The following is a 72,089-nucleotide window of genomic DNA, read 5'->3' on the forward strand; positions in this document are numbered from 1 at the left end:
CAAATTACCAGTTGACAATGTCTGTGCTTTGTTCTAAAATTTGAAAACCCTTTTTCCCAATAAAATGTCTTTTGTGATAAATTTGAATAACACACCTAATTAGTATGCTGTTTTAGTCAAATATTTTGGTTGCCAGTAGTAACCGTTCTCTGTAATATGCTTTTTGATCCAGACAAGGGGAAAAAATGTCATGAATCTGTGTTCCATTTATTTAAGTAACCAGTTTTAGATTTATCTTTAATAGCACTTAAACGTATGACATTTAACTCCTTTATAGCTTTCACTATTTACGAAGTACAGCAGAGCAGAGGTGGAATTGTATAATTTGTATGTATCTCTGTATATTTTTTTATTTAATAAGCGTTAACTGATTTACTTTACGGTTTACTGTATAAGAAAAGGAGACGTAAAATAAGTGCAGGTATATAATAAGTACATTACGACATGAAGCTTTGTAATTTATAAAAGGCACGGATACCGGATTAACATTTAATCGTGTGCAATTCCTAGAAACAAATTGCACAGTAATCTTACGTGTATATAGAGTAAATGTCATCTCTTAATAACTACTTAAATACCATTTGCTAACAAATACTTAAATACCCCAGTAATTGAAGTCATTATTTTTTCCAGGCACTGACTAGTGTTCATAGCCGAGCTCTAGCAGACATGCCATTTGTATATTACACAGCTCAGTTAAGTGCTGCCGGAGTTTCAGTCCACACAGCATGTCATAAGCTTACTGGCTTCTAGCACTGGTGCCTGTTTGTTCTATTAGTATATACAGAGAATTCTCTTCCCTTACCTCCCCCACTCAAGCTTAAAGAAACATCCAGCCAATCACATCCCCCAGTTCCAGAAATGCTAGCCTGTGATTGGTTGCCTACAAAAAGGACATTGGGAACAAAGAGAAGTCCTTTCAGCAGAAAAAAAGGTGCAGTGCTCAATGCTCTTCTCTCATTTCAGTTTCTCACCATTACACTAAGTGTTCAGTGAACTTCTATATATTATTAGGAAGCAGGTAATGGTTTTGAATTACTTGTTCCTAACCCAATGCATAGGCAAGAAGACAAATGAAAAAAAATAGGTATGTATATGAATGTATATTTTTATTTATTCAGCGCTAATAGATTTACTTAGCGCTTTATGGATTACAGTTTAATAAAGGGGTGGTGCAGTAAGTGCTGTCATATAATAAGTAATGTAACCTATAGACATTTTGATTGGGGTACAATAGGTATGAATACATCAGGAAAGGAGGTCTCTGCCCTCGACTCAAGCATAAACACTCAATGCAATTAAAAAGCAAAAGTCAGTCTGATCCTATTCAGATTCTGAGTACAGTTTGTGCAATGCTGCGGAAAGTCATTTATTAGAAGCTGTAACTCAGGAAAAAAAAAGACAAGTGGTTTGATACGGGTTCACATGAAAGGGTGATTTGTACATTTCTCACATATTCAGCACCCTGCGTATTTAACACTGTGATTGCTGGTGTTGGAGAGGTTCGCACACCCTCTCCCTCCTACCAGGATGAATGCAGATTACCATGATGGGGGGGGGGGGGGCTGGGAAAACACCAACTCAACACCTTAACATGGTTAAATGCAATACACTAATTAGCATTCACTGTTTGCTTCCTATTCAATTGGGATCCTTAGCCATGCAGATTTATTATGCCACAAGAATTAGCCTTCTTCCCTTCTATCACATCTGATACTGGAACCCTTTTTTTATAAATGTACTTTGTTGCTGGAAACCCACATTTGTTTATTTGTTTTTTTTTTTATTATTTTCAAAAGGTTGATGGCCAGAATTTTTGGCTTCGAGCCATAATGCACACAGACTGCACACTCATCCATACACACACGCCTAGCCTTCTCTATATGCACAGCACGTTTCTTCTTCTTTTTTTTTCCCCTTCTTCCTTAGACACAGATGTACAGCTGCAGAGAAAAAAATGTTTCGCATTCAGGAGTAATAGTTATGGCAGCAAAGGATGGAGGAATAAAAAAAAGAAAGAAAAGGTGTGCGTCTTAAAGGCGAGAAGAGAATTTCCTTGATTTGCTTGTCACCTATTTTGCTTGCACGTCACGACAAGCAATTTAGCTCTTGATTTTCACGTGATGTAACAGCCAAAGCAGCAACAAAATAGCTGCTGTTATAAGGCTGGCTTGTTGCTAACTCTCCCATCCCCCACCACCACCTCCTCCTCTTCTATTTCTTCCTTTCCTAACAAACCACATTCCGCACTTCCAAATAATCCATCAACAATTCATTATAGTTTTTGGGGTTTTTCTAAGCTGGAATTGCCAGCTAATTGGAAATACTTCTAAACATGCACAGATCATTTGCCTGGCAGAAAAGAAATAATAAAAAGAGAAGTGACATGTTGATGACTATGAGTCTTCTTTGTATTTTCTATTCCTTGTGATGAGTTAATATTCCTTAATGTGATCACTGCATTTTCTTACATGGTGCACAGACTTGCTGAAGCAGCACTATCAGATGTCCCCCCCCCCCGTACATTGAGTATCACACTTAAAAATGTTTTGATAATAGGTTTATCAGATCATAGATACATCACTGTCCCAGCCCCACTCCCCTCCCTCCTTCCTCTCATGTCTTCAAGTGTTATTCAAGAAACAGATTTGTCAGGAAAACTGGTGGATGGGGGGGAGGGTGTGGGAAATGCCACTTCCTGGATAAGCTGAAAGCTGAATCCAGACCAGAGTTTCAGTCCCTCTCTCTTCTTCTCTCTCTCTCCCTCTCCCCCCTCTCCCTTTCACTAATTTATCCCTATGTTAGCACATTCTGTCTTGTTACAACTGGACGCCTGTAGGTTTGTTCATTGGGATCATCACTTAACTGATCAGGATGGCTCTGAAATCTCTTTTTAAAGGAGAGACGTGATTGAAGTGGTGTCAAGACAAAAAAATATATATACACAACTTTTTTTTCTCCAATGTTTTTTTTGGGGGGTGGCATTATATTTTTGGGGAGGGGGCTGTTTTTATTTTAATTTTATTTTTTTTACATTGTGAAACCATTTCTCCATAAGAAACTATCTGAAGCTGTAAATCTGAAAGAAGTACGAACAGGAAGGAGACAGACAGTTCTCATATATTTGTTTTAATGTTGCTAACAGAATATTGTGGATTACATGACTACCCTCTGGCTGAGGTACAGTACATTGCTTGTTTTATCCTTGATCATGTGTGGGGTATAAGTAAAGAATGAGACAAGGAGTTTGTACTTAACCTTTGGGTTTCTGGATTTTTTTTATTTTTTTTTCATGACAATATTAATTATTATGACAAGCTGGGATGAAAAAAATAAAATTAAAAAAAGGTAAGAAGTATGTCTATATCTGATACTCATACTTTATGTAGGCATTATGTTTTATGCTTTGATAAACCTTTTAACTCATCTTTGTTAGGCACAAGATCATTTGTGGTCGCTAAAGCCACCTTGGCGCAGAAGTGTATGTCTTAATCAGTTTCCTGTGTAGTCAGTACTGCTGTCATTAACATAGTTAACAATTCTCTCTCTGCTGCTTGATCACTGAGCAGCTTTTATTTTTACGAAGTGGATACTTGTAAAACAACTGTATTTTTTTTAATAACATTGGGGTGATTTATGGCTTAATTTGTATTATTTTCTGCTGATTGGTTTAGTGATGTTAGCATGCTCATCACAATAAACATTAGGGAATATAATTTTATTTTTTAAATGTATTATTTTATTTTACTTTATTTTTTTTTAAGTAGCAAATTATTACCACTTCCTGTATCATATACAAATAAATATTTTTTTCTCCCTCCCCCCACCACAGGAGATGTAATTGCACATCATAAAAGAAAAAGAGAACATATTTTATTGGGATTTTTTTTTTACTATTAAAAAGCAACCCATCTGAAATTAAACGAATGTCACCTTTTCTTCAACAAGAAGTTCATGGAAATTTAATACTACAAATCTCCTGTTCAGGATGTCATTAAGCACTACTTCTATAGGGAAAGGTGTGGATGCTAATGCAGTTGATGTGTACGACAGTGGGGATGACTGGGAAATTGGTGTGGGGAATTTAATTATTGATTTGGATGCTGATCTGGAGAAAGACAGACAGAAATTTGAAATGAGCAACTCTACCAACAGTGGTTGTGTTTCCAAGGAAGGTGGACATGGCTTGGCAGCTGGTGGGACTCTTAACTCTACCTCCTCTCCATTATCTGAGAGCTTGAAATTTGCCTCAGTGCAGCAGCAGTCGTCAGCTCCCCAAGAGAACAACCACAAAGAGACTAGCAAATCAAAAGTAAAAAGGAGTAAAACTTCGAAGGATTCCAACAAGATTCTGTCTTCTGCTGCTTTGTATGGGATTCCAGAGATCAGTAGTGGTGCCTGCAAGAGGCAACAGGAGGCAGGACGGCTTGGAGAGGTGACATCTACAGTTGGCATGAGTGCAGCACTGGGTCATGGCACCAATGGAGTTGGTCTTACTGGTAACCCTTCTTGTGGAAAAAATGGCAAAGAGGAGAAAACAGGAGGCAAAAGTCAGAGCACAAGGGGCTCAAAAAGGGATAAAGATTCTGGAAAGTCCAGAAAGGACAATAGCAAATTGTATGACCTTGGACATCCAAACACTGGAATAAACAGCCAAGCGGTTGTACATTTGTATGGATTTGGAAGTGGCAAAGTCTCTGGGAATAGTAGCCCGTATCACTGTGGCAATAGCCTGGCTGGAGAGTTGGCAAAGAATACTGTTGATTCAGGGATTATGAATAACTCTGTGCACGTTAAAAAAGAAGAGGAAGACGAAGACAGCCACAGGCGAAATAAGAAACTAAAAACAGAAAAGGTAAGTGGAGGCACTTGTTAGCCTTTTGAGTGTGGGTGAAGGGCAGTATGTTTCATAAATCTGTTTTTATGTGTTTCATTGTTTTTCTCTTATATTGCATTCCATGTTTTCTACACTGATCACTGATCAGTTTTTTTTTTTTGCTTAGGGGAGTAGAAGTATGTTAAACTTTATCCTTCTCAACCTCCCACATCTTCCTGCAGGGTGAAGCTCAGTATAGTGACTAGACACGTGTTTGTAAATGTTCTAGGAGAGAGAGAGCTGTTGGCCCATGTCCCAAATTCTTATTAGTTACACTGTATTTTACAGTTTCCATTATGCAACATTTCCTTCCATAAACAAGAATTGTGTGTGTTTCTAAACTGACCAAGAACATTTCTTGAGCACCAAGTACTGTTTTTTTTGTTTTGTTATATGTATTTATAAACTGTTTTTTTTTTTTTTTGCATAGTCTAGGTAGTGTTTAGCTATCAAGATAATTAGGGTTTTTGGTTCCTGTGTGTATCTGTTCTGTAGCTACTGTACTACCATCCCCCACACTACATAGCATGTAGCAGCCAGCTCTATTTGCACAACAGGCAAGAGTTTAAACTATCCAGTGAGGAATGACATGGTTACAATAATCTGCTCTGTTTGCCCACTGGTGGGGGGAGGTGTTTTGTGTATTCTCATCCATTGGCAGCACTGTACAACACAGTGGTGCAAAAGTGGAGGTGGGGGGGTTTGTGTGTATGTACGTGTGTATATGTGTATTTCAGGATGTAGCCAGAGAGCTATTTGGAGAAAGGCAAGACATCACTGTTTCAGAGTCTCTTTTGATTTGAACCGGTCTGTCTTGATCTGTGTGAATGCTAAGTAGCTTGAAAGCACATGAGCAGATCAAATGTTAGAGCTGGTTATAGAGCATGGCTATTCTTGCTGCTCACTGAAGCACATTATTTACTAGCAGTTATCCAGAGGGCGTAGGGTTTCTCAGGGGAACTAGTGCTTTTGTTGATTGATAATTAAGGGTCAAATGCATTCTACAGGCTGTGAACCCTTGTGTGTGTGTTTTTTTTTTTTTCTTTTACTGGAAAATGCTGCTGCTTATGATGTATAATTGTGACTTTTTAAGAATTAGTGTACACCCACCAAAACAGATTTTTCTTTGGCAGCCATTTGTTTTTAATATAAATATACATTTATTCTAAAATGATCTGTAGTAAGTGTGAATAATTATTTATGTAACCGTTCTAGAATTGACACTATGAGGGATTCCGACGACGTCTCAATTTTTGTATATTATTTAGGGTGGTTTTTATGCGTCTGTCTATGTTTACTTCACCATACCGTCTACAGACTCGATATACAAATAAATAAAATTGGTACTCTGCGGAAGATTCATCTAGGGCAGAAAAGCTAATATTCATATTTTTTATTCTGTTACACTGGGCGTTCAGTTGTCAGTGATCTTGAAGCGCAGTTTCTTAATCAACCTTAACTGTCCCAAAAAATTGCTCTAATCCAGTGATTTTAATAGCTCTGGTTAAGGAGTCAGATTCAGTGGCTTCCTGGAATGTGGGAGGTACTGCCCTTTTGTGTCTCCTTTTAGCCTTTTAATCTTTCAGCCAAATGTTCGTATTCAACAATTTTGTTTAGGAGGCAGTCTGTACATTTCAGTATCTCAAAGCCTGTTGTCATGGCAACCAAGATCAGCAAGCTATGGATTATGTGCGATTAATGTGTCTTACTCTGCTGTGGAAACAAAATACTACATTATGATTTTATTATGTGTTTTTCATTAAATCAATGTCTCTGCTATGACCAGGCAATTTAATAAAGTGCTACGTTGGTGGTGAAACGGTGCAGCCTAATACTGGTTAATCAAACATTGTATATTAAGTTAATCAATTTATTATATTATATCTTGCCGTGGCGGCTTTACTCACAACCATAACCATGGAACTATCAAGAACAAATTTGGTATTAAAATTGGCAAGAATTGTAATCATACTTCCAGAAGATTAAGATTTTGTTTTCCTGCAGTATAACAAGATGTTTGGTAAATTTACTTAAATCTATATTGGGGATATTAACATTTTAAAACTATAAGATGTAGTGATTAGCGATCTATTTAGCATGTGTAGCTACTTGTCTTTCACAGTGTTGGTAGTAGTGTTTTTCAATAAAGCAGACAGTAATTCCATTAATAATCCATTCCCCAGTTTGGCAAGCTCCAGGTCCAAAGGAGAAGTGGCATCCTGTTTCAAACACTGTGCTGGTTATATATTAAGACAAAATATGCCTTGTGTGTATAACTAGACTTGTCATATATGTTCTTTTCCACAATACTCTCAAATGCTTGTTTTTTAAGTCTCAGAAATTCTCATAAACATAAGGCGAAGAAAAACCCCTACACTGTTAAATACAGTTAGTAGATGCTGGCAGAAAGCTCAGTTGTCCCTATATAAATAGGCTTCTTCTTATAAACAACATGACAAAGATTGAGATTAAAATTAGTCAGTTTACTATGCATAATATATTTATATTGTGTGTGTCTATATAGAATGATTTATTTTTTGGGGGCTAGAACAGTAAATATAGCCTCATGTTTTGTAGTTTAAGCTTGAGATCAATTTTCTGTCATTAAGAGTGGGTTTAATCTTAAGTGGATTCCATGAAAGTGCACTCTTGATAACCTACAATTGAGCAGTGTTTACATGATCTAAACGGAGGAAGGAAAGCTGATTCAGCCTCTGCCATCTTTGGCTAGATTAATACTAGAAATGGATTCCTTGACATGCTGAGCTAAGGTTCCTGTGCAAAAGGCTCTTGACTTACTTTTCTAAGCAAATACAGCGATCAGTCAGCGTAGAGGCACATAGGCCAACTTTTTTATTAATAAGAGAGATGTAATTGTATTTTAAAATTAACTTAAAAGAAACCGCAAACAATTCTCTTGATTAAATGTGATCTATTACTTACCCTCTTGTTCTGTTGGTGTCTTAAGATACTCTCCAGATATAATTTTTTAAGGTTTAATTATATAAATACACATTTGGTGCACACTGCCAGAATGATCCCTTTGTTTTACATGACAATGTCAACTGGGAGTCCACTAATCTTGTTTCCATTCAGAGATCTTGTAGCTCACACTAGACACTTTGACTAATGAATCAATGCTTTTGATTATTGAGTGTGTCTTTAAAATGTTTGCACATAAGGTATACTTTTATACGGCGTAAAGCACAGGGCCATAAAGGTCATTTTGCTCTAATTGAAGGGCAAAGTCTATTGAGGCTTGACAGCAGCCAGTTCTTAAATTTACATAAGCGATTAAGCTGGTAGGTGCACAGCTGAATATGGGTGCCCAAAGGTTCTTAGTGTATTTTAATTGTCTGTGATTGTGTAGACATATCTGTCTGAAACTATACAGTTTATCTCAAAAAAATTCATGCTGTTTGTATGATTATATTGCTGGCTTGTAAAGATTAAAAAATGGAGAGTATGCCTGAAATAGTAAAGTATACCATAAATATTAAAAGGCAGACCTAAAATAAAAAAAAGACAACACATCATTATGTGTAAATAACTAAATACATGCATACAGTTAAGTGTATATAGTGTGGGAAATACCGTAAACATGTTTAATATACCATTGTCTTTTATCCATGTACACACGCAATTTAATATATGATGTAATTGTTTTATATTGCTCTTTCAGATCTAGAGGGTTAACATTATTCCCATACAAAATAACCATCTGCTCCCAATTTTCACCATCCCCAAAACACTTCCATCCTTATTCCCTGTTTAACCTCATTCACAAATTCCACTTAAAATACTCCCCACCACCCAGCTGAACGATGACCTTTTCTGAGTATCTTTTTTTCTAAAGCCAGATAACAGTTTTTTTGAAAATAGATTTTTGAAAATAATTGATGAGTACTTTTTTAACTGGAGATAAAAAAAAAAGCTTAATGACAGCTGAATTATGTGTGTATGGATTTATGTGTATATATATATATATATATATATATATATATATATATATATATATATATATATATATATATATATATATATTCACCCGTCAACCCCTTAATTGAATAAGAAAATGAATGTTTTGACTTGGTGGTCTGGTAAGTGGCAGAGCATCCAATAAAAGCAGAATGTTTTTCCACAGACTTAAATTTTAGTCATTCATCCATTACAACTGTGACCTGCCAGCTTACAAGCCTTGAAAGGGAAAACAGCATCTGGCCTTTGTTTTGAGGTCTTTTATTGAGGCTAATGACTGGTCTTGTGCCACCCTGAGATAAATGACATTATCTCTGAGTGGTCTGACAGGCAACAGACAAGTTAATAGTGAACCAGGAAGGGTTTGTCATAAGTCTAACTACAGGAGGAAACAATGGATTCTTTTATTTGATTACAGCCCAGTATATATATATAGTTTGTGTGTCATTATCTTCAGTTCATTTTGTTGCGCTTAACAATTAATGTCAAGCTGGTGCCATTTACCAAAAAGCAAAATGTGCTGGTACCACTTCTTGGACCTTATAAGGTATGAAGTTATGGAAATGATCACCACTGTTCTCAGAAGTAAATCTGTCTGATATCTCAATATCAATACAGTTTTGAGACATGTTAGATTTATTTCTACAAATAAATGCATTTTATAAAATTCTGTTTGCCCGATTTTAAAATGTTAGATCTATCTTCTGTAACGAGGCATCCTATAATTCTAGGCTGGAACGTGTCTTCTGTATTACATATCCTACACGTTTTTATTTAAAATGTAGGTTGACTCTTCACAATAAAACCTTTTTTTTATTCAATTTACAGCTAAATAAGTGTACATTAAATGCTACGCTTTTTTTTAAGCATTTTTATTTTTTCTATCCACTCTTTTCTGTGTTTTGTTCTTTTAGACGTCTAAGAGACCATGAATTATAGGTTACAAGGACCCATCCCCCATTGTGGGAATCTGCTCAGTATGTTGTAAGGTGGCTGTTATATCTTGTTCCTCCTATTCTACCACCAGCATTGTTATGTACTTTACTCTATTGTGAACGATTTAGGGGCTGCTACAAAAGTCTGACTGCATCTCAGTTCACACTTAGCAGGCCTGGTAATTGGAACAGTATGCTTTGCATTTCAATGCAGGACTGTAACTCTATTCAGGTCTAAACACACCATGACAGTATGAACCGAATAAGATTGCCAAGGATAGGTTGTTTTTTTTATTATAAAACGTTGTTTCCAGGACATCTCAAGTTTTATTTGCACCATCCTCTTTATTCTACTTGAAAGATATATATTTAAAAAATAAAAGAATATTAAAATACACTATCTCATTGGAAATATTATTTTTTTTATTTATTATACAGAATTTTCATATGGTAAAAGGCTACCTGACACATCTTGCTGATATAATACAAAAGGGTATGTGTTAAGGTTGAGTGCGAGAAAAGCTGCAGTAAGTAAAAATGGGACATGTGCAGGAACAAAGGACATTCTTAAATGTTCTCAGGTTCCTGATTTCTGTAGTAATTCAGTGCAGACCTTGAATATAGATTGCATCTGTTGTGTGTTGTTCAGCTTGTCTGAAAAAGGATTATAATTACACTTTTTTTGGTAGGAAATCCAATGCAAGATCAGTGGACCTAACCATATTTTTTTCAGTGGTATGTTTTTGTTATTTACTGTCCACTTTTTTGTTGTTGGAGGTTTCCAGAACCTGTTATCTATATTGGTGTATCTATATTTTAATACTTTTTCATACTGCGTTAGTAAGACAAAGTCCACTTGGATTGTCATACATAATTATCCTTTTATACATCACCAACAAATTTTGCAACGCTTTACAATGTGATTATATACAGTAGTGTTATGTTTAAATAGAGACATTGTGGAGTGTCTGTTATCTACAACCAATGCTCTAAAGGCTGTAATTTGTTTTGTATGTACATTTTCCATTCTTTACGTTTATTTTCCATTTGATAGGATAGGGAGTTGCCATGCCTGGCAGACAATACATTTGAATGAAGCCAAAGCTATTTTCAGGTACTTGAATATTGCTCTAAGCATATAATGCTTGCTACATAATACATTAATCTCTTTAACCTTTCCAGTTGTGTACAATTGGCTTTCTGAAAATACACTTCCAGATATCAATAGCTTTCCATCAAATAAGTATTCTAAAGACTTCTAAATAAATGCCTACTAAAACCTGTATTTAGAAGATTAGATATGTTTTTATTGATAAATATTTGACGTAAACATTCTTTTTCTAACTTCAGATCACAGGTCATTATTTTTCTTTTGGATATTTGCCGATTAGCCATTCAAAGCAGTTAACGTAAGTGATTAGAAATCCTGAACTCCTGCCCTTTTCAGTGACCTTTGGAGAGAAAAAAAACAAATAGTGAACATGCATAAGAGTTAACCAAATAATGCTCCAGTTCGCAACCTGCAGGCTCATTTTACAAAGTATACAACCATACCAAATTATTTTTGGATTTCCTTTTACCTCCTTGGCTGGATATTTCTGGACGGCTCACGTTAAAAAGCAATAATGATGTTTGAATTGGAGGGGTTTGGTTTTCGGGCCCTCATTCGTCATACTGTTCGAATTCGTTGAACTGTTTGTTTGTGTGTGGTTCACCGCACTACATGGATAATGCTATCAAATCTGGGCTTTATTATAGGCTTATAACTGCAAAGCAGCAGCACTTTTCTTGTTGTGCGTTCTGCCTGGGATTTATTTTCCTGCCAGCCGTATCTCTGATGCAAATAAGCGTTTTTGTTGGTTTTTTTTGTAAAGGAGAAAACAAGAAGTCATGAGTGTTTTTATAAGTATTATTCAGTATGGCAAAGAAAGGTTATATAAAAGAGAACCATCAATTATCTATGAAACACGGGTGACCGACAAAACATATACAAATGGCCTTAAAACCACGGCTCAACAAATTTGTAGAACGTGCAGGAGCCCGACTACTACTGTGAGGTCATGTGACTGTTGAGCCCCTTCCTCCAGGCAGCGCTTGGGGGAACAAAAGTGGGCACTGTATAGAGCCAGCTGGTGGGCATATGAATCTGCTCTATAAAGCCAGTTTCTGTATCCAGAAGGTGAAACTCTAGGGTCTAGGAGTCAATTCCTAGTGACCAAAGCAATCTGGGGCCTAGATTTTGACAAGCCCTAACTTACCATTGGTTGGTTATATGAAATAGTAAAGAGAAAACGTGTAAGGGAACTTTACTAGAAATTGTAACATTACTTTGATATGATTTAAATGTTCTCGGGAAAATAGATAGAAGTTTCTGGGCCATCCAGGTCTTTTTTTTTTTTTTATTTAAAAAAAAAGTTCATGAGGTGGTATGACCATATTTCAGATATTGCAGCAGAATCACTTTTTGTACACAATCTCATGGTTGAGCTGGTCTTGTTTTGTGGATTACTACCAGACACCCAAGTATATTAACATCATGCTGTGTAGTTAGCAATGCGTGTGATGTCTCTTTGCTTGCATGGGGGGATGGTACTCTAAACACACAAGATTAACTGTACTTTACTGTGCTAATCTCTGCTGACTACTGTGGTGGCCATTGAACATAATGGCCCAAGAGATGCAAACAGCAAAGCATTTGATTAAAAAGCTGTTTTGGTCATCTTAATACAGATAATTGGAACTGCATTAAAATGTATTCTAAACACACAGACATTTTTTATAACCTGCGTTTTGATCCTTGTGCTTCTTTGTTACCAATATGTGATGTGGAATGTATTCCAAAGGGCATCTTTCTTACCTCTGCTTTTTTTTATGTATTATTATAAGTATAAGTAATAATGTTGTTGGTTTGATTAACATGACTTTTACAGTATAGGATTGTTTTTCTTTTAGCTTAAAATGCAGGACAAGTCCTCATCACTCCTTTCCTTCCATCAGTTAAAAGTCATTGTTTCCTAGCTGTATGATGTTATTACTCAGATGTGACTGACAGACCTGAATGCACTACAGTGAAGCATATTCATTTTCATCTAGTACCCGTTTATTGCCTTGAGCACAGTAAATCTGTCAGCTCTTCTCCATACTTTCACCTCTTTCTTCATTTACTCAAGCTTCTAGTTTGACAACATTCCCCGGAGGCAGAATCCTAATCTGCTTCCAATTAGTTGCAAAATGTGAATGAAATTTCCACATTATAACTGCTGTTTTACTCTCACGCTCACATCTAGAAACAAATTAATACATTGGAATATTTCTTTTTTGGAGCTTGAGGATTAATTTTCCATAAAAATCCCCAGCTGCTTTCAAGAGATTTCCCTAGTTCCATTTTTGACTCTTAGATGTTGACAAGATTTGGAATGCTTTTGTACCGACAAAGCCTTCCGCTCAGTAACTTGATTAAACTGTATCATCCATGCATAATGCAAGAACAAATCATTGTGCAATGCGTCCTGATCAAAGGGATTTTCACCTTTGTAGGAACATGAATTATTTTGATTTATTATTCACATATAATGCCAGTGTAGAATTAGAAGGGCGAATACACCAAGGGAACATAATTCAGCAAGTAAGTACTATCTCACATCTTGGACTGTTGAGGGATTGATCTGATTTCAAGGTGTTGGAATGATTGGCTTTGTTGTTCTTTGCATAAAATAGAGTAGCATAGGGAATATTGTAGTCTTCGATGTTGTCCTCTTTTCCTAATGGATGCGCAACTGTTGCAGATTCTGCTGTGCAACTGGCACCCGTCACATGTCTTGACAATTAAGACAAAGGCAAAAGTCTGGTATTGTAGATAATGTACGTAGTACTGATAGCAATGGAGTTATTCATAGAAACATGAATGAATGGATTGTAGAAAAGAATGACTACTTTACTAACTTATAAAAAAGAATTAATCGAAGCAAAACCTTATATACAGAGGCTGGTGATTAAAATAGTTTAGTTGAATGAGGATTTGAGATACAAGGTAAGTCCTTTTTTTATATAAGATTTTATATAAGAAGGTTCTTTTGAGCGCCGTATATAGGACCTTGTATGAAGTCATGGTTAACCAGAACATCCCATTAGTACTCTGGCAGATAAGTCATATGACCAAGTCTGGTTATCTCTTGGATGGTAATTTTTGAGTTTTCATCTGCATTGGCAGTAACTTGTGTGAAGTAAATAACGTTTACACCAGGGAGGATTACTCTAAAACAATAGTATCAGTGGCCACGAAAAAACAAATAAAAAGCATTTTGATTGTTTCTGAATGATTACTGATATGCTAATTATCATCTTGCCAACACAGTGCAGACTAGCTGGCCACTCATTAATGGACAATGATTTAAGGCCTTTTCAACTCTTTAATATCTCTAGCGGTAAAGATTTCCAAATCAAGATTTCACAATGTCAGTTCTGTCCTACAAAAATTGCACCCACCACAAGCACCTTTTGTCTATTTATTTAATCATTTTAAAAATAATCTTGTTAAAGCATATACATAATGATGGGATACCACTTATTATGACCGTATGTAGCAGTAGAGTATCCAATACAGATGATGTTTGTGATGATTAATTTATTACTGGACTCAGGGGTACTATTTTTGAGTAATACTGTTTGTTTTATATGCCACTGAGATTATTTTCAGATATGGAATTTCCTCGGCCACTAAAGCGCTTAATGCATATCGCTGTTGTCTCTATAGAAATTTATGGCATGCATACCTAGAATACCTAAATCATGATTGGTGTTATAAGCTGCTGGAAAAAAACATATTCGGTGCTGTATTTTTTAACAGTGCTGTAAAGCGGTAGCTAAATTTGCAAGCGTAAATCAGCAGCAGAGCTTAGCACCCAGAAGGCTTTGCTGATTGATGTCAAAGCAATGACACTTGCACAGGACTTGCAGAACTGTACTGCTGCAAATGAATTTGAGATGGATTACAGTTTAGATCAATGAGCTATGAAAGTAAATGCACACGGTTATTTCTACCATTTGAAGCCTAATTTATTTTGTCCTCTATAAATATAGAAACACGTATTATATCCTGTTTTGTGTGAGCTAAGAGAAGACCAATATCGGGGAGATTTCTGTACCACATACTGTTCCTTTGAGAATATTAGTCAAGAACAGACTTTTGTTTGGCCTTTAGTATTTTTTGATGGTTTTTAATATTACATGTGTAAAAGTACTTGAAATTGCTATGCCTTAAGAGTATTGCTTCTATTAGAATTTTTTAAGCTTATAATCGTTCAGTTGTGAGCAAATTGCATTTGGCCACAATAATATACCATTGATTAAAGCCTGGATACCTTAAGGCCAGCAGGTGAAATGTTCCAAGTACGTAGCCACCTGCATGATACGCGAGGTCTCAAGCTACACCTGTAGATCGTAGACGGCCGCAGATTAAAGCACTGGATCATCTGTACGGGCATCGTATGTATGAAGGGCCATTGGGTCCTGGTATTTGTCTATTGTTTGGTACGAGTCTGTTTGGCCTTTACAGTTTCGCTTAAATGTGATAATAAGTCACACCGACGTGTGCTTAGCTTGCTGAATGTGAAGTGACAAGTTTGTTGTTCTGACATATGACACGCCAGCTTGGTGGGGATTTTCTGTTATACATAACTCCTTAGCCATATGTGCTAATTGTATTAGATGATTATGTTTCGTGACATTTCTCCAGACTACTCTTTAGTTTGAACACCTCAAGTAGTCTGTGTCCCCAACCTGTGCATGTTGGTTGCTTTAGATATTAGATGGTAAAATATTCTGCTGCTCTTATAAATCATTTAGTAAATCCTGTAACGGTTGCATTGTATTTCCTATTTAATCTGATCCTTTTTTATTTATTTTTTCTTGCGCTGTATGAAATAAGTATGATGAATGTGTGCATTGTATATTTTGGTGCTACGACTAAAGGAATATGAATTAAGTAAACATCCAGCAGTATTTGTATTCACAGAAAAACAGTGTTTGTCTTTCAGAATACATTTGCTTCCTATATCTGGTATCCTTACTTGGAATGTATTATTCTTTTATGGCCTTAAAGAATTACCAAGAGATTTTTACAGTTCAAGTGGAATACATCTATTTAGCAATTTGCAGTAATTGACAGAGTGACTCTGTACTCTTAACAGAGCAAGAACATTTCTTTTTCTTCTTTTTTTTCCATTATTAATTCTGTAGGCAAAAGCCAGAGTGCTTCTGAGAAACATTTAATGCTTTTGTTGACAGCTTACAGTCTTATAAACTCCAAATGAGCTTATTGCCTTTTAACCATCATGAGTGCTAAATAATAGAAAAAGCTATGAGCCTCTAGATTGGATGACCGCCAACCACCTACAAAAAGAAAAGCGTAGGAGGGGGAGGGAAAGAAATGAATAGTTTAATTGTAGAGCAAATCATTTGTTTACAGGTTAAGACCTAGTTGGTAGCCAACCTATAGGGACAAAAAAATAGAAGAATAAGGTTGGGTGGTAAAGGAAATGGATGTCTGGCTTTATAAGTTGTCCCTGTTGAGGCATCACTTAAATGTCCAAAGGAGGTTTGGTAGATGAAATGAGAAGACCATATTTCACTTGCTTCTTTCTGTTGGCTTAATTTAACAAAAACTGGTGGAGGAGGGGAGCATGTTGGTTTGTTTGTACTTTCCGACTGGGATCAGATAAACCCAGATTACTCCCAGCAATTGCACACTAGTCATTGTCAGAAGAAGAACTTTCCTGTTTTGTACAACTGTGTTAATCCAAACAAAAGGTGGGAGAGATAAATGGTTGCCAATGTGAACAAACACAATACCTTCTCTAAGTACTGCTATTCTGCCTGTTTACATAGACACATCTAAAGAGAGCTGAGTAAAGTGGTGTTACCAAGTCTTTTAAAGACTTCTGCTACATTTTACATAGCTAGTCTACCTAGTCTACTGAATATGGAACATTTAAAACTAAATTGAGCATCTTAAGGTTGACTTCTGGTATATCAAAACTCATCGAGAAATAATTATTAATTTTATGTCATTATGTGTAATTCATGTTTTATTGGTGAAGGCTTGATGATAACTTCAGAAGTCATTGAGAAGAAAGAACCCTTAACCGGAACACTGTATGTTAAGAACAACACATGTACATACACAGACATATTCTTAGTTATGGCTACATTATAAAAAATACCTTTTCGTGTTGGGAAGTGTCAACTGGTTATTAATAACTTTAAGTGAACATGGCATCAGTGGTATATACCAATATAATTCAAATGTAACCTTTTCTTTGAATTGGTAGACTGACAGCAACATGCAGATGAAATTACCCACACTAGATTTGTTTTTGAATATGTTTTTGTGTTAATTTAACCTATGTCATGTAATTTGATGGTAGTTTAAAATGTTTTATATTTTACTTTTTATAAAATTATTTATAGTTAACATTTATAACTAAATAAAATGTATAAAAAAAAATTACAAACCTCTACACAATTAAAAGTAGTATCACTATTCTAAATAAGAACATGGTGGTCTGTTTTCATTTGTTTCTTATAAGCATGAACCGTTATTAATTAATTTAATAATACTCTTTGAAATAAAAAGTAAAGCCAAAAGCCACTGGTATGATTACTCAATATTTTATTAACTTGGGTCTATTTGTGGCTAAAGATTTCTTTATTGGTTTTGTAATCCAATTTCTTCTGTCATATTAATAATGTGTGGACAGATAGGAAACAATTTCACAATATAACAGTAGATGTAGAAATATTTATTTCCAAATAACCATACTCTCAGTCATATTTTATAAACACTTTACCCAGATTAATGCTCTTACTTGTGATTTAGTTAAGTGTTGTGCTCCATATAAATAGTATATTGCATAAATCATTTGTGTGAACTAGATTCAGCATTCAAAGAAAAAGTCAAAATAAAAGCTGTATTAGTGAGCCACAGGGTGTTCGCTCTGTACCTTTTTATGATTTTTTTGTGTAGTATTGCGGAGAACAATATTAGGTCGAAAATTGAGAGCAGGATGCAGCAGCATATCATGGCCAGTACTTAAAGCTCTGTGGGGCAGATCAGCCATTGGACAGCCCAACTTCATAGTGGACCACAGTTTAAGGGGTCTCTTGGGGAGATCAAAAACATCCCCCGTGTCTGATCTATTTATTTACACTGTTGCGCTGTGCGACCTGAGGCAAAGCACTGTCATACACCAGGTCTTGGGAGCGGCACAGTATTGTTTCTGGCATGATAGACCCAGAGACCCATGTGTTAAGACAAATCTTCAGATGATATAAAGTTTCCATTGTTCTTAGTCATGCTCTTGCATACCTAGGAACTACATGGTTGGATCTGTCTTGAAGGCTTTGGGTATGAATGCTGGTTGCTGAGGTTCTGGGTAGCATATTGAGCTTCTTTTGGTGTTTATCTCCAATCAGTCCCCACTAAGGAATTACCCCATTTACAACCTTAACATTGCACACTTGTAGCAATTAGACCACATGTGATGTGAAAGGCGTTGTTGAGACCAGCATAAGTGAGAGGATCCTAGGTATGTATTTTTTGGAATGACTGAGAATCATGTTAATTGCTGTTTCACAGCAGGCAGTCTGCTTTGTGAACAGCCCTTGTATAAGGTAGTAGCTGCGTACATACTGTCCCAAATGTGTTGTCGTAATTGACTTCAACTACAATCTTCAGACATCTAAAACAAGCATTGTTTTTGTAGTGCTTTATTCTGCGTTCTTTTGATAATTGAAAACATTTAAAAAAAAATATAGTTGTCTTAAATACAGTCCCTTTTTCCAATTCTGGACATAACAGGTGTTTGATTGTTCAGACAAACTTGCAAGGAGATCTAGAAGACAAACAAGGCTATTATTTCTCATTTTCACAAACTGCTGTTAACAAGGATATCCTCTCCAGGGACAATAATCCACAGTTTGAGAAATGAAAGGACTGTGAGTGAGTGGCTTAATATGAGCTCCCAGACTAAGCATTAGTTCCCAGTGGGTACAATGGTTGTCTGCATACATTCCTGGGAATTCCATTATTTTGTTAATTAAGCTCACAACCTGTCTGCTATTTTTTACACATGCGGCTGCTTCACTACCGTTGTGAAAAAAAGCTATTGTAAATTTAAATTATTATACACAAGAGCATGACACTACATTTTGAATAAGGGTATTCAGCATATTTTTTTTTGTTTTTAGGCATTTTATGTTATTTTTTTGTAAGCGTTTTAACCTAAAGGTTATCGTTCCTTATTGAACAATGTCTCTAATAGTGAAGCTTTGTATGCTTGAGCTAAGGTAAAACTACTCTGCTTTGTGTACGCAGAAAGTTTAGCATAAAGCCATTTCCTCCTTTTCTTCTATTGCCATTATCTGTTGAAACTGCAGATAAAAGAAACCAAGAAAGAAATAAGGCCCCATGGGAAAAGTAATTCTCAAATTACAAGAAGCACAATATACGACTCTATTCGATGGTGACATTTAGATAGCAAAACCATTTTAGAAACCTGGAACATTTTTATTATTGAATCTACTGTACCAGTGTTGTCAAATTCATATTATTTTTTTGAGGGGATATTAACCTATTCTAAGCGGTTCTAGCTATTGGAAAACCATTACCATAACGAGTTTCGGTTAAAAAAAATAAATAAACGACATACAGGATGTAGTACTTTTTTTTTGTTTTGTTTTACTGCATGACTACTAATGTAGGCCCTTTAGTGCTAATTGTATTTTGCTTCATTGGTAGGATTTGAAAAGCAGCAGACTGTTTAAATGCATAGTCTGTGAGTGCTGAAACGAAATAGAAAGGCATGTAATCAGAAGAAAAAGGCTGGCTAGAGAGTGGGGGATGGTGTTAGGAAAACTAAAAGGAATCAATAGGCCCTTGTCTGTAAAAAATTTGTTTAATGCTCGGTGCACCTGCTTTGTCAAGAAAGCTTTGTTAAACCACGTATAAATCCAAATAATACGCAAAAGCAAACTACAAGCAATTAGTTAATTTTAATAGCCTTTTACCCCCCGACACACACATTTTCTGACGCAATGTTTTGTAAACGTATTTGGCTCTTGTAATTTGCACATTGGTCACAATAATCACTATAACTATATATATATATTTCAGTGATGTGATGATACTGTTTCCCCTGAACCTTCCACCCCATGCCAATCAAAAACAGGATGTAGCGATTCAGTGATAAGTTACACGGATGGTAAATTAATGATCCACGCCAAACTATGGTTTTGTGTTCCCTCGCGTGTGGTTGGAAATTCGGTTGAGTCTGCTTTTCCTGTAGATTTGTCTAGGCATCAGGAAAATGCTTTGTTAATCTGAAAATCCTCCTCTGTCACTCCTCTTGTTAATATTCGTTAAGATGCAAGCTTGTAAAAGAGAGGATTGGCTGCTAATCTTCCAGATCTAGAAGGCCTTTGGCGTTGGGCCATAATTAATGTGTTCACATAGCCTTTGTTTGCTTACAAATAATTAGACAGCAGTTCTATCCAGCAGCTGAATTAGTGATGCTTATAAATCATATTTGATAAACTGCAGTATCATGTCTTCAAAGTTTCTCTTTGCGAGTGTCTACATACTTTGATTAATAATAATAAAAACCCAGAGGCATTTCATGATTCTGTCATCTTCAATGAAGCATTTTCTCTCCTTCTGAAAAATTATGATTTCTTCGTATGACTTCTCCTTGAAGCGAATGCCGTCATACTCAAGTGATATTTTTTTTTTATTTGGAAGTGGTTGTACAAGGTCTTTGAAGATAGAAAAAACCTTGATAGTTAAAAAATGTCAGTGTTGGTGGCTAATAGTTTTTACAGAGGGATTCAATTATAAAGGTCAGAGGTATTCAGACCATACAGCAACCATGTCGCTGTGAGTCGCAGGTGGGAGGAGAAGGCTTTCTGAGCCTGAGGGAGAAGAGAGAGAGAGAATGCCCCAGCCCTGAGTAATGAAAGAGGGAGATGCTTTTTTTATCAATATTTAAAGATTTGTTTTTGTATATCCAAGTTATTTTAATTCCAGATAATTTTAAATAGACTTTCTTCCATGCTTAATGTAACATCCCCATTTAGAAAAATTGTTGTAGGAATAATAACATCGTCATAACATGATCCTTCTCATTATTATAAGGTTGCAAACATGCAATATGGGTTCACAGTAGGGCTGAAACAACTAATCGATAAAATCGATAATGAAAATCGTTGTCAACGATTTTCATTATCGATAAGTCGAATCGATTTTTATCGATTTTATCCTTATATAATCCGACCTCAAACAGAGATCGGATTATAACACTAGAATCCAGATCCCCCGCAACGCTGCAGGGGACCTGGATTCCCCTCACTGTCGGCCGGTCTCTCACTTCTGTCTCTCTCCCGACTCCCTGGTGTTTTGTGAACCTCCGTTACTCACCTTCACTTACGCTGAGGCGTCTATGAAGCTGCAGTGAAAGTGCCTGTCAGCAACAGAGGTTCACAAAATAGAGGAGTCACCCTCCCATACACCACTCTGGCTCCTCCCCCTCCCATACGCCACTCTGGCTCCTCCCCCTCCCATACGCCACTCTGCCTCTCTACCCGGCTCCCTTGTGTCTTGTGAACCTCCGTTGCTGACAGGAGGCAGAGTGGAGTATGGGAGGGGGGAGGAGGCAGAGTGGATTATGGGAGGGGGAGGAGGCAGAGTGGTGTATGGGAGGGGGGAGGAGGCAAAGTGGTGTATCTGAGGGGGAGAGAGGCAGAGTGGAGTATGGGAGGGGGTGGAGGCAGAGTGGTGTATGGGAGGGGGGAGGAGGCAGAGTGGTGTATGGGAGGGGGGAGGAGGCAGAGTGGTGTATGGGAGGGGGGAGGAGGCAGAGTGATGTATGGGAGGGGGGAGGAGGCAGAGTGGTGTATGGGTGAGTTATAGTGGTGTATGGGGGGGTATAATCAATTTCAGGGAGGCAGAATGGCATATCTGGGGGAGTTAGAGTGGTGTATAGGGGAGGTAGAGTGGTGTATGGGGGGTATAATGAATTTCAGAGTGGCATATCTGGGGGAGGCAGAGTGGTGAATCAGGGAGAATTTCAGGGTGGTGCAGGGCATTTATGGGGAGCAGAGTGGCATATCAGGGTGCACAGTGGCATATAGGGAGGTATAAGGCATAAATGGGGGCGAGTGGCATATTGGAAGTTATGAGGCATATCAGGGGGCACAGTGGCATATAGGGGGTATAAGGCATATCGATATTAGGCATATCAGGGGGCATAAGACATATCTGGGGGTAAAAGGTATATCAGGGGGCTCAGTTGGATATCACTGGCATATAAGGAGTATAAGGCATATCGGGGGCACAGTGGCATATCAGGGGCACAGTGGAATCTCTGGCATATAAGAGGTATAAGGCATATATGGGGCAGAGTGGCAAGATGGGGGTCAGATGTGCATAACTGGGGCAGTTTGGTAAATAAAAGAAAATATAAACAAGGCTTTTTTCTCATAGTTTTTATTAAATATGAAAAATAGTTAACATATGAATTAATATTTACTAATAACTTTGTATTAAAACCTAGTTTGAGAAACACTGTGTTTGGGTTCTTGTAGCTTTTATTATTATGTCAGTAAAATAAGAAGGTGAATAGAGAGAGAGAGAGAGGCCATTACAATAAAGAGATGAAAGTGTAAATTGTAAGTTTTTTATTACATTATTTTGAATAAAAAAAATTGCATTTTTTATCCGATTAATCGACAAAATAATCGGCCAACTAATCGATTATTAAAATAATCGTTAGTTGCAGCCCTAGTTCACAGTCGGCATTAGCATTTCTAATTGAATTACTCAGAAATGTAAAGCTAAAGTATTTGGAGTTAAATAACTTTCTTATTATTCCTAGGTTGATCCCCTGTTTACAGTGCCTGCACCTCCACCACCTGTTTCTACCAGTATCTCGCCTCAAATCCTGCCAACCTACTTTTCTCCATCGTCATCAACTATTGCAGCCCCTGTGGAACAACTTTTGGTACGAACTCGGTCAGTGGGTGTAAACACATGTGATGTTGGAGTGGTAACAGAACCTGATTGTCTTGGACCTTGTGAACCTGGTACCAGCGTTAACTTGGAGGGGATTGTCTGGCATGAAACCGAAGAAGGTATGGTTCCTAAATTCTCTAGTGTCATTTCTTTTCATTGAACATTTCATTTTTTGATTTATATTTGAATTGTTTGGTTATTTGTAAAGCTTCTTTAAACACAAATAACACTGCAGACATTCTCACCAATTTGATAATCCCCTTTTGTGATGTTTTCCATCTTTTTGGATTCTCTGGTTGAAATCCTCTTAAATCTTTCTATTTGATGCTGGGCGTAGGACTTAGATGTGATTGCATTTTGTGACATTATATCCACATCAGCTTTATTGATTTGTTTTCTACTATGATTTATCGTTCTGTTAATCTTTAAAGCATTAAACGATCAAGACCTATAACTGCTTGACCAGCAACCCACTGAATACATATACAATTGCTTTGGATTCCTTTAAAAAAATGAAACCTCTCCATCTTTGTGTATATTCTTTTCACTGTGTACTAAGCAAAGCACTGATCCGTTCTCAGATAAGATTTTTAAGAAAAATAGTTATACAAGGTGCCTAGTGAAGTAAGTAGGTCTAAAACCTTTCTTATCTTGAATTATGATATCAATTTACAACTATGAAAAGAACCTTTGGGTTCAGCTCTAATTTATGTTATCATAGTTTATAACGCTTGTCGTGTCTAACTTACTGATCTTGTAGAAAATCAATATAAAGCAGCAGATTTAGTGTGGTTTCATCTAAAGACTCTGAGAATACTGTTTCTATCTAAATGTGCCTTAGTATACAGAGAACAAGTTTAGTTCCTTTTTTTGCAAGAGAACGTCATGGTTTTGTATTCTCTCGTGTCAGGTGCTAACCAGTGCAGTTATTTGAAGTTGTTTAACAAGATGGTTATCTAAGTAGTCTCTCCAGTTGAATAAGCTAAACTTCTGACCTTCACAGAATTGAGTATCATGTGTTTGCATGGACATTCCTTAATACAAACAAGCAAATGTTACATTATGTTCTTGATTACCCAACTCTACCTGAAGAGTTGAGGAGGGTAAGAGCTTGATGCCTAATTTTTATGGCTTGGATCACATGTTATGTAATTTTAGGCTTGCAAAACATTGTAGGATGAGATATTATCGTCATTGTTGCCAAATGGTTTTGTTTTTAATTACATTATAATATGTATGCATATCTTAATCCCATAGAACCTGTGAGGAAAGTGTTGCTTGAGATGAGTACACATTATTTGAAATCCATAATATGTGGTTAATTAGAAGGTCCAAGGGCTGACCAACATGATTGTAGATATGGCTTTAAGGGCAGTTCAAGGTCTATTGATAAGATTAGTTCTTAGGGATTCTTGTATATGGATAATGAGTAAGGAATTTTCTTTGACGCACAATTCATGTAATTGTTTTTTATTAACGTTTTAAGCTTTTTGGCTTAAAAGGCAAGTTTTATAATTAACATGGTTTCAACATACTGACATAGATAATGACAATTCAAACAACACCCACATTTGTTTTCCTTATCTCAGCATTGTCAGTTATGTTCTACAGACCTGCCACTCCTTAGCTGACCTTTTTGTCTGAGTTATCTTAATGCACTATTAAGCAAATGTCATTGTCTATCATGTCATTTTGTTTACACAGAAATGTATTTAGGAACCTGGCTACATCTGTGGAACCTGGCTTGTAACAAGGTGTAAGAAGTGGTGCCTGTAGCCACTAATGGTGTCTTCTTTAGCTTATTCCTAAAGTAGTCACATTGAGATTATTGTTGTCATAGCATCTAAAGTGAATATTATTCCAATAAAGAGACCGATGCTGCGTAGCTTGCAGTGGAGGTAACTGACGCACAGTTGAATTGAATGTTAATTAGAATTTGGTCTTTGTGAAGACCAAATAAAACATAGACGTATAACGGATATTGTTGTTAGAAGAAGCGATTTGCCTGGTATCACCACCATGGGGACAAAGGATAACGCCAAGGTTTATTGGGAAGCTGTTATGGATGTGTGTTGGGATTTTAACGTATAAGCACATTACTGTAAAGTAAGCGATTATTTGGTTGTGTTGCAATGGCTTGAGGGATTTTCTTGTTCAGAACGGCACATAGGCTTTGTTTGGGTGATCCTATAGACTTTGGTGAAAGGGTGCATTTTCAGGGAATGTTTTTAAACTTGTTGGCTAAAAAAAAAACTTGTTTCAGCAGCTGTTTCTTGCTATCACAAAACAACTTCATTTCAAATTAAGACATTTATGTTACCCAAGAAAGCAAAGAAAAGAAACAAAATAAAAGGAACTTGGATTCTTTAGAACATATGCAGAATTGTCTGAGGTTGTTTTGGGTTTTCTTCCTTTTTGATCTATCCCATGAAAAAAAGTACATTGGCACAAGAACATGTTGCATTAAATTGTTCACAGATGCTAAAAAAAACAACTTCCATGACAATTCAGATGTAGCATTTGGGGCACACATGGCTTTCCATAAGTATGTGTGGTGAATTTCCATGGGGGGAGACATATCCCCCCTCAGCTTTCTTCTCATGCTCATTATTCTGTAAGAAGTCCGTCTTTGGTTTCTGTGGTTTGTGCTTCGATTGTGTTTGTTTTTAATGTTCACTCTGTATCTATATGCTGTAGTTCAGCAGGAAGACCTTTACTAACTAGTTCTTGTGTCCTGCCACTCATTTTGTGCACCTCTCTTCATTTAAATTGCTTGTACGAGCTCTGATCATAGTAGGTGCTAACTGCTGTGGTGTCCGTTCAGCGTCATCTGTTCAAAAGCAAACCTGCTTGAAGTTATTTAAATGACTTGTTTACTGTTAATTAAAATGGGCTGTTCTGCAAGCTTCCCTTAACTGTTCTCATGCTTGCTTTAAAGAGAAATAAGCTAAGGAATTTAATACTCCATACTGTAAAATAAAACCTGCTTCTCAACGTGACACATTCTGTTATGTTTTTTCTTTTCTCTTTTATTTTTTTATTTACCGTTTGCTCCCCCCTGCTAATGCTATTATGCATGTTTCATGTGGCTTTATTTTGTTAGACTCTTTAAACTACCCTCTTTGAATCCATGCTCTGTTATTACATTTACATTTTAATGCTTGCACAACTGCATATGTATTTTGTTAACCATTTCAGAGTTTTGGTAGAACACTAAGAACTTCAACGGTGCGCAGTGTATTTTGGGAGTGATGGAGTGCATTTATGAAGATGTTGTTTTTTAATATAAGCTGCAATATGTCAAATTGTTTCATTGAACATAATCACCCCATCACTTGGTCGTACTGTGCTATACAGTTGTCTCAATATTACCTTGCTGAGAGCGTTATTTCATTAGATTTTAGCTTTGACACCCTCTCAGAAATTGTAAAACAACGGATAATAATAATAAATAAACAATAGTCTCAATCGTAATCACCCAGAGGGACCTTCTGAACTTCTATGTATTGATAATGTCTATGTATCGAAGGACTTTATTAGCATTGCCATAAAGAGTCGGCTCAGTGTGGTGCATATAATATTAGCTCGTACAAACAACGTCTAAAAAAAAAAAGACTTTTCAAGGCATTCTCTGCTCTGACAAGTATGACAAGTTGTGCTGAATGCACAATATTTAAAATAGAAACAACAATTTCTTTGTATTACAGCCCATTGATACAAGTAACTGTGCATAACTTAATATCAGACATATTATATATGACAGTTTAAAGAATTTTGTCACCCGCATCACCTCTCACTATTGTTTGACTTCTATATCGAAAGGTTGTGTCACCCTAAAAAATGGTTGTGCGGTTCTCATGTTTGTTCTCTAGGTCTTTCTTTTTTCTATGATTGGAAATTGTGATATTTACATTAAAATGAACCAGATGTCCCTTACAGTTCCTTCATCTGTCATCTAGTTTTTGTGTTTTATCGGTCTCAACATACATGCCTGTGTTAACGCACATTCATATAATGAATCCATTTCTAATATGACTGGACTTTCGTTTTAACTCATCAGACATTTATAAGGAACACTGCACATTCACAAATAGAAGGAAACCATTGAAGCGTTCTTTAAGTGCACTGTGATCCATTCACTCACCAGTTCCCCCTGACTTGTTTTTAAACCATTAGTAAAAGGGCATTCTCTTATTTGAATTATTTCTAATTGAGCATTTTGGAATGCATTTCAAATGTCACTTTCAGGTGCTTTTTGTAAATAGAACTGTGGGTGTTAATTCTATGTAAATAGGAGCGAAAAAGTTACTAACCAGCTAAAAAACCGCAAAAGCTCCAAAAAAGAATCGCCTTCTTAGAAGACCAATCTGGTTTCTATACTAAACAAATTACATTGTGTTTTGTCAATACTAAGATGGATCTCACATATGGTAAATTTGACCTTGGGTATATCTATATCTGTTTCTGAGTCTCATTTTATATAATATATTTTTATATATAACAACTAATACAATGCCTCTTATGTATATGTAATGACAAAACTAGAATTGACAGATTCTACACATTTACGTACTGCTTTGGGGGCAGCCTTTTTTTGGTGAGTGGTGGGTGAGAAGAAGAGATTGGGGGGATGCTTTGTTGCATCTCAACTTCCATGAGGTCAGTAGTCTCATATTCCCTTTTTTCATTTATTTTTAAGGTGGTTGAAAATTAAATAATCCAGACATGACAGTCTCCATGCATATTTTGGAATATCATAGAGTATACTTTTATTAGGTGAGCGTGCTTATAAGTTGTAGTTTCCTAAGCGCAAATTCCATTGAATCAGAAACGGCCAAACATGCCTAGGCATTTATATTATAAGTGAATAGGTAAAACAAATTTTGTGTTCAGTTTCATTCTAAGAACAAGGCAATGAACCACTGGCATGAATGTGATGTTTAGTTTGCTGGCAAAATGATCGTAAAAAATGATCTCTTGAGTGTTTGTTGTCTTTGGGCAATGGGAAAGGAAAATCACCCCCCCCCCTTTTTTTCTGCTGCTCAAATGCTTTGGCTAACTTTTAACAATCCCTGCAAGTGTCTGAAGATTGTTCCTTAAGGATCACAAGCTATACAGTCATAATAAACACCACACGAAGAAAGTCTGACTTTTATGAGTCCTAGCAAGTATTTGTTTCTAGGCTTGATATTAGCTTGTATATTCCACTGGTTTACAAGAGAACCAGATGGGATAACAGATCTGAAATAGTTTTGCTGGCTGCCTGCCACAGTTCATAATGTTTTGATTTGTGCGGATAAGTAACCATTCTTCGTTTCCCTGTTTGCAAGAGCTTTCCTGTAAGGTTTGAAGAGAAGCTAATCCTTGGTTTCCTGTAAAAAATGTGTGCTTGTTAAATGGATGTTGCTATAATGCGACTCTGAATTGTGTGAGTTTATGACATCAGTTGGGATCAATGGCTTGTAAAGAACTTGAGTAGGTTTAAGTACTTCTAGCTAATGGCAGCAATAGGAAAGAAATTATACTCTAAAAAAAAATATCTTGTTTATATTTATTTCCAAACGTTCAACTAAGTCATATATTATTCATAAGCCCTGATGGCAAGCAATTTAAAGAAACATTATAAAATGCAATGATGTCATAAAAATTAAAAGTTAATGCTTATATTGATATAACACTGATGACAATGCTGTGTAGAGAGCATTGTTGGACTTTTAATGCCTTCCAGAAATCTTTAGTGACATCCCAAACCTAATCCTGTATAACCGCTGCACCCTGTGGTCTGGTCTAACGGTAGTAATGACTTACACATGTATGTTTTCCAACGATAATAGTTACAATATATTGTTTGTTTCACTTTCTACAAGGAAGATATCACGCACACTGTATTGAGAAACAACATGAGAATAAAGGCAACTTGGAAGGTCCTTATAGAACTCCTGCTTACGAGCCAGCACGTCAGTTTGCTTTAGAAAGCAAACTCTATGATTTGTAAGCTACCTGTCAGTTTTGAGCAGTCAGGAATGTTAAACATTGAATTAAACATATTTGTGGTCAGGGTGTTTACATGCATTTAAAATAATTGCAAATCCGCTTACCACTGCTATTTTTAAGGTAAGCCAATGTGACGTTTTAAGGAGCAAGGAAGAGCTGTTTGCATGGATTTTATATATATATATATTTGTAAAAAACTAGGTGCCTGTAGCATATTCAAGTTTGACGCTGAAGTTTGTTAATTCTTACTAGGGATGTAGCTTTAAATCTGGTCTGCACCAACTTAAACCCATGGGAGTAACCTTTAAAATCTGTTGATTTTGCTACACATTTCGCGTTCACGTATCACTCCAGCATTTGTTTTACAATCGAGACCACCCGACAAATGCTCGAACCTGCCTTTTCTAACCTACGGTGCATGTGCATTCATGTTTCCCTTTCCATTCACGGATATCTCCAGCTGGGAAAATACAGTGTGTACAATTTCTCTGTGCCTTCAACTGACATTTCTCATAAATTGCAACAGAAACACTGTTATCAGCAGCTTAATAGCAGCTCTACAGATCAAGTCTCAGCAGGACACAGAAACTATGGTAACCACATTTTTTTCCAGGCAGATAAAGGGGAAGGGAGGTTTAAGTAGAAAAGTAGTTGAAGCTAAATTGTAAATGGGGACCAAATTACTTAAGACTTGATAAGGGTCTGATGGGTTAATGGTATTGTCCTGCGAAACATCCACTACACAGCTGATCTGTTCCTTAAAAATGTACTTCACACTTTCATCATCTCCAGATAAGTGGGTTGTGCTTTTTTAAAACAAAATCACCAAGACGTCTGGTCTTTTCTCCTCGTTTTTTCCAGCAGTGCTCATAATGGAAGCTTCAAGGGATTTCAGACTCCACAGTCAACAGTGTGGTTTTGTTATCTGCTCTAATCCCTTTAAATTAGCAATACCGCTCTAATTGCTATCTGTTTACCCGAATAGGTGGCCAGTAGGCTTGCTAGAAATAAAAGATGGTGACCATTCACGGTGCTTCTGGTAATACAATAAAGGGTCATTTGAAGTGCCTTGTTTTTAATTAGGAATTGTTAGGGGACTGTTGGAGATCACAGCGAGAAAGAACTCATATAGTGAGCCAAATGCAATTTTAAATTGCCTGCCTTTACCGAGCTTAACAAACAAGTGTTGTATTCTCCAAAGCTGGTCACGTTTGGTGGTTAAAACTGTATATGTTATCGCATTACAGTCCAATAGATATATCTTTATGAACTGTGATTTGTTGATTACTGCAAAGATAGGTAATTAAGTATTACAAGTACAGGATTATAGAACAACTGCGTGGTTAAGTATCTCGTTGTTGTCTTCTGCTTCATAATGTATATAAATCCGTTTTGAGGAGAGTGAACATGAGGGATCTCGGATAGGGTCTTAAAAAATGCATTATGCAAATTTTCAGATATTTAAGTGTAATTGTAATCCAAAAAAGACAGTTTAACAAATAGTTCAGAGGGTGTAGAAGTGGTGGAGGTTGATACAGGAGGGAAGTTAAGGATGCATGGCAGAGGCATAAGGCTATCATGGGCATCGGACAAGATAAGGTTTGATGTTTTGCAGGCAAAAAATGAGTGGCCAAGATGGGCTAAATGGTTCTTATCTGTTGCGAGGTTGTTAGTTTCTATCTTTGTTCCTTGTTAGAAGGGAAATCGGGCCATTCAAATTGAGATGATAAAGCACAAACGTCACATGATAGCTACAACCGAAAGAAATTATATTTTCTCATGAGACTCCCCCATATCCTAAAACCAAAAAAAATACTTGGTGACGTGCTGTGTGTGAGAGAGAGCTCATAATGCTGATTAACTCAAACATGTTGTGTGACCAGACATGTTTAACAGTTCTTACTGTGCCCTTGGAACTTGACTGTACTCTGCTTTTCACTTTATGTTCATTAAAAATAAAATGTGTATTACCTGCCAAATGTGTTTTCCTGCCGACGTAGACAAATCTAAGGGTTTCACACTAATCAGGTAAAAAGGCAGCGGGAACCTTCTTTTTAATTGCTTGGGGGGAAAAATACAGAGTTTATATTTTTCTGTCCCAAGCTTGTGGTTGTAATCAGTGGCTGTCAGTCACATTGTTGCATTACACGGTGTGAACGAAGCAAACTGCCATTGCGCTTCCTTATGAGGTGTGGAAGATTAAATCAGGAAACTGACAAATAGTAATTGGTAATAAACGTTGCACATAACAATGTGAGGAAACAGAATTTTGCACGCCTACAGTGCTTACGTTGTGTACATCAGGTATATGCTGGCTTTATATTGTACATAGAGATAAGACTTGTTGTTGCTTTTTATCTTATCCCCTATTAAGTAAGAATTTTTATGGCATTTTGAAAGAGCTATATAGTATAGATAGTTATATGCCAGCTTGGTTTACTTTGGGAGTGTGCGTGGGTTGGAGATTTAGCGTTGGCGATCTATGCTTAGATATTTCTCCTTGTAAAAATACTTTATAAAGCGTAGATATTGAGCAATGTGAGGTACCTGTAATGTAAGAATAACGTGCCCTGATAAAGTATTATCATTACTTAAAGCCAACGGAGTGGATGGCCTTGCTAAAAATATTAAACAAATAATTGAAATAGGCACATCAGTAGCAGCTAATTGGAAATTGTCACTAGGCGCTCACTCTATTATGCTTTTGTGAACTACAAAAAAAAGGATTTTTTGTTCACTAGGGGTTAGTCAGTAGGAAGTAATGTACTACTAGACAATATGGAAAGGCTATATGGCACACTGCACTTGGGAGAATGCCTGTTAGACCTTCTTTCGTGAGGCTCTTTCCAGGCTTTGCCCATATGGCAAAGTAAATCGGGCAGATGAAATGTTAACCTTAACTCACAGTTTACAGAATAAGCCATATGATCTCTCATAAAAAGTCTGACTTGGCAATGGGAATAACTTATTTTATGTCATAAACACATATCTCATGTGAAGATATTTTTTTCTTTACAAGGTTATGACGAGAAGTAGCAAACTCTTTGTGATAAAGATTGGATTTCTTCGTTGGTTTTTCAGTGTTTCATGAATACACATGAAAAATACATAGATAAATCTGGGTTAATATATTTGCTGTGTTAAATCCTCTTTCGATTGGAGTCTAACAAAAGCTACACTAATATTCCTTGACCACAGAAAGCTTGTTAGAGGTCTTTAAGTTGCAAAAACCATATAATTCCATCATAAACGTAGGTTGATTCATAGTAAAGCTATTATACATACCGTATTTTTCGCTCCATAAGACGCAGTTTTTTTCCTCCCAAAGTAGGATGAAAAATCAGCCGCGTCTTATGGAGCGAAGATGCACGCACGCAGGGAGGGAGGGAGGGGGGGGGGCAACGATATACCGTATTTATCGGCGTATAACACGCACTTTTTTAACTAAAATCCGGAGCTTAAACCCTACCTGCGTGTTATACGCCGATAAATCCGGGGTCGCAACTGAGGCAGGCGGCGGCCGCCAGCAGAGGAGTCCTGGATTTCTGCCAGTCAGGGGGGCCCAAGGGGTGCCGAGCGGTTGCTGAAGACAACCGCTCGGCAACTCTCGGGCCCCCCTGCCTGACAGATATACAGGAATCCTTTGCTGGCGGCGGCCGCCACCGCCACCGCCGCCTGCCTCAGCGCTTCAACTCCTGTGTTGGAAGCGTTTGTCTCGGGTGCCGGCGCTTTACGCTGGGCGCCGGCATATGACGTCAGACGCCGGCGCTCAGCAGTGAAGCGCCGGCACCCGAGACAAACGCCTCACGCTTCCAACACAGGAGTTTAAGGTAAGTGACCGGGGCGGGGGGGGGATCCTGAGAAGGGGGGGTTAGGGAGTTAGAGGGGAGATCCTGAGAAGGGGGGGTTAGGGAGTTAGAGGGGAGATCCTGAGAAGGGGGGGTTAGGGAGGGAGGTCTTACTGTGTGTGTCTTACTGTGTGTGTGTGTGTCTCACTGTGTCTGTGTGTGTCTCACTGTGTCTGTGTGTGTCTTACTGTGTCTGTCTTACTGTGTGTGTCTTACTGTGTTCATAGCTTATTCAGTTATTGTAATAAATATTTTAGCCCATTTTTTAGCTCAAAATATTTTTTCCTTTTTTTTCTCCTCTAAAATCTAGGTGCGTCTTATCAGCAGGTGCGTCTTATAGAGCGAAAAATACGGTAATTGCAATGGTTCTCATTTCCATGTAGCTATACCAGAATCCCTTGCAATAGACGGCACAATATACTGTGGAATTCTATGAATCCATTTATAGCGTGGCGTATTCTTGTGCTTTATTGTACAATGACTGATTTCTATTGATTCAAAATCAGTGTTACTACTGTCAAGGGTTTCTAGGCGTGAGGACGCATGCAATATTCAGACATCAATTGCTAGAAACCAGCCTAGCACTGATGAGACCCAAAAGCTCCAAACAGCTGTCTGCGTGTGGGTTTTCTGGCTGTGCCCTTCTAACCCATGCTGTGTCTTAAAAGCCTTTTTGCATATGCCTTCTGTACAAAAGGGATCTATGTTTAAAGTGCATAAATGCATGAATGGATACACTGTGTGTGCTTCCCATTTGCATGTAACGACCCAGAATCCCAGCATGAGCTATGTAAATGTGCTAGTAAATTGATGGGTTTTTTTTTAACCAAAAATAATCCATAAATGCCACTGACTCATAACTTCCCTTAATCATTTAACCACCTTCTTTATTGTGCATGTGTGTACATATATGTGTGAGTGTGTATGTAAAATGTGTGTGTATGTATGACTGTGTGTTTTTTTACTGGGCTGAAAATTATAATTTTCTGTATTTTTATATAATCCTGCACGTTACTACAAATGTCCTTTTTACAATCAACTCAACAAGGAAAAAAAATGGAAATAGAAACATAAATTTGTTAAGTTTTATTTTTATAACATCAAAATGGAGTCACACCCCACGGGTACAATAATATTTTTTATATCCCCAGAAATTGTTTAGAGAAAAAAAAACAAAATGTTTAGAATAATTTTAATGTGAAAGTAAAAAATAAACAAAATACATTGGTAAATTAGGATTAGGATTGGTAACATATCATAGAAATAATTGCAAGCATGTTGCGTTTGGACATAATGGAACCGAGTCAACCCTACTCAGGCAATATCTGGCGTCGGCAGTTAAACAAACGCGAATGCATTCGATTATTGTTTACGTTCCTTGTAAGGCGTTGATGGCTATCATTTTATCCTTTCCTACAGCCATTTGCTTTTCTTAGGCTTAGCAGAAGCTTGCACAGTACGAGAGACTATATTGTCTCGGCTCAGTAAATCTTCTTGCACATTCCTTTGTCATCTATGGTTGCACCTGTGATTTTTTTTTTCCTCCCTCTCACCATTATCTAGATGTCTTTATTGTCTTGGGTTAGTAGGGCACGGTAAAAAGGGCTTTGGTTCTCAAGGTTATTTTCATGTACAAATCTAACAGCTTGGCGAGCAGCTAGCAACCATCTAATAGCTATAAATGACTCAACCTCTAGTTAAAATGTACTCGCTTTGAATATCCATGGTCTTCGTACGCATTGGGATTCTTTTTTGCCATTTGTTTTTACAAAGAAGCTATTTAGCGAAGAGGAGCGCTGTCATGAACACAGCTGTTCTAATCCTCACTTCATTGAATGAGGAAGGATATTGTTCTTAAATCCACTTCTTGTTTTATTCTCTTAGAAATGTAAGATGACTCATAAAATAAATTGTGCTGTAGAAAAAGGATTTGGAAAAATATCTGAGTTGGAGGGAGGAATCTATGTATGTTTATAGTTAAAACATACAAAGAACTTATATGGAGAACTATTATATTTTTATTGTATTTTAAGTGGGTTTTAATATTTTTTTTTCTTCTCCATTTTGCTTTCCTATTCTGTGAATGAATTGCCCTCAATCAGTATTTTTTGTTTTCATGTGTAGAACAACATGAAATGAACGCTTTGCTGTCCAGGGACTTGGTAAAAAGAGGATTCATTGCTTTTTGCGCCTTCCAGTTTAAGATGCCTTCTGAGACGCAGCCAATTTCTGCTACAGTATGTGCCAAGTGTCTTATGCCCTGCTTTTAGCATTAATCGAAAATGTGGGGGAAGGGGTTTGGTGAGGAATTTAACGGATGAAGTAGCTCTTTCAAACAGTGTTTTATAGATCATGTTATGTTGTTAAAACATAAAGTTTCATGTTAACGAAGGTACTTAAATATCTAGAAATTGTTTTTCTTATTCAATGTAGGATCGTGTCAGTTTTTTTGTGTCTATATAAATGTAAATATAGGACTAAAGTTAGTATTGGTCTTTTGCAGCCTAATCTTTAGAAGCCTAATTCATATTTTCCCCACTTATATCTGGTAATAGAAACAAAGCTTGCAATCTGTCCTGCCTTCTTTCGGCAGGGATTTGCTTAATAATGCAGATCCTTTCGATCCCTGAGAAAATAGTAATATATAAATGGAACAAAAAACACACATCAGAAGTTGTAGAGGGAATGAAAACATTTGTGGGATAAGCACGAGACTATCTGGAATCTAAGACCAGACCAAGGACTGATTATGGGCTAAGTCTCTACATGGGGAAAATAGGCAGATTAGATAAATCAAATGGTTCTTATCTGCCATCACGTTCTAGGTAATGAGAAAGTAGCATTAAAGATAGCCCATAACGCTCTTTTTTAATGCAAATAGTAGAATATGAACATCATAATGCTATTGTATTACTAGATAATTTTATATGTGAAAAATACCCAGAAATAACAAGTTATGGGTATAATTGAAAATTACTTGTGTCAAGGGCAGGTACAAAAAGGACATATTCTACTTCCGAAAGCTAAGGTTGGATTTTATTTATTTGTGTCAAGATACGTTACCGTTAGAATTGGTACACACAGAAACTTTACATTTCACAGTGTGTTTCCGACAGCAACTTGAATGTAAAAGTAAGAAAATAATTTTAACCGTGTTCGAAAAGCTAAAGTCTTCTTGTGGAAAGAGTCAATGAAACTCCTGCTGTTTTTTTGCTTAAATTTGGCAAAGCCTTTTTGGGCAAGTGAATACAGACTAAACAGATTACAATTGCCTCTTTTTTTTTTATTGAAACTTTGGCCTTGTCTTAACTTCATCTAAGAAAGAGGAAAATGGTGTGAATAGAAACCCTGCAGTGAGAGTTAGGCCTAATGGGAAAAGGCTGGAAAAACTGTCAAAGGGTTTGATTGACCAGCGTCTACTCTGGAGTCCCTAGAGAAAAACAAAAATTCTTCTTATCCTTTCTGAGAGGATTTCATGTGCCGCTCAGGGTTACAGATTATCTGTTGAAAAAGAAGCCCATGATAGCTTGTAATTTAGGTTTAAAGAAGTGTTTGGAATATATCTGTCCGAAGCCATTGATATAAGTTGAATAGAAACCAAGAAAATAATTATGATGGTGCTTGTTGAGTGTTGTGGAAAATGTGAATGGAATAAGGCACTTATTGATGCATCTCTGTCATAAATAGAAGTGAGGAGGCCACTATTTTCATAAATCGATTAATGCATGAATGCACAGTTCGAATATAAAAACACATGTAATAAACAGCTCATGATAAATATGGTCAGTGGGTCCAAGAAGTGATGTAACCAAAATCCTGTGAAATTAGAACTGAATTGTTTGAACTTTATTATAGCTCAAATAAACACACACGATTTTGCTCAATGCGTACTCCTAGTAATAAAAATGGCTGACATTGTTAACTGTACATTAGGACCAGTTTTCAAAGCCCACATGCAGGGGTCAGCAGGTGCCTTCAGTTCTCACATTAAGTACGTATGCTTAGTAAGGTAGGAAACACTTTACTAACTAATTCCCTAGTAGAATTAGCCAAAGAAAAGAAGGCTTGAGTTATTCACACTGGCTGTGTCCACTTCTGCTCGCAGCTGGTGGGGGAGGTTGGGATGGGAGCAGGAGACCACTAGATGAAAACCACCTATGTACAGCACAACACTTATTCCTTGTACAATGTTGGCTTCCCTATTAAATGTGTCTGCTACCACACCTTCAGTTTAAGGCACTCTATAAATCCATGCAGAGGGGCTGTTCTTTGTGGCAATCCCCAGTAGGAGTATGAACAGAGCTGTGGTTAAGATCCCCTGTGGTTAAGATCCCGGGTTCCAGGTGTTGGATAGTAGTACCACTTCACAAAGACATTATTTACATACCTTTAACATTCTTCTTTGATAGTTTTGTGTAGATTCAGCCACCTTTGTTATGGTAACAAACACGAGCTGCAGTATGTGTATGGGTCCAGGATCTCAGGATTTTTTATTTGTTTTGAACATGTTAGTAGATCTATGCATTAATCTACTTTATTGTTTATACTATAAAAAAAGGAAAGCTAGAAGTCTTCAAATTTGCCAAATTGTAACTGCTTCCTGAAATGTCAATAATAATAGCAGTGTCAAGTTGGCCATTATGAATTGGGGATTCTGGACATTTCATGATTAACATTGTATCATGAATAACACAAAAAAATATATTTAACAAATTACTTGCTTTACAAATTACTTGGAAATCCAGATAATGAAAAGGGCTTCTTGTAGGTCCATACATGGCTAGTATCAGACACGCCTACACAGTATCCATTTATAAAATGTGTTATCAGTGTTTTTTCAACAGCGACATGTCTGATTAATGATCCAGAAAGAGAGGGGCAGAAACGCTTCTCTTTCTCCATGAATCTATGCTGAAAGAACATGCCTTGTCTAATTGCCTCCCCTGTCAAAGTGCCTTCTGGGTCCCATTTATCTCCCGGGACCCATCTAAAGGCCAGCTTTGGAGAACTCCTGTTGCCAGTGGGCCCTGTGCACGTGGCCCTGCAAGAATGGCTTTTATCCCAACATAACTGCATCTGCCATGTGCAAATCAGCATCAGATAATGAATAATGGGTGATCACTAAACGTATCATTTGTTTAAAACCTCATAGAATTTAAGAATGGTGTGTGTTTATATATATATATATATATGCAACTACTAAGTGTTCATTTAACATATGCAATGCCAAATAAGATTTACAAAAGAAAAAAAAAAGGAGAAAAAAATTTACATCTAAATGCCACTTTAGATGTAATCTTTATTGTCCCGTTAACAAATGTAACTTGGCTTCATTGACTACCAACGGGGCTGTTTATTTTTGCTCCAGGAGCAGACAATTAGTCACACTCCATTAGACTTGTTTACAAAAAAAGAATCTCTTTTCCAAGCCTGCTATTGAAATATTTGTTTCTTTCCCCCCTTCCTTTTCTTCTCTTTGCCCATAACCATTAAATTGCCACAGCACTCTGCTATGCATTTCAAAGAAATGCCTAGCACCCCCAACCAAGCCCTGAAATGGTTAAAAGGCAAAAGAGATTGACCTGCTGATTTGGGACTTATAGTGAGGGATGCGCCTTACAACCCCCCATTGTCAAGTGGAAAGCTGGGCTCATAATAATGACAAGCAGAGCCATTTTATTGAATTTTGCCCATAAATTGGCCATATTAGATAAACATACGCTTCTGTATGAGTATATGCGCAGGTTTGTATCAAAGGAAGGAAAAGCTGGGCTATTCCTGTAGTCATTTCATTCCTTGTCTGTATTATCTTGAATTGCTTTGTTAGCCTTAAAACCTGTCACAAATCTGTTTCTAAAGTGCAGCCCAGCTGCTTACTGTGAGGAATTAAAGTACACAAGACCATAAAGAAAATTCTCACGCAACCGATAAGGCATTTAGCATCCCTCCCTTCCCCCAGTAATCTGTTATGTACAGAATAATTGTTAACTATGGAATGCTTTATCAGCTTTTAAGTCATCGCTGGTATGAATAAACGCTAGAAACATTGGTTAATGGGTTAGCAGGCTGTAAGCAAAGAAAAGAAAAGGAATTTCTTGCTCACGGGCTTAGAATTTATAAACTGAATTTATAAAGCAATTTGTGCATTTAAATTCTGTGTACTGCCTTTAAAGACTATGGCAGCAATGAACACTTCAATGAAAGTCAAATTCTATTTTTTTTTATAAATAACGGAATAGTCTTTCTCTATTTTTGTAATTTTTCTTATTTTCTTTCAGTTTATCTATTAGTAGTTTAAATGAGGTTTATATATTTTTTTTGAGATAAAAAGCTTGCGTTTCTTGCTAATATCTCATGTTTTTGGTACTTTTTTTTTTTTTTTGAACATCCATGCACACAAAAAAAATGTCCATCTCTCATCAGGGTTATCATTGGCCGTGAGTAAATTGGCTCTCGTCCCACTTGCTGCATGGCAACCTTTTATTTTAATTGGAAAGATTAATCAAGCTCTGGTTTTTGCTTCTAGATTCAGATCTAGAAAGAATAACAATGAACCATAAATACAAAAACATTTTAGAATACATTGTACACCTGACGAGACAAAGCTTATTTATCTCCTAGCATGTTGGATAGCCAACAGATGCCATTGTGTATTCCCTAATATGATAAACCCATAACATGGCTAATTGGAGTGTTATGCACAAAAGGGAAGAACATGGTAATTACAATATAAATATGAATTTTCCCTTTTTAGTTGCTAAGTGATTTTAACTTCGCTAAGGTTAGGTTTATTCTTATAAGGTGAATTCTGTGGCATTCAAGTTCATTGGCCGAAATTTGTTCTAAAGCAGAATTCTTAGTTAATCAGTTTAATATTCATATCATAAATCTTTTGGCAAGTGAGCACACCATCTTGTTTCTGATTATACAGGAATATGCGTATTTTTTTTTTACGAGGCAGACATGCACTGCTTTTCTTGCAGTCTATTGTAGATTGTGTGAAATTCTGCCTAAAGACATAATAGGGGAAGATCATTTCTAGTAAAGGCAATAGCAGCCATTTAAGGGCTTATTAGCAGTCTGTGTGATTTACGGAGGCCTCAGCTGGCTGCCAGCAGAGGTTTAGGAATGTGTTCTCTAGGGCCTGGTAGCAAAAGATGAAAAGGACCCAGAACTGGCACAAAAGCAAATAAATACTTTGACTTGAACTAAAACATCATCATTTATGAGACTACATTCCACACTCTCCAGCACGGCACGGACAGATCACTGCTTTTACTTTAGGACGGAATATTTGCTGCTTTCTAACATCATCTTCTGAAACCTAAAAGCCTTCATTTTTTTTTATTACCGCCAGCAAATAATGATTAATATGTGCTTTATATATACAGTAAGTATTTACATTCTTGCCTTTTGCACAATGGAAACCTGGAATTTATTCCTTGAAGTATATGAAGATATTTCTTAATCTATTAAATCACAGGGGAAAAAATCAATGTCCATTTTTCCCCCCACTTTGTCTTCATAAAAAAATGCATCGCTTCACTGGCCGTTTCTGTGCATGAAATATGACTAAGTACAAATGTGAGTCTTGTACGTTGACTTGTAATGTACAGTTTGTTTCTTAAATACCTAGTATGGAAAAAGGGCAAAAGATGAACATACACATAGAAGTTTGAAAGATCATCTGTATTGTATGTTCCTAGTATTCACTCTCTTAAAGAGCTGGATCATTAATCAGACATGTCCCTGTTGAAAAAAACCCACATTTTATAAATGGATACTAACTGTGTAGACATGTCTGATACTAGCCTTGTGTGGACCTACAAGAAGCCTTTTCCATCTGCTGGATTTCCAAGTAATTTATAAAGCATTACTCAATAAACCTGTTTTTTTGGTGTTATTCATGATGCAATAGTTCTTGCCTATTCCAGACATTTACCAAACTACAATTACTAGTGTAAAAACCAATTAGCAAAAATGCGTGTATGAAATATTTCTGCTCGTCACTCCAACACCGGCATGTCGCACCAGAATGGCCCCAGTTTAGCCCAAATTTATCTACATTTTCATTACCGTCTTATCTCAGTTTTTTGTGTTATATGTCTATTGTGTGTTATATTTGCATCGTACTACTTATTGTCGTGTCAAATATGCTATGAAGTTAATTGCTACCTGAAAATTAATTTGTTTTAATAGTCAATCCTGGGCGTTCTGTTGTGCCAAACAGCCTAATAGGATTTCCTTTGCAATAAATATGCCTGCTTGTTAATAATAAGATAAATTTAGGGGACACATTAATATACGATTTTCAACACCACACTATTATCTCTCCTGCCTTAAAGTAGTCTTTTGTTCTTTAGAGTAACCGAAGATAATTTACAATGAGACTAAGGATGTTTTTCTTCTTCTGCAATCCCTGGATGGATTTTCATCCACAGGAAAAATAAATTGAATTCTGCTTCAGTTTCCTTGCATGTTCTGTGCTGGTAATAAGGTGAGCGATTCAGGATAGAGAGAGAGATATCTGGCAGTGAAGTAATTAATGCAAAGTACAGGAAGCTAGTCTGACAGATAAGCATGATAGCTTTGCTATATATATATATATATATATATATATATATATATATATATATAGCTTGTCTTAACAGGCTTGAGGGATTGGGGCTCTGGAGGAAATCGTGTTTTTTTCTTTGTAGAAGAAAAACTCAAGCATGTGTTCTAAGGCACCCTGTGGTTCTATGCTTTGCTCTGTAGAACCACCACATTATGTAATGATTTTATTGTTATGTCTTAAAAACAATAGAAATTTGTTTCATTGTATACATAAAGAATGTACTGCCTGCATTGTAGCTTGTAGTTATTGTGATTTTTGTACATACCTTTAGTGAACTGTTCACCAGTCCATACCGCACAATGACATCATGTCATGCATTACATCTGTGAAAGGTTACTGTTGCTGTAGAAACGAGGAGGAAAAAATAAAAAGAAAGAAAGTGACCGGAGAGATGCTTTTAGACGACCATTCAACTAAATATTGACCAACTGTCTTTTCACGAGAAAGAAATAGATGGCAGCGAATAAGCTTGAGTCTAGTTTTCCAAGAAGCTGAACGATTTTCCCAAATCAATACAGCTCATCAGGCATCAGAACAAAGGCTGCGGGGGATGCGACGGGGATTGAGGTGCTCATAGGTTCTTTTGTGTTTAAAAGCAGGAAAACCCAGGGGAACGCCAAGTCTGCCTTATGCTGTTCATTGCCTTCTTTGTGTTGGTTTCCGAGGAGTATTCAAAAAACATATGTTTACAAAATGGTACATCAGGGCAGGGTTGTATGTATATATGTGTGTGTGTGTGTATATATATATATATCACATATACTCTTTATGAAAGAGTGTCTCAAGGGTGAATTGTCTGCCTGCTAAGAAACTAAAATTCCCTATAATGTGCGGCTATAATGCAAGTAGTACTGTGGGAATTACCCGGGATAGTCATTTTACTTGAGGAGTTGTAATTAATAAATGTCAAATAAAGTCTAGCCTCTCCAGCCACCTACCGAGCGAGGCTATCTAAACTGGCAATTTTTAGCCCTTTCAGCAATATAATCTGTGCTTAGTACATTAACACCAGAGCAATGTGTCTCAAAGGTTTATGGCTGTAGTAGCTGCAGCTCACTAGGGCATAAAGTGTTTCATTAGGCTTTGCCTTTGTTACTGCTGCCCTATCTCCTGAGCTCCATTGCAGTACGTTATTTGTTCAGATAAAGCTCAATGTTCAGGGTGACTAATCTCAGCTCTGTGTTCCAGATGGTTTGATTACAGGATGTGGTTAAAATGACTCTTCAAACATTTGGCTCAGCAGTCGAGCTCTTAAAAAAAAAAAAAATGAGGCTCTTTCTGGTCACCTGGCACATTATTCCCCCTTTCGCCTGATTTTGTCTTTTGTAGTTTTAGAGGCACCACTTGCAGCTTGAGATCTTTTATTTAAAAACCAATGTACTTATTTCTGTATTAATGTCACTTAAAGATTTTTTTTTTATCCTTAATTACACAAAGAAAGATTGAAATCTGTAGGGAATGTGTCATGTCTTATATCATGTAGTTTTATATTGTATAAATTTATCATAGGCATATAATGGCAGCGAGTGCGGTGTTTTGGTAGCCACCCATGAAATATAAGGAAGTCTGGTTATCAGCCGTATTTCATCCCTTGAAATCAAACTACTTTAATTTATGATTAGGTGAATTTTTGTTTTCATGTCTTTAATAGTCACTGTTAATATTTGAGAGTGCTTTGTTATCTGTATTGCAGTCTATATTTATGTTTTTAAATTGGAAGGTAGGAACCTTGTGGGAAGAGATGTACGTTAGGAAGCTTTGCTAATGCAAACAACTTAATGTTTGGTTTGCTAAGCCAGGAGGTGTTACACAAGACATTATCATTGTTTGAACTTCAGGCGACATGACACAGATACCTCAGAGGATCTCGCCTCCCAGCATTTCACACCCTAGTTCCTAGTACTGCTTTGGTGTTGACCATTCAAGGAACCCGAGAATGTACGTGCTTCATAATAAATAGTGAAGTGAGAGCATTGAAACCACAGCTCTCCGCACAACTCTCTCTTTCGTGACCTATTTTCTTGCTGTTGGCAGAAATGCGTAACTATTACTACCGAGATCCTATAAGAAGTATCTACAATTTACTCATTACTCTTTCATTTAATAACTACCTTGTATATAGATTGTTCATAATGGTTTTGTTTTAATTTATTCCACAAAGATATCTTTCCTCAACTAATGTGTGTAAGCTAAAGAAAACAAATAGAATATTCCAGCCCTGTCTAAATGGATACTGTGGTAAAATGAATGTTAACTCCCTTTGACAGCACAAAATATTTTCTTGACAGATGATGATCGACGGTAAAACTTTCTTCTGCTTGTGTCATGACTTTTGGTTCAAATGCAAGAAGTAAATCTGTTCTCAATATTAGCACCTTTAGTTAACCATGAAAAATGTTGGCCCATATGAGACTAAAACGTAAACACATAAGAAGTAAGCTTGCAAGCAGGGCTCTCTCCACCTAATGTATCGGTTTGTCTTAGTCTGTCAATTCTCGTCTTGACATACCCCTTGAATATATGTATTGTATTAAGCGCTGCGTAAATTGTTGGTGCTAGATAAATAAAAGATAATACTAAGTTACAAGCTGCTTTCTAAGATGGATGGAACCATTTGCTTGCAGCGGAACTGCTTGTTTGCCGACTCACTGCTCTTTTAGTGAACAGTGTGACTTATACCTAAGCTGGTAGAGTGGATCTTAACTAGATCCCATCTACCATTTGCTGGCGCTTTAGGAAAACTGAAATACTCCACATACAAAACATTGTCAGCACGGTATTAGCTTTTGTCGTCCGTTTATGTGCAATATTTAATTTGTTTGAAATTCCAAGCACAAATGTTAAATACAGAATGTTACATTTAAAAATGTAAGTATATTTTTGAGTTGCTAACACATATTTCTTTAAAAGCAAAAAAATGAGAATTAGAAGATCTCAATCCAAGCAATCCTGCTGCTTGTTTGGCATGAAATGCAGACCAGTTTCATGTTTGTTATTACCGACAAACTGAGAACCCTAGATTGGGAGAGGGGTAAAGGAAATAAAGGGATTTCATAGGGGGCTACGTTTTAAGTACTTGAGCAGGCTTTCCTGTTTTTAATTTTATGAGTCTTCCAATGTGGGCTTGTTGTTTCTTTTATGTTTCCTTTCAAGCGTTTTTAATTATACATATGTGCTACATCAGAGACTTGATAACAGAGCAAACTGGTTTACTGCATCTATAGTTCGAATGCTATACTCCGTTGACTTACTGGCAATAGCAATATATGACTTTGCAGCATATACAAAAGATTTACAAGGGAGCTTTAAGAAGCTGGGTATTTGACACCACACACACACTAGCCTGGAGAGCATCTGATCCCATGGCTTTATTAAATCTTTTAGGTTGGAGGAGGGTTGTCGAACACAGAGGTTCTTGTTGAATGGTATACAATTTGCAGCTCATAGAACATGCCTTGAGTTGTTTCGTAGATGTATTCCATTATATCATTTTTCTTGAACAAATGGTTAAGTAAGCTTTTTCTGCTAGCGATTTTTATTCTGTTATACATTGTGGGTTTTAGCCATTAAAAAGAAACAAAATGTCAGCTTGGTTATGAAGACTAGATTGTGAAGTCACTCTTTTTTCTTTGTTTCAGTGTGGATTTAAACACCCCTTTATGTTAAAATCTTTATCATCTGTCTGTTAAAGGCAATATAGATTATCTGTGGTTATTTTCTGATTTAACCCATACAAACTGGTGCTTGGCATTTGCAGACTGCCTGTTAAGTGAGAGCAATTATGTTTAATAATAGCAACATTTAGAGGTGGCGATTTACAGCAAGACATAGTAAAATGTATTTCCTGCTGTCATTCCTATCTCGATTGTGCATACACATACACCGTTTCCTGTGGGTTTCAAATTGAGGTTGTTAAAACCGAAAAAAGGAAGCACGTCAACCACAGCTATTAAAAGCAATCCTAACTGAATTTCCGAATGTACTTTTTTTTTTTTATGACAAAAAAATATGAACTCAACATTTTTCTTTTCATTTGTAGGTGTGCTGGTTGTTAATGTTACTTGGCGGAACAAGACATATGTAGGCACTTTACTGGATTGCACGAAACATGACTGGGCACCCCCAAGGTATGCTGTATTCTTGGATAAATCTAAATGTCATTGAGATTAAGCAGAAATCCTTTTACGAACATGTAAAAAGTTCAATTTTTTTCTCCTTGATATTCATTTTTCTGGTAAAACTTGCATAGTCTGATTTAGTTTTTTGACTATGTAACCTAAGATTTTGTGAACCTTATTAATCAACTGTTGATTTGCAGATTTTGTGACTCGCCTACAAGTGACCTTGAAATGCGTGGAGGACGCGGTAGAGGAAAGCGATCAAGGTCAACAGCAGCCGCACCAGGACCAGCCAGTGATACAACTTTTACAGAATCCCGAGGGCTTCAAAATAAAAACAGGGGAGGGGCAAATGGCAAAGGGAGACGTGGAAGTATTAATACAAGTGGGCGCAGGACACCCCCGAATTGTGCCATGGAGGATATTAAAACAAGCCCTTCACCTGCTGGGAAAAGAAAAAACAAGCCCCCAATGGAGCTAGACCTAAATTCCAGTTCTGAGGACAATAAATCAGGGAAAAGGGTCAGAACAAATTCTCGAAGCACTCCGACAACCCCGCAAGGTAAAAATGAGAATTCTTTTTTGGACCAAGGCTGCTCTTCTCCAGTTTTAATAGATTGCCCTCATCCAAATTGCAACAAAAAGTACAAGCACATCAATGGACTGCGCTATCACCAGGCACACGCACACTTAGATCCCGAAAATAAACTGGAGTTTGAGCAGGACAGTGAGGATAAAGTTTCTGACTGTGAGGAAGCACTAAGCAATGCAGCACTTGAATGCAGCGAGTCAAGCACAAGTTTGGATCAAGCAAAAGCACCAACCTCTCCTGGTTCACTTAGTGCCCCTGGCACCCCAAAGGGCAAAAGAGAATTGGCAAATAATGGACTAAATCAAATTGCCAATTCCAAAACTGGAAAAAATTCTGGAAAAAAGAAGTGTTTAAGTGTTGAACTTAATAACCTTCCAGTGATTTCTAATATGACAACCACGTTGGAAAGTTGTTCAGTGATTGATGGTGGCTTAACGGTGGAAATGCCAAGACTAGAAGCAGAGGGGGTTATTGACAAGAAAACTGTAGGTGAAAAAGACAAAGGCAAAAAAGCCAATAACTGCAAAAATGACAAAAATCTGTCCAAGCTCAAAACCGCTCGTCCTATAGCCCCTGCCCCAGCTCCCACACCGCCTCAATTAATCGCTATCCCTAGTACTGCATTTGCAAACTCTAATACAGGGACAATACCTGGATTACCCTCACTAACAACTACTGTTGTCCAGGCAACACCAAAGAGCCCACCGTTAAAACCTATTCAACCAAAGCCCACAATTATGGGAGAGCCAAGCACTGTAAATCCTTCTCTCACAACACTGAAGGACAAAAAGAAAAAGGAGAAAAGGAAACTTAAAGAAAGAGAAAGCAAGGAGCCCGTAAGCCCCAAAACAGACTCCAAAGTTGGTAAAAGTGAGGATTCAAAGGGACCTGGAAAAGATATGTCTGGGCATTTTTTAAAAGACCATTTGAGCAAAAGTGAAGTTCTTGCAAATGGATCAGATATGCAAGAGAGCCGGATGGCTAGTATAAAAGCAGAGGCAGATAAGGTCTACACTTTTACAGATAACGCACCCAGCCCCTCAATCGGAAGTGCCTCTAGGATAGAGTGCGGCAATGTGATCAATGGACAGTCACCTATTGCTCCACTGCATGTTTTAACACAAAATGGTGGTGACGGTTCAGCTACCAAAACAAACAGTCCAGCATACTCTGATATCTCAGATGCTGCTGATGATGGGGGTTCTGATAGCAGATCAGAAGGTGCAAGGTCCAAGACTAGCTCTCCCTCAGATATTATTTGTAGTAAGGACAGCATAGTCAAGGGACATTCTACGCCCATACAGCAATCATCTCAAGTAAAGGAATCTCATTCGCCATATTACCATGGTTATGATCCATACTATTCACCAAATTACACTCACTCGGGACAAATCAACAATACTGTGCCTGGCCACGGTAATCCCACACAGGGAATTAAAATTAAAAAAGATATTGAAGAAGAAATAGAGAAAAAAGAAAAAACAGAAAGCTTAGATTGCAAAAAGAATGAAGTGAGCCCAAATAACATACCACCTCAACATCAATCGGTTATCACTCAAAGACACCCTGCACTAGCCCAGTCACTTTACTATGGTCAATATGCATATGGACTCTATATGGATCAAAAGTCTTTAATAGCTTCAAACCCGGCTTATAGGCAACAATATGAAAAATATTATGAAGATCAGAGAATAGCTGAGCAAAAAATGGTACAGGCTGGGAGAGAGTCTGAGAGAAAAATGGAAAATTCATCAAAGGAACTAGTAAAAGAGGACAAGCTAAAAAACATACCATCTGCTACGGTTTCCAAAGCCCCTTCAACTCCAGAGCCAAGTAAAGTTAATCCAAAAATTGGAGTAGCTAATAAAACAGAGGATTCTGGGAAATCGTCAATTCTGTCGAACCATCAGCAACTTCAGTGTGAAAGTTTCAAGGCAAAGCAAATGGAAAACCATCAGCTAATAAAAGAAGCAGTGGAAATGAAATCTGTCATGGATTCTATGAAACAAACGGGTGTGGATCCCACCATGAGATTTAAACAGGTAAGGCTATTGTAATACCTCACTTATGATGTTAGCCACTTGTCACATTAAACATGTTTTTTTAAATTCTGGTCTAAGGTACAAACCACAGGTTTTAGCCTGTATGTGTAACTTCTTCCCAAGAAACATATATGTTTCATAGCAAGTTGTATAGGCATAATATATTTAAGCTACATGCATTTTTAATGTATAGTCTACTTTCCGTTCTTCAGGAGGCTGACTCAAGATCATGGCATCATTACATTTACCAATCAAAGTATGTTGAGCAGCAGAAGCCAGAAGAAATGGACCGTGAGAAAAAAATTAAAGAGGAAAATTCTATAAAAACACCAAATAAAGAGAGTATTATGCCTGTTACATTGCCTAATGTGAAGGAAGAAAACAAAGATGTGAAACGCTCAGATTCCCAGTTAACAGAGGAAACTAAAATCAAGAACGAGGACAGGAAAACTCCAGTAAATTGGAAAGACTCTAGAAATGCTAGAGTGGCAGTGTCCTCACCCATGAGCCAACATCAGTCGTATATACAGTATCTTCATGCCTATCCTTATACTCAGATGTATGATCCAAACCACCCAGCTTACCGGGCTGTGTCTCCTGTTTTAATGCATGGTTATCCAGGTATGTTGAACTTTATTAGACATTTGATTATTAGCATTTGCAATGATTTTAAAGTTTATATTGTTATGTTAAGTCTAAAAAAAAGGATTTTGTAAAAAAAACTTAAAACATACAAAAACTGGCATACTGTATTTTCAAAATAACTGTTTTAACATCATATGTATGTTAATATGAAATATCAGTGATGTCAACAAAACTTGCTTTGGATACAAAGGAGAAGAAAAAACGGATAATCTGAAGAGTAAATTGTAATGTTTTCTTCATTTTTTCCCTAGGGGCCTATCTTTCTCCAGGCTACCCTCACTACTCTATTTACGGAAAGGTATCAGGAAGAGATGATGCAGAGAAAGCAAGTACGAGTCCCAACATTAACTCAAAGACGGCATCGGAGTCAAAAGCCCTGGACCTACTCCAGCAGCATGCCAATCAGTATCGCACCAAGTCCCCTGCTGTAAGTTTCCTCTATGTGTACTTTGTGCAGCAGATATAGTTGTTTTGTCTATATATTAACGATGCCTAGACTGTGCACTTTGTCATGCGTTCCACAATGGTGTCCATCATTTTGAAGAGGTGGGATATTATTTTCAAGCAACGTGTGATGTGTTCTGGGGTAATGTCCCCAGACAGATTAGGAGATGTAGAAAAATCCACAAACCAGTATGAAACCTCTCTCTACAAGCATGAAATTGCCTTTATCTGGGCCATTCAGCCCTGATAAAGAAGACATTTCTCCAATGTCATCTAAAATCTGACTTCTACTTGTCATTCTTCTAATACTACAAGAAGCAGAATTGTCCATTTGCAGGATTATATGTAATTATGAATTCTATTTGATATCCCTTCAGCTGGCTGAGAAAGCTTCAACTGAACGTGAGCGAGAAACTGAAAGAGACAGACATTCCCCATTTGGGCAACGTCATCTTCATACACACCACCATACCCATGTTGGAATGGGCTATCCTTTAATACCTGGGCAATATGACCCTTTTCAAGGTTGGTATTAAGAATTGTATCTAACAATTTTTCTTTTAGTTAAATATATATCATTTTTGAGCATGTTGTCATGGTTTGGTTGCCATAAAGGATGCTTCTGGTTGCCTATTTAGATTTTAACTTGAGGACATTATAGTAGATTCCTACATTTGGCCGACACTCATAACACACGAAATAAGGAAATTCTAACTAATTGCCAGCATAAGAGCAACTGGAATCATTTCACATTAGAAAGTTGGAACATATTCAACCATACAGGTTGTGTAGTATGCAGAGCTCAACATCCAACAATAATTACTGACAAAATGTAGCTAGACTAGTACCCTGTAGGCAGCCCCTTTTACCATTCACTGTTTTATATGTTATGTGAGGGTATAATTATTTGTTTAGCCATAAGGAAACTCAGTTTGTGATGCATGTGTACTGCATTCAATGGAATGTACTCACATGGGGCTTTTCCTTTAGGGTTGACCTCTGCTACCCTTGTTGCCACTCAGCAGGTGGCTTCTCAGGCATCTTCCTCCGGTATGTTTCCTACACAAAGAAGGTAAATAGAGTGTATATTAGTCCAATGGCAATGTATTTATGGATCTATGAGCACACTTACAGACGCACACGTGATGGAACTTTTCAGTATTAGCAATTTTACAAATTTTGATTATTTTGTAATAACTCTGACTCCAGCCTACTGTCCTTCACATTGCTTCCAAATAACATGTGACTATATTTCAAGAATTTGCTCAATTGGAACCTCCTAAATGTTTTAGACCGGTATGTCCCACCCCAGTCCCCAAGACACACACTAAAAGGACAGAGTAATTTACCATTTTCTATTCCCATAGGAAGATTTTAAAAAATGCAGACTTTTGGTGTGCCTATAGGACTGGGTTGGGAACTGCTGTTTTAGATACTTTTTCTATTTTAGGATAGCATTTAGCCTTTATCAGCGATACATAGAGAAAGTAATTGTAAAGCACTGCATTTTTATTTTTTTTTATCAGCTTCAACCATGAGACGAAAAATGGGTCAGGCGTTAATGTGTTGGTTGTGAAATATTAATTTATGATAGATATTAAGAAAAAAAAATAATGCTTAAAAGTTCCCTGGTGATTTTGTGAGTATTGTGTATGACTTTTAGAATGACAACGCAAGCATTAGTTCTCTGCATGTGATTCTTTTAGTACTGCATAAGCAGCTATTCATTGGAGTACTGTTACGGCTTGTTTATTATTATGATGAAGACTCGGATACTGAGATTCACAAGACGTTTAAAACGTTCAGATGATGCAATGGCTTTATTGATTTAAAGTGTTTTGCAAGAAACACTTAAGGTCAGCTTGTTTTTGTTACTGAATATTCAAATAAAACAAAAATAAAAAATACAGAAAGACAAGAGAACCTGGTAATTAAGATTTTGTAGCAAAATTGCAGTTTTAGGCAAAGTAGCTCCGACTGGAAATATTTAGTACACTAAACGCTGCCTGTGATAACCATAGAGTAAGCAGACCCCGTGAGAATTACTGGGAATGCAATTTCCAGGCTACAGATGTGTACTAAGTAATTAGAGACACAATAAAAATTATGCACACATCAATAGAGGCTTTCTGAAGTGAAAATAATGCCGTCCGCAGCTGGAAAATGCAGATTTAAACACCAAAACACTATGCAAACTGCAGATTTTAAATGTGATCAATATGCCTGCCGGAGAGAAAAATAATGTTAACTAATGACTTTTCTCTTTTTTTTTTTCTGTTTCAGGGAATGAATACATAGAAAATGTACATTAAATCATGTGACTGGATCACATGGGAGAGTTCTTTATTACAGACATCAGTTCCATGGTGTTTATCTGAAAATGCCTAAATGGCAGGCAAAACGTCATTTCATCTTTTTTTTTGTAAATTTGCAGATTTTATAAGAGAATAAACATGTCCCTGTAATTAGATGTCCATGTGCAAGTACAACATATATATATATATGTACACAGCAGTATGTTTGTATATTTACATGCACACAAATATATATAAATAAATAAATATATATATATATTCTTTACTTTTTTGTATCGGTAACCAGGCTCGCAAACACATGTAGGTGTCTGCTGCTAATTTGAAAACCATACAGTACAAGTGTATTTGTCATGTTGGAAAAGTGTTTTATTACAGATGGCTGTTATTTTACTGGACATGTAAATAATGTTATGTATCCACGTGCCTGAAACTTGCAAATTATAATCATACTGGCCATAGGCTCTAAAAGAGGCAGGCTGTCATGAAGACACTTTGGTACAATGTAGATGTCTATATGGTGGGTCCCATTTAAGATACATCAGTGTATAATGTTACTGTAATAACTGTTTTTATTGTAAAAGTGTATTGTGAAAATATACATATGGAAGGCATGGGGTTGCCAGTACTATAAAAATACTTTTGTACATACTGTATAAATTAAAATAAGGATTAAAAACAAAAAAAACAAAAAAAGAAATATTGAACATCTGTGAATAATGTATATCTTTTAATCTTGAATGGCCAATAACCCAGCATTCTGCGTACCAGAAGACATCTGTGATTGTTCTCTTACTTGAATAGTCCTGCAGTTTTTTTAATGTTTACAATTATACTGTTTTAGAAGAGAGACTTAAACGCCATTGCCTGGTTACTTGTTTTATGCTGTAATCTAGTTTATTTTATGTAAAATGTATATTGAATGCTTTCTTTTTTTATACCTGCCTTAAATAATTTGGCAATCAGAATAAAATACATTGTTTTTTGTACTGTCTTGTTCTTCTTTTAACTTGAAAACGTAAACATCATGAAATAAAAAAAAAATTGTTAACTAAGAGTGTCATAAACAAAACACTCAGATAAAACACTTAGCAAAATATCAGGTTATTTTGGGATGGATTTGACAACTTGGGAAGTAGTTTCTCTAAATATGGCAGTGGACCTCTTTTAACACAAGCCTAACCTGTAATACAGGAGGTACACAGACACTGCACCTCTGGCACCATCATTACTTTACTATGATTCTCACCTATCCACTCACTGTTGGCTACAGTTTCAATCTCTTATCAAGATATCTCATTAGATAATTGAGCACATGGAGCAGAAGCTGTACCCCACCAATACTCACATTTAACCCCAAAAAACATGTCAAAGTCACACAATTTTGCAAAAGTGGTAACGATCAAGATTTTGTAACTTGTCTCCCTAGGAAGAGTATGGCCCTGCCCAGTGACTTGATTTGGGTGCCCCAGCTAGTGATGACTGGTGCTAAGATCTGCCCTGACTATAGGTTTCCTGTGAGCTGAGCTCCTGGATTCGGTACTCGCTGAAATCATGTGGGGACCGAGGTTATCGAGGTTTACAGAAAATATTCTGCTAGTGTAAATTCATTTTAGGCTTTACAAGATTTCATGAGCCCCAATCTGTTTAGTATGGTCAGAATTATGAGTTTGGTAAAATAAAAAACACAAACTGATGTTTGAAGATTTAAACAATAGATTCTATGCTAGAAAAAAGCTTGTTTATAAGTATAACTGATGTACTCAATTGCTCCTTGTTATAGTTTGATATACAGTAGGTCCCAAACATTATAGAATCCAGATGTACCGGATAACTAGCTTATTCTTCAACTACAGTTTTGCCACATGACTGAGCATCATCCCAATAATCCACAATTCTTTTTACCTAAAGTACCTAAATATTATGATTATTATAATTATGCTATTTGTCTATTTATCATTTTAATCAGCCATGAGCTATGGTAGACTGGTTCATCACCTTAATGCTTTTATGAAAGGGTTTGGACATTTTTATAAAAAAGATGACTTTATTAGAAGGGAATAAAATTAAAAATAATTAAAGGGACAAAACATTACTTTTAATGTAATGTAAGACTACCTATAGGTGACGATTTTTGTTTGGTAAGCACTGTAATTGTTTTTGAGATGTTTTGTTTAAAGGTTATCTTCATGGAAGTTGAGAGCTGTGTCTTAGAGTGGTAGCCAGATTTAGCTGATCAATTTCCTGTCTTTGCGAAGGCTGGCTGAACCAATCAACAACAATCATCAATGTAACAAACGATAACACTAGAAGAAATAATCATGCAGATTGTGAGAAATGTAAAAAATAAAAATAAACCACGTGTGCTACATTTTAACAGAGGAGATCAATTACAATCGCCGAAAGCCAAACCTACAATTGCGTACATTAAACATGAAGCACAAAAACTCCCTTGCAAAGTCAAGACAAGAATATTCCTGAATAGGATAGTAAATCCCTGGCATGGAGAGATAAGACCTTAGTTGACCTGACCCAGGGGTTATCGAATTCTATAATGGACATTGCGTGACAGTATACTTATACCTTGTGTCATCATGTGTCTCCATCTGACCTACAATAATTAAGAGGGATGTATGAGATACCTTCTAAGAAGGAATTTGAGAATTGGTGCTGAATCCTTAAGCCTTACCAGCAATAATGGTCAACTTTTAACCCATTGTGTGAGTCTACATGGTTCACATGCTCTCATATCTACACTTACCCTTGCATTTAAATGCATTGGGATGATTTGTGTTCATGAGTTTATTAAATTGAGATACTCCACATAGGAAAACAAGGAGCAGCTAGTGTTACAAAGCTAAATGCACTTAAACTCATTACTTATGCAAATGTGTAGCTATTAACAATCAGTGTTCCAGAACACATATATTATGATTACGCCTTAAATTTGATCCTGACGATGTTAATTGACCAAGGTCAAGCATTGCTTTTAAAATTAGCAGAGTTTCTTACACTGAGCAGACAATATCATCTGAGGGTCAATTAAAAATCCCTGGTTGTCATAATTGGCACTAAAACATAAGCATGATAAACCAACCATTAATAACAGTAAAACTGATTTTCTTTAATAGACATCAATGCAGTATCTACTGTGGCTAATAATAAAGTGTATTGATTTCTCAGTGCATTATTAATCTATGACCAGTTGTATTCATCTAAATAACAGCTTGAAAAATATGATTGAAAGTAATGCTTAAAACATCTAATACAAGAGTTTGTCCTAGCATATAGTAAGTGTCATAATGCCAGTACTAGGAGCGCAGAATACATGAGTTATTCACCCTGAATAACCTACCAAAGGGTTGAGCCCTAATGCTTGCAGGAAACCAGGGACTTTGATGACCCCAATAGTGTGGAGGCTTAGTTAGAGGCAAATACCACAGGAACTGAGTATAGGTCATAAAGGACTAGCCAGAGGGCCAGATACTTGTATATAGAAGATGCTACAGGTAGTTGTCCAGGACAGCTAGCACCAGGAAGCCAGGACAGGTACACAGAACGGGTAGACAGCCGACGCCGGGTTCAATAGACTAACCGGGTAGTCAGATGGAGTCAAGGTGGTACAAAGAGCAGGTAATCAGGAGAGCCAAGTGTGGTACACGGAGCAGGTCAGTAAGGTACAAAATCGCTAGGCAGAAAGTAGTTAAACAAACAGGCCAGGAGTCAAAACACAGCTACAGGATCACTAGATACGTACCAAAGGACCACAATAAGGTGCTTAGCAGTTCCGGGTTTTAAAATCCATCAGCCTGCTCCGCCCCCCATTGCATGTCCTGGACAGATTCTCTGGAAGCCCAATGGAACAACTCCGAAGACTGACATCAGGTAGGTACAAGCTGCACGGAAACCTCACTCTGGCTAGCTTCAGTAGCTGGTCTCAGATGCATGACAGTAAACCAAAATGACTTCAACCTAAAAAATGGATGATTACTTTGGAACATAGGTGATGGTCCAAATTATTAGTTGACACTTGAAATTCAACAGAATAATATACAATATTATTGTATATTATGAACGTTTCGACATTGGTTAAAAAAAACAAGAAGGTAATAAGGTAATAAAAACAGGTATGGGTACACTAACATAACAGATTCTGGCATGATAGAAAACACCTTAAACCCCAGCTTTATACCAGCAGATACCACAACAAGCAGATACCACTGACTTTTTCAACACACTGAGTGAGATGAACGACCTACCTGCCAATACAATTTTAGCATCCATGGATGTAGCCTCACAATACAGCAGCATACAACACCAAGATTCATTGACAGTACCAAAAACCTTTCAAATATCACCTCTACATAGATTACATATTCATTATATGGACAGAAGGAGAAAAAAACTCTAAGACTTTCATAACTCTGAGAATTTCATAACTCTGTCCATTCATCAAGTAAAACTGGAGATTTATACTGAATGTTTACACTTCCATAAAAATCCCCAGTGGAAAGCTCTGTATGCAGACCCACATACAGATGCAGCTACTTCCACAGCTCCAGCTTTCATCCATCCTACTCTAATAAAGATATTATTCACAGCCAAGCCATCAGATACCATTGCATATACTCTGCAAAAATATTACTTACTAGGGCTGCAACTAATGATTATTTTCATAATCGATTAGTTGGCCAATTATTTTTTCGGTTAATCGATTAATCGGATAAAAAAATGAATGTAAATTTTTCATTTATTTAAAATAATTTAATAAACAAACAGGATGTTAAAAACAAACAGCAGAATAAAAAACACTTTGATAAAATGCATTTCTTGTTTTTATTTCCCAACCTGCCCCCCCCCGTTATGCACATTTGAGCCCAGGCTTGCCACACTGCCTCCCAGATATGCCACTCTGTCCTCCTAACATATGCCTTATACCCCCTGATATGCCACTCCATCTTCCCCAGATATGCCACTGTGCCCCCTGATATGCCTTATACCCCTGATATGCCACTCTGTGCTCCCCTGATATCCCACTGTGCCCCCTGATATGCCTTATACACCCAGATATGTCACTCCGTCCTCCCCAGATATGCCTTATACCCCCAGATATTCCATAGTGCCCTCATACATTCACAGACTCATTCACAGCACACTGACACAATACTTTTATAAATACAGGATTAATCTTCACTGCCCCCAGGATTTAGATTCCCCTTAGTTTGCCCCCTCTTACCTCTAACTGCACCTTAAGTTAACCTTATTAAATTAATTAAATTAACCCTCAGCATTAAATCAACTCTAAAGACCCCATCAACCACAACTTCCCCTAAATTAACCCTAAACACCCCATGGCTGCTCCATCCCTAACAGTGCACTTTTACCTCTTGTGTAATACAGCCTAACTCCCTCTAGATTGTAAGGTTGGTTTAAGCAGGGCCCTCCTCGCCTGTTGTTTCTGTAAGTCAAATTGTTATGTTATATATTACATGTTATGTCCTGCTTACCCATTGTACAGCGCTATATAAAACAATAAATAATAATAATAATAAACCTCAGTGGTCCCCCATTTACTTGTCCTGTGTTATAGGCTCAAAAACAAAACTCAACATGTGTGCCTAGAGCAGCCCATTAAGTTTAGTCTTGCATGTCTGCTAAAGTGATCAATTGGGAGCCTGCAGAAAAACACTCTTCCTGACCTTAGATAGGGTATTAGATTTCTTCCTTTTCATCTACGCTGTCAGTTCTACACTACATGGTCAAAAGCATGTGGAGACCCCCCCTCGCTAATTAGTGGATTCAGCTAGTTCAGCCTCACAGATTGCCGATAGGTATATAAAGTCAATGACATGTGATCTCCACACACTGTTACTGCCAATATGGCATTGTCATAGGATACCACCCTTTCAACAGGTTTGTTCTTTCAAGTGTTTGGAAAAAAATCTGTAACACCAATGAACAACCCTACTAATGTTGTTGTGGCTAAATTGAAGTAAATCCCCAATGTAATGTCCAAAAATATAGTGAAAAGTCTTCCTAAAAGAGTGGGTGCTTTTACAGTAGCCAAAGGAGGACTAACCAAAAGGCTCATGAATGAGGTGTTTGACAAAGCATGCATATTTGGTCACACAATGTAGTTAGATGATTCAATAGTGTTAAGCAAATGTAAAACTCATTACAATCTTATACACAAATAAATGGATACTTTTTAGCTTAGGATGGTAGAGTACCTAGACACACCATAATAAGCAATTGTGACAGCCATACAAAGGATATTGATAGAATGTACTAAAAAAAAATGTACTGTAGAGCCCTTCATGATGTGGATTAGAACTCAAACCATATGTAACCATTGAAATGCATACGTACCCAGAGGATACACATACATCGGTCCAAAATGACTGCAAGAATGAAATCATTGTAAAGTTGTTATATTTTCAGATTACTTTAACTAGCTTGTTTAAAAAATAAGTTATTTATTTATTTATACATCAATACAAAGGTTTATGTTAACAGACAAAAACATAACTGCAATTCTCTCATGAATTCTAATTGTATGGGTTTTTTTATATATACAGCAAGAGTAATGAAAGGACAAGTAAGCAGCACAACTATGTACTTATTTTCTAACTGGCACTAACAAATTTCACCAATTACAGAACCCATTCTGTATGCAATGAATGTGCGGCTCCCAATTAATCTAGTCTACCTCCAGGCAAGGTCTAAGTCAGCTGGATACAGCTAAAGTAATTTGCACATGGCTAAATACAAATTGGAAAATAAGTGATCTACATCTCTGCAGCCTGACTCTCTCAGCCAAGTACACAATCGGTATTCTGGCAGTAGTCCTCTGTCATGTTATTGCAACTATCAATTTTAATTATAACAACCATCGATTAGTTGGGAAAGTAAATAATCTAATGCTCACACAAGGATTCAAGGCTGCTGTGTATCTATTTCACAATTCAAACTAGACAAGGATCCTTCAAGATGTTATATATAGATTTCAAAGGCATACTGGAATGCCGCAATGGCTTAGCTGCCTTTGGTGTGAACTTGGAATATGAGTCACATTTAATTTTTTTTTTCTTTATGTGATATGCCCTTTGAACACGGCTCATAAAAGAAAGGGGTTAAAGGTAAAGGAAGATATAAATATTACAATGCAACGCCCCATTGTAGGATAAGTTACTTGAATTGATATGTTCGGATTCATGTTATGAAACAGGATTTTGTTGAGAAGAAACATATAGATAACTAAAGCTCCCAGTCTTTAAAGGAATGATCCAGGTGGAAAGTCTTCGTAAAATGTATAATGCCTGCTGCCTGCTTTTTGTACTTTTGTGAATTCCATCATAAAATAAAATTTCTGGAAAATGGTGACTACTAACTGTGGACAATGGAAAGTGTATAAAGCAAGATGTTTCAAAATTATTAAAGGGGAAAACTTGAAATAAAAAAAAAAAAGTATATTATGTATATTAACTGCAAACTTGTTTGTGGATTCTTTTTAAGTAATTAATAATGATGATCTTTGCCTAATGTATAGTTTTGCCTTCAACTGTCTATTCTAGTCTCTTCATTCCACTTGAATATATGTATTGTAAGGGCTGCGTAAATTGTTGGCGCTATATAAATAAAATCTAATAATGAAAAATCTCCCTTTATTTTTTTTAAAATAAAGGTCCTGTTGGTATACACTGGTAGCAAAATACTCCATCCCATGAGAACAGTTGATAATGGATAAAAAGAGCAATGGATTTCCATTAATTCTGAGAAATGGAGAGTGGGCTTAAGAGGTCATCATAGGGTAGGGCTTATCTCCGATGATTAACTGTGGTAACAAGGAATGGGTAAAATCACAAGAAACAATGTTTTGAAATAGTTCATTTTTTCCAGCCATAGAAAACTATTTAAAGAAGTATTTGACAGAAAGGAGTGGTCGAGTGTGCATGAGTGATGGGAAACTTTAAAGGTCACGGATCGTTATGAAAGGCAGGTTTGTAAAGTACATGAAGTGGAAGCCAATATTGTTCTGCAAGGAAGTGGCAGCTGGAGTGAAACACAAGAATTTTCTTTCAAAAACATGAACAAAGAGACAGGAGAATAGACAGCTGTATATGATAAAACAGAAGAAAGGTACCAAGATCAAGCTGAGCTAGCACCAGCTTTTAAAAGTACAAGGATGCATGTAATAACATAAAAGTGAGCCACTAACTGAGAAATAATAAGTAATGTGACGGAAATATGTGAGTGGCTAACCAACTTTAATTTTGCTAGAATTGAAATAAACTGTTAAGGGAGCTTATCTAGAAATAGTGCCCAATCAAAACATGCACTGGATCTCTTATGAACTCAACCAACATTTAATAATACAAGAAAAAGGTGTCAGGCTTTGGTCACATTTATAGTATACCAATGCTTAATCATTTAAGGGGAAAGTCCTATGGAAAAATAAATATTTTTATTTGAGAATAACCTTCTTAAGAACCAAAGCTGCTTTATGTTTTTTTTTTTTATTTAAACATTTTATGACTTATGAACCAAACTATTTTTAGCACTTTTAATAATAAAATAAAATAATAGCACTAATAATAATTGTACAGCAATATCTCACATATATAGTTTTTCAATGTTTTGGAAGGTGAAACCTATTCATTTGTTGCAGGAAACAGGGTTTTCATGGTTAATTTTATACTTCAATTGCGCAGGGTAAGGAATATTAAGGTTTTTTTTATGTTTTCATTTTTTTATATTTTAATTCTTCACTTATATGAAAATTCATCAGAGAGCATTGCAACATGGCTAAAGATTTGCTTGGTGTTTTTGTAGGGATTTCTACAAAATTTTTAATACTATTTTTTTTTTTTTTTATAATTTTTCACTTTTTCTGCAGCCCTGGGTACCTGATCACTGCTTGAGCAATCATTGACAGCTAGGTCACCATAAACCTTATTATTATTAGGTTTTAGTGCGAGCTGTGATGCTGCAAGAAACAAATGGCTGAATGTCAGGCATTGTCAGTGTAACGGCCGTGAACTCTAGGAGAGAAGATGCTTGCTGCTGCCCTCATAATAATAAGTAATAAGTAATGCAGGTTAGCATTGAAGACAACTTCATTTTGTTTCAATAAACTTGCTTTTTCTGCAAGGTTGGCGTTGTAGACAGTAACGTGATATATTGGTTGGCTTAACTTGCTCAAACACCATGCTGAGCTGGCTTTTTATGGCGGTGTTAATGAAGTCCTGCTTATCTAATGAATTCCTTTCCTCCATAGACCTTCATGCGTCAGAGGGTCTCCTGGGTAATTAAGTCTGAGCCATTCTATTGTTTACCACATGCTAGCATGATAAAGCAGTGGTAGTTTGGGCTAAGATAACAGAGCTGAAACACATACACATAACTAATATGCAGCCATCAGAAAACATATCTTGTGAAAAGTAGAAGAGCTTTAAAAGAGGAAATGACCCAATATCTTGAAAATTAATTTTAATGTGAGACTAGTAGTAAAACAATGGATAGCAAAAAGCCCTTATAGTTAATGATCAGGAAACATGGAAGACATGAAACATAGAGGGTTAAACCAAACCTTTATACAATATATAGTATCTGAATAAATTAACATTAATCCATTTTATCTTGAAAAGTCTGATGTCAAATCACATATTACTTTTTTTTAACATACAGAAATCTTTTGATGTGTTATTTTTAGCGCACAGTCTTCTCGATTTCCTTAGATACTTGCCAGTCTGCATAAAAGAAACTGATTAAAAGTAGTTTGTTCTCTTAGAACAACTACAATGTTTAAACAAGGAAGTCTGTGTTTGTTCAAGAGAACGAAGCAAATGTTATCCCGACAGATTGCACTGAAAACAGGACAGACATGTTTTAGCATGAATGTCTAAATTTGTCACTTAGCTGTTTTTCTTTAATGTTCTCTAAACAAAACGACTATCCTTTATATCTACAGCACATGTATTATTTTCATGAGGAGGAAAACACAAGAGAACAGAGTATGGATATTTTATTTCCAACCTAGACTGAATATAGAAAAGGCGAGGATGGTAGTTGAAAATTCTTCTGCACAAAATTCATAAAACATTTTTCCAGTTACTAGCGCTATCATTGTATGGAAGATTTCTTGCCAGATAAGACTAAAATTGTGTTTGTAAAGCATATTTCGCAGAACCAGGTTCATAAGCAGTTGATCATCCATAATGAAAATATTTCAGGAATCAGGAGAACGTTAAATTTCATCACATGTGTTTCTAGCAAAACAATCCAACTCAACAAGGTTAAACAAATATATACATAAAAACATATTATCATGACGCAATGAACAGGGAGTATACTTTCATGGACCAGAAAATTGTGAAAATCTAGTAAAGGCTAGAGACTCAACTTAAAGGTCAAAGTACTAGCTTGCTGTAGGTCAGTGCTGTTCGACATTTTAGAATGGAGGACTACATAGAGTTAAATTAAGGATGTAATAAAACAGAACCCATGGGTCACCCATGCAGGATAAGAGCTTTAAAAAAACTCTTGAAAGTTACTTCCTGTCAGAGGACCTCCACTTAAGACACAAAGCAAGCAGTTGAGGCGAGCTTGCATTAAGAAATGTGCATGAGATGGACTAACTGTCCAACAAGCATATTCACTATTGCCAACATGCATTGACACTCACCTGAAACATAGTAGATCTCCCATCAAGTCAACTCAAGGAAAGCCAAGTTTATGTGATTTGAAAAACAACAGTAATTTGTGGTTTATTAACCCTGTGTTGGTAAGAGTTGGACCAAGTAATAGACTTCCATTAAAACAACGGAGAATAAAATGCATTCCTTAACCAAGGCATGTAGTGGGTGAGATAGTTTTTTTGCTTTTTTTAAATGTACATTATTTATTAATTGTTATTCTTCCATGGGATCAATGGCTTTGCTTATTGTTACTGAATGGAATTTAAGTTAAGAAAAATAAAAATGGTCTTTACCAGGTTGCACCCTTTTGGAGTTAAAATGTAGATATAGTATTATTTTTTTTTAGTTTAGATGTTTTTTTTAAAAAAATTTTACTTAATCTCCTCTGTAAGGGAAGAGGAAACAAGATTAGGGACCATACCTCCTCATGCGTTCCCAAAAAGGTTAATCTGGGATGGGATGCAGAGACCTCTCATAGGGCATTTAAAAATATATAAAATGCCCCACTTATTGGGCTCTATGCCCTACAATGGACATATTATGGGACAATAAGGAGGCACTCACTATCCCTTGTTTGACTAATAAGAGTGATTGGAGGCAATGGGAACATTTTTCTGTTTGGGAAGGATATCATCAGCTGCATTGCAGTCAAAAGTCAAAACCAGGCTAATTAACTCACAAACAACTAGTACAAAGTGAATATATGAGTGAATATATAAGTATGTGCTATTTCAGGTTGAGTTAAGGGTTATAAGTGACAAACTTTTAGTGTGTAGATTACATTTTAATGATTATTATTTTTATTACTTTGTTATGTAATGAAGCAAAATGTCTATAGGATCTTATAATTGTTAGTGAAACATTTCTTTATAAAGGGTGACACTGGTAGTCTAATATTGTATTGTGTGTAATCAAAACACTGTATATTGTACTTACACATCCACTTCGATAGTGTGATAAAATTAACGTTGACTTTTAATAAAGTTAAAATGGCCATAATATGAAATGTCAGATGATATATTAAATGCATTTACTGTTATGATCAGGGATAGGGGCATTTAAATGTATATTAGTAGCAGTATCAGGTAAGAATGGCCTCTTTACGTACTTATTTCCTATATGAATGCAGGGTTATGAATAGGATTGGGAACAAAATACAAGAACCTTAATAGACAGTAAAGCAGATATGTTTTAATGAATAAGCATCATGAATTTTAATTATGGGTATACAATGTAATAGTTATTTTTTTTTTTTTGGTTGTGAACAGCGATGTGTGAAACAGATGGGGTCTGATGTACAAATGTTTTAATGGGCAGATTGTAAATCTTACATTCTCTGGAGATGTTGTTCTGAGGAAATCAATGGAGCTTTGTTTAAATCTGCCCAAGGCCATTTCCCATAAAACAGGAAGCCCACTATCCCTTATGATATAGCTCTGAGACTTTCAACTTAGAAACATCTTAGAGTTAGGTTTTTTGACATATACTAGATGTTACACACTATATTATTGTATATAATGTAATGCACTTCTTTGGTTAATTTTAACAAATGGTATGTTGAACTATAGTGGTCAAAATATAACAGTGGTAACAATATCACATTCTGTAATATAAGGAAAAAATAAATAAATACATGTTTTAGTTTTGTTAGTATTTGTTCAGCAGATTACGCTGTAGCATCACATATAGACCTAGAGCATTGTTTTGAATGTAAAACAGTATAGCCGCATATCTGGGAACTTTCCAGGTTTGACCAAGAGTCTCCGGAGGAAGGAAGCCCTGCTCAGTAGATCAGTAGAGTTTCCATCCAAGCAGGAGAGTGGTGTTCCTGCTTTCTGCTCATGTTCTACCCATTCTCTAACAACTAAACTATGTTGGGGCCAAGCCTTACCCTTCATGCAGCTAGCACTGCTCCTTCATGAAGTTCTAGGTAGCCTACCCTGTGAAGATCCCATGTATGCATATTCATGTCCTGAAATTCTGTGTTCCTTTTCACCAGGAATCTGAGACTTGTGTACACAACTTATGTGACACCATAATCACTCTCCCTGATTTTCATGTAAATATGAATATAAAACTACCTCTCTTTTTGTGTGTTGAGCTAGATATGAGGCTGGAATCTTTCTGCAGCATCACATTACGAAGGGCTGTATAGCCCTTACGCTACAAAGGGTCTTATAAACTGTAAACATTCTCTTTTGTTAGCGGAGTATTTGCAGGCTGCCACAACAATACAGACAAAGTGCAGGAAATACATTGGCTAGTGGTAGGATCCTAATGCAATCTTTATTGAAGGATCCTGGGAAATAAAGGAAATTGTGCATTAAATGTCCTAGCTTTGGCTTTGAAGAACATCCGAGCTGGAAACAAAAGGAGTCATGGTAACCTAAAATAGTACTGATTAAAATTCCTAACAACACAAGATATAGATGACTTACTGTGATTCTATTAGCTGAGATGTGACAGCTCTGCTTTAGAGCTACAATGTTGCTGCTATTACAGTAATTACTGTAATATACGTATTGTTAGAATAATTTAGTCTAAGTTTCAGGCACTTTGTAATGACATGTGCCTGCACTCGTTAAGAGTATATGACCCTTTCAACCCCTATTTATTATTATTTATTATATTTATTACTGCCAACATATTCTGCAGCATTGTGCAATAGATTATTCAGGCAATAAAAAAATATAAGAAGAGACAGAAAGTATGGAGAGCCCTTTTAAATGGGTCTTATAATCTAAAGGGAGATCCACAGTTGGAAGTACTGAAGTACAGAACCTGGAGTTAAAAATAACAAAATAAAATATCATATATATATAATACAATATGCATTCAACGTAATCACTACATAAACAGCCTTTTATATGAATTTTATATGGCCTTCAGACTTATCTTCGGCAATGCACTAGGCCAGACCCAGGACAGCACTCTCCCTGTGTGTTTGCCATCCTTACTACTCAATGCCAGGACATAACTTCATATCCAAGCACTTACAAAGGATTCATGGCTCCTTGGAAGAGCTTGTTATGGAGGACTTTGCCTAACTGGCACAGAGGTTCCTCCTTGAAACCTGTCCATTGAGCAGCGACTCACCAGGGAACCGATCACTCAATAGGACAATCTGTCCTGAGATTAGTGGCAGAAAGACTTTTGTTCACGCCTTGTTCTGTCCATGAATTTTAATTAGATCTTTTGTATATTTGTATATTGTGATGTGCACTCAAAACACCTATTTTCTAGAGTAAATACAGCCATTTTAGTAAGCTGCTTTTCATTGCTGCAATATTCTATGATCTTCAACCAGTGTTTTAAGATGCTAAAATATAGTGGTACCAAGAAGAATTACAAGCACAAGGATACTGATCTGGTTTTAATATAGATATATGTTAGCATATATAGCATATAAATGGGAGGATTAGGCATAATTCAAAACAAAATACAAAGAAAAAGGCAATTGGATTGCAGCCAATCACAATCCTCATGTAGCGATCAATAAAACATAGCTATTATTCATCATCAAAATGCAATAACACGGTAGGACATATTTTGTTCGGTGGTAAGACACCCCACTCTAGATGGACCTAATAGATTTAAGTCTAAGCTACCATGAGCCCCTGGGATAGTTTCCCACTGGGTGGAGCAGCATTTAGCAACTACTACTACTATTTAATGAGCAGCTCTGCCTCATGTTCCAGCCACATTCCTCTCCTGCCTCCTATAAGGAGCTAAAGGGGGCAAAAACTGACCAGTCAGTCTTTGAAAGTAACCCGGTATAGTTATATCATTATGTGAGGTTTAGAGTTCTCTACCTGCAAAGATCATAGAAAGTGCTTAAGTTATACAACCAAGTTAGTTACCTTCAAATAGCGTGAGGACTGCTAGTTATTTTGTTTCTAAGCTGATATGTGGCAGTGTTTTTTTTTTTTTTTATAAATGTCATATAATCATTAAAAAACTATACAGTACGGTACAGTATAGCTCAGCAACAAGTGCTGCAATGGCAAACAAGAATTCCTTCTTATTTTGAACAAGAAAGTATCTCTGGAATTCTAATTTCTGTAGAAGTACATTTTTATGCATTTTGTTTGGTGCACAAACACAACACCACTAGAAACATTAAAAGTTGGAAAAGATTCAATCTCTGTACTGAAGATACTTTGTTAACCAACACAAAGATTCTGGGCACTCACCATAGCTTTTAATAGATAAAAAGGATAGAATATAAATCACTGCTTTAGAGAAGCAAGTTATACTTTTTTTCAAAGTTGTCTTTGTTCCCAAGCTGCATTTGAAAGAATTCACCTTTAACCCAGCCTACAGTGGGAATTTGATTTCCACTCTGCAATTGTCACTGTTGTATCTTTTTTGTAATCGTTTAAGCTGTTTATCCTACGGGTGGATTTAATTATATATATTTTTAGAATATGTCAAATAATGTCATTATTCTGTCATAAACAAACTCATTCAGAACATAAAGCCCATTTCATGCAAAGATTCTTTTGCCGTCTTCTAGAACTAGTTAAGGCCCTCAGGGCCTCTGCAGTCTAAATGACGCAGTGTGAATTATACATCCTGACAGCCTGTTTAAAAAAAAACAACAGTACTGCACCAACTGGCTATAACATTTCTAATACACAATTATAGTACAATTTTCAAGAACCAGCCCTTTATCAAAATACAGCTGTGTGAGTCTGAAGGATTAGCTAATTGCTACTAGACTTACCAGTTATACATATTAACAAATACAAACTTAATGCATTACACTCATAGAAGTTCCTATTTTGTTTATATTGGATGAACACATGCAATTTTTTGCCATTTCTAGGCAGGACAAAGTTTCCACGGAGCACTCTTTCCCCGGAAAGATACTCCATAAAGCAGAATGTAAATTTGCCTAAAGAATTATCCATTTTTATAACATGATTCACCAGCTTTTAATCATGATCCACCCACCTTTGAGCACATTCTTCCATTACTTTCTTGTCCCCATGCCCAGCTTGGCCAATAACCTCCTACAAAGCCTTTTAATCTTTTCACATTTTTGTTTTCTAGCACGCATGTAGTCCTTCTTTCTGTGGACTCCTGGAATGTAAGTCTTGCCCTATATGACATGTTGCAATGTGTCTATTTGTTATATCCCTTCTGAACATTTTGGAGTCATAGCAATGTTATTATTTTAAGAAATGTATAGGTGTGCACACCATGTGTACATTCTTAACACATGTTATTTTTGACTCTACAGGGAATGTAGAATTTGTTTAGCAAGGAAGAAAAATGGCAAAGGTCATAAGTAAATCAACAGGAGCCAAAACAATGACAAAATTAAATTCATATATATATTTTATATATATATATATTTATATATATATATATATATTTTCCAATTTTATATGATATGGAAGGACTCCACTATGTTTAATTAGTTTAAAAAAACATTTTAGCTATTTATTATGTTAATACAGTCTGTGCGTTCTCAAAATTTCATCAAGAGAGAAAATGATACATCTTTTAATTATTAGATAATTCCATCATTTACATATTTTTTTTTTATACACTATTAGGTTTAGCATTTTTTTCCTGGCGTCTGTTGAATGTACTGCATAGAACAGTGCATAGAGACAGTTATATTTGAGTCTGTAAAAATATCTTGTTTCAATTGTTGCATACAGATAGACATTTTGTTATTGTCTTCTCAAACTGTTGACCGATCTTCTTAGTATTCCTTTATCTCAACCTGGCAAAACCGGTGCATATCTAGATTTACCTGATAGCTAAGAAGGATGGATCCATAGATAGGTCAAAAAATCCTTTTGAACAGACAGGAGTATTGAGATAACCTGTAGGGACCTCAAAGCTCTATGGTTGCTCTTTTTTTTGTTTGTTAATCATTTAATAACATGTGAACAAGGATACAGTGAAAATACCAGGCTAGCTCCAACAGTATGTTATTAAATCGAATCTATTAATCAAGATTACAACAAGGCTTTATAGAATAACATTGGAACTTTGTTACTTCTCTGTTTTGCCAATTATTTTGTTCACAGTTCTGCAAAGATATGCATTAGATTTCAAAGTATATTACTGGAATTTGAATCATATATCCCTTTGTATACAATTTTTCATATGGTAATTATATTAGTCACATTAAGGTATTGTAGGTCTATAAAATGTATCGAGAAAACATTTTCCTATGGCTTTTTTAATGATACTTTTGCAAAAATGGTAACAGAAGCCCTCCTTCACTGATTAATATAAAAAGCTACAAACATTACCAGGTTATTACTAGCCTTTGTTACACACAGATATTTGAATATCTGTCTGAAAACACAACCCTTTGACTAGCCCAGGGCAACCGTGCTTTTGAGATCCTATCACATAGGCAAATGAGATGTTGTATACATGGGCTGATGTGATTACATTTGCTAGGTAGCCCCAGGCTTGATCGGTTCAGAAAACCTGATTAATGACTATGGATTTGTGGTTTACAACTGCATTTGCAGATAACTATGTTACAGGAGATACTAAAACACAGGAAATTCTATTTATATGGAAATTATTGGAAGTAATAGTGGTCATTATTCAAGGCTCATTATCACTAAAACAAAAGTTCCTTTTGCATGAAAGAACATTTTGCATCATTGATTATGTATGAGTTTTACAAAAATTATATAAAGTTGTTTTTCAGCATGCCTAAGGAAGTTGTCTTACTTTCAGTCTACTGTTTATTGATGTTTTCAAGTGGTTAAAAGCAATTACAAAATAATGTTTGTATCAGCAGGCTAAGATATGCAAAAATTCCCATATAGACTATAGGGACGAAAGTGTGGACACAAACTCTAATTAGTGTATTCAGCCATTCCAGACACATGCTGACCAGTGTATAAAATCTAGAACAAAGCCATGTAATCTCCATAAACAAACATTGACCGTGTACTTTCCTGCACTGCAGAGCTCAGTGGCTCTCAGCATGACAACGTCACATTTCCTACAGGTCACTTATTATTATTTATTATTTTATATAGCGCCATCAAATTCCATAGCGCTGTACAGTTGGTAGACAGGACATAACAAGTAGTATGTAACATAACAAATTGACTTACAGAGACAACAGATGAGGAGGGCCCTGCTCAAACCAGCTTAAACTTAAACAAGTGGAGTTTAAATACAACACATACTAATGAATTTGAAGCGGTGTCAGGCTTACTCAGTTGCCACCCATGGCCTTACAACCCTGAATATGCCTCCTCTTTTCTGATCCTGGAAGCTAAGCAGGGTTGGTGCTGGTTAGTACTTGGATGGGAGACTGCCTGTGGATATCTCTTTTTGGTGGCTTTTTTCTCCATGACAGACTTACCCAGCTGATCTTTAATTAATGGTCTTTCCATCTCTCTTACCACGGAGTGCAGTCCTGTGTTCCTGTGTATGATCCGGCTGCGTCTGACTTCCCTCTTGGCTCCCGTAACCTGCCATCTGTACCCTGACTATTACCTGCTTTGGTTACTGATTCCGGCTTGTTTTTTGAATGACGTCTTTTGGATCACAATTTTATTACCTTGCTTTTGCCTTAATAAAGGCGTCTTTATACTTTACATTTTCTGTGACTCCCTGGTTCCTGGTGCATTACAAACTGCCTCTAAAAGCACCAGAACAGTTTTGTCAATAAATAACATAAATTAACATAATTAAACATTAACCATTTAATGTAAACCATCCCAAGCTTACCAGGTTATCCAGGAACCACACAGGGAAGGACATACCGAGATGCCCAAACCCAGACCTGAGGTTCCCAGCTCCACCTACCAGGAAACCTCCCAACACCAATGCTCTCCCATCAGCATTAACCCCCTAGATACCTGGTAAGCTTACGCACGACCGTGACAAAAACACACATCCAGAAAACACAACCACAAAAGGAAAAAAGGGAGGGAGGGTGGGACAAACAGTGAGTGGTAGGTGACACAAAATGGAGACTGCTCCAATGGCGCCAAACCCCTAAATAACCCACCATTAAACCCTCCCCCAAATTAAAAAAATGCCGCCAAGGCCTATCCCTGCTCGGCACCCAGTCAACGGCCCACTAAGGCCCATTGTGAGCCCCGTGGACTTCAATATAGCAGTCAGACAGACAAGTGGGTTTGGAGATGCCTGCACATTGCCCTGAATATTATTAATCAAGTCCTGTAATTCCAGTGAGGTGACATCTTAATCATACTGCATTCAATTAATTAAAGATGATTCTGTGCTTGCAACTTTGTGGCAACAGTTTGGGTAAGGTTATTTCTTGTTTCAACAAGATGATGCCATTGTCCAAAAAAAAGCAAGGTTCAAAGAAAAATGTTTTGTGGAGATTGTGGTGGAAGAACTGTGTGTTTGTGAGTCTGTGCAAGGCTTTGACCTGAAGCCATTGGACATTTTTGGCATGAATAGAAACTCTGACTGTGAGCCAGGCCTAATCACTCAACATGAGTGTCCAAACTCACTAATGCTCTTGTGGCTGGCTGTAAGCAAATCCCCTTAGCAATGTTTCTATTGAAGAGCCTTCCTAGAAGAGTGGATGATATTATACCAGCAAAAGAGGGAGCCCATGCAACTCCATATAATGCCCTGCGTAGAATAAAATGTTACACGAGCAGGTGTCCACATACATTCGACCATGTAGTGTACATCTATGAAATCTATTACATACTTATGTAGCATGGACACAATATAACTTTGTATTTTGCTTGAAACTGAGTACTGTACAATTTGACATATTTCAAATAAGAAAATATAAAAAAATATGTTTTAAATAACCACACAAGTGAATATATATATATATATATATATATTAGAATATCAATAAGTGATTCAGAAGCTGACAGCCTTGACAAAGAAGATTAAATGATGCAACATTTAACATAAATAGGCTTACTGATCTCAGCTGACACTGTGGTTTGCTGATCTCTAAATTATCATCCAATCCGATAATAGCTTATTTAAAAGAAATATATTAGTTTATTTAATCTTGAACTTCCTGTACATCTGGTTTAGAAGTTATTTTTTAAATTAATACTTAATAGAGTCAAGAAATAATTATAAGGATTACTTATAATACAAAAGCATATCCAGAATTTAATAAAACATGCATTAGACCATCAGCACATCTCAAATAATTAATAAGATCTGCTTTTGCCAGGAAAAACTAAAAGCACACAATGTTTCTATCACAGTAAGAGCCAAAGAGTGAAAAGTAAAGACTTACAAATGTGCTGCTTGAATTTGTGTATATAAATGTCATTGTGATTGTACTTTTCACAACAATCTTGAAGTGCAGGCAAAAATTTCCCAATAATAATAATAAATAATCACAATATAAATGTGACACTTTGTTTAATTATTTTAAACTAGAAGCCTCAGGGCCCAGGTGCCAGAATCTGTTAAGGGGCCCCCGCCCCCCCCACCCCAACCCAAACTACCCCCTTCTCACACTATCTACCCCCTCTCCCCCCTTCTCAGGCTATTTACCCTCTCTCACTCCCTTCTCACCATCTACCCTCTCCATACCTCCCTTCTCACTAGCTACCCTCTCCCTACCCCCCTTCTCACTATCTACCCTCTCCCTACCCCCCCTTCTCACTATCTACCCTCTCCTTACTCCCCCTTCTCACTATCTACCCTCTCCCTACCCCCCCTTTGTAGGTCACTTACCGGGCAGTCCTGTGGTGGGGGTGCACACGCCTTCACTGCTGAGCGCTGGCGTATGACGCGCCGGAACCCGAGACAGACACCTCACGCCCACGAAAGGCAGGCGGCGGTGGCAAGGAGCAGAGGAGACAGAAGGGTGTCGAGCGGTTGCTGAAAACGACCGCTCGGCACCCCTTGGGCCCCCCTGGCTGGCAGAACTCCAGGGCCCGCTCGCAGTCGCGACCCCGGTAGTTCCGCCACT

General features: G+C 36.7%; 1 protein-coding gene across 1 annotated transcript; it reads left to right on the forward strand.

Moving 5' to 3' along the window:
- Positions 1–3,988: 3,988 nt before the first annotated feature.
- LOC149302946 (zinc finger protein 608-like) lies at positions 3,989–50,228 on the forward strand. Its single transcript, XM_089481848.1, has 8 exons — positions 3,989–4,855; positions 22,716–22,971; positions 45,351–45,438; positions 45,630–48,063; positions 48,276–48,684; positions 48,960–49,135; positions 49,530–49,677; positions 50,143–50,228. Exons 1-8 carry the CDS (start codon positions 3,989–3,991, stop codon positions 50,226–50,228), a joined length of 4,464 nt encoding a protein of 1,487 aa, XP_089337974.1.
- The last annotated feature ends 21,861 nt before the right edge of the window (positions 50,229–72,089 follow it).

The sequence above is a fragment of the Sceloporus occidentalis genome, unplaced genomic scaffold, assembly GCF_023333645.1.
Source record: "Sceloporus occidentalis isolate IW3139 unplaced genomic scaffold, rSceOcc1.0.p SCAF_16, whole genome shotgun sequence".
Lineage (NCBI taxonomy): Eukaryota > Metazoa > Chordata > Lepidosauria > Squamata > Phrynosomatidae > Sceloporus > Sceloporus occidentalis.

What these genes read in the sequence shown, in the direction of transcription:
- LOC149302946 (XM_089481848.1), top strand. Translation starts at nt 3,989, where the DNA reads ATGTCATTAAGCACTACTTCTATAGGGAAAGGTGTGGATGCTAATGCA. An exon ending in CTGGCATGAAACCGAAGAAG is followed by an intron (nt 22,972 to 45,350) that starts GTATGGTTCCTA and finishes TTTCATTTGTAG; the next exon opens with GTGTGCTGGTTGTTAATGTT. An exon ending in TTTAATGCATGGTTATCCAG is followed by an intron (nt 48,685 to 48,959) that starts GTATGTTGAACT and finishes TTTTTTCCCTAG; the next exon opens with GGGCCTATCTTTCTCCAGGC.